At 42.2% G+C, this 72,089-nt stretch overlaps 1 protein-coding gene across 3 annotated transcripts; it reads right to left on the bottom strand.

Annotated features, from left to right (window-relative positions):
- Nucleotides 1–13,430: 13,430 nt before the first annotated feature.
- On the bottom strand, nucleotides 13,431–59,717 carry THBS2 (thrombospondin 2). 3 transcript variants are annotated; one of them, XM_029049168.2, is made up of 23 exons: nucleotides 59,700–59,717; nucleotides 57,833–58,083; nucleotides 56,025–56,099; nucleotides 54,414–54,970; nucleotides 52,184–52,268; nucleotides 40,924–41,120; nucleotides 36,962–37,102; nucleotides 36,142–36,238; nucleotides 32,371–32,541; nucleotides 31,738–31,914; nucleotides 30,684–30,857; nucleotides 30,380–30,507; nucleotides 30,113–30,265; nucleotides 28,969–29,187; nucleotides 27,995–28,102; nucleotides 26,703–26,862; nucleotides 25,236–25,354; nucleotides 23,562–23,796; nucleotides 21,688–21,915; nucleotides 20,247–20,518; nucleotides 17,445–17,542; nucleotides 16,342–16,481; nucleotides 13,431–15,659 (listed from the first exon to the last, which is right to left on the bottom strand). In XM_029049168.2, exons 3-23 carry the CDS (start codon nucleotides 56,092–56,094, stop codon nucleotides 15,652–15,654), a joined length of 3,537 nt encoding a protein of 1,178 aa, XP_028905001.1. In that variant the 5' UTR covers nucleotides 56,095–56,099; nucleotides 57,833–58,083; nucleotides 59,700–59,717; the 3' UTR covers nucleotides 13,431–15,651. The 3 variants fall into 3 exon arrangements, with proteins under 3 accessions (XP_028905001.1, XP_039770993.1, XP_028905000.1); XM_039915059.1 differs by lacking the exon at nucleotides 59,700–59,717 and adding an exon at nucleotides 58,662–58,677; XM_029049167.2 differs by lacking the exon at nucleotides 59,700–59,717 and having other exon boundaries at nucleotides 57,833–58,208.
- Nucleotides 59,718–72,089: the final 12,372 nt, after the last annotated feature.

A 72,089-nucleotide genomic window follows, 5' to 3' on the forward strand; every position in this document is an offset into this window, starting at 1 on the left:
TAGTATTTATTGAGCGCTTACTATGTGCAGAGCACTGTACTAAGCGCTTGGGATGAACAAGTCGGCAACAGATAGAGACAGTCCCTGCCGTTTGACGGGCTTACAGTCTAATCGGGGGAGACGGACAGACAAGAACAATGGCACTAAACAGCGTCAAGGGGAAGAACATCTCGTAAAAACAATGGCAACTAAATAGAATCAAGGCGATGTACAATTCATTAACAAAATAAATAGGGTAACGAAAATATATACAGTTGAGCGGACGAGTACAGTGCTGTGGGGATGGGAAGGGAGAGGTGGAGGAGCAGAGGGAAAAGGGGAAAATGAGGCTTTAGCTGCGGAGAGGTAAAGGGGGGATGGCAGAGGGAGTAGAGGGGGAAGAGGAGCTCAGTCTGGGAAGGCCTCTTGGAGGAGTTGGTAACCCTTGGTTTCATTCACTCATTCATTCATTCAATTGTATTTATTGAGCACTTACTGTATGCAGAGTAGTGTACTAAGCATTTGGGAAGTACAATTCAGCAACAGATAGAGACAATCCCTGCCCACAACGGCTCTAGAAGAGGGAAGACATTGAAACAAGGAAACAGGCATCAGTAGCATTATTATAACCGAAAAAAATTATAGTTATATACACATCATTAATAAAAATAAATAGAATTATAATTAAAAATATGCACATATATACTCAAGTGCTGTGGGGCAGGGAGGGAATAAAGCAGAGGGAGTGAGTCGGGGGGTTGGGAAGGAAGGGGGGAGCAGAGGAAAGAGGGGGGCTTAGTCTGGGAAGGCCTCGTGGAGGACGTGAGCTTTCCAATGGTACCAATTCATCTTTCTTAGTCCCTCCTTCAGTGGTCCACTGATCTCCACCTCATGGCCCATTCTACCATCTTTGAGCCACTTGGCCTCGGAGGGGAAGGGGCACCTCCAAAATACCAAGACATCGGGAAAAACAAGGCTCTAGGGTCAATCTCAAGTGGCAATAGGGTGGAGATTGGAAGTGTCCTGAGGGACAGTGGCCCCAGAAGCCACCACAGGTTGAACCCCAGGGCTGGGACTGAGGGACGTACCATGGCATCTCAGCATTGGAGGCTGTATGTGGGAAAAGGCAATGGTCCTGGGCCACTCAAGCCAGCCTGACAGTTGAGTCAGGCTCTGGGACTTGTAATAAGAATAATAATAAATGTGGTATTTGTTCAGTGCTATGTGCCAAGCATTGTTCTAAGCGCTGAGGTGGATACAAGGGAATCAGGTTGGTCATAGTTTCTGTCCCACATGGGGATCTCCGTCTTAATCCCCATTTTACAGTTGAGATAATGGAGGCACAAAGAAGTTAAGTGACTTGCCCAAGGGTACACAACAGAAAAGCTGTAGAACTGGAATTAGAATCCAGGTCCTTCTGAAACTCAGGCCCTTGCTCTAACCATTAGACCACACTGCTCATGTGGGGGGTGAGGGGAGGTGTTGTTGTGCGGGCATGGAGATACCTACTGAACAGCACACGGGCACGCTGAAGATGCAGTGGCTCCAGTCCTTGAAGTAAGTCGCAGGCAAGAGGGAACAGGAGGCAGGGAGAGGCATCATTAGCTGCATGTCTGTGGCAGCTGGGAGTCCCTTCTGTGCTACTGGGCCAACCTCAGTCCCTGGATATCACAATCCAGCTTGAATTGAATCTCCTTCCTCACCTCGCAGAGCTCAACCCAGACTGTGGATTCTTGCTGAGGAGAAGGAGCTGATGGTCTGGGAGAACCCCCAGGTCAGGCTGAGGATGTCCTGAGGCATGGTAGAAATACCACAGGGCTCACCTCTATGACCCAGACCCCTATCCCTAGGAGGGCACAGGTAACATAGGGTCCTGAGGCTAAAGAAGCAGAAGTTTGGTTACTCACGGTTCGGAATCTGACAGCTACAGCCACTACAGCAGCAGCTAACCCCACCTTCCCAACCGTCTGCAATTGTGACACCAATGGGTTGCTTGTCCTAATGCTCTCCCTGTCTCTGTGGAGCAGGGCAGGAAAGGATCGAGAGTGGGGATGACATAAAGGAGTCCAGCATGGGTTAATGAGGGGAAGCATGGCTGTCCAGTAGGTGAGGACCACAGGCATTCAGTGGGGTAAAACAGGCTGGGATCAAGGACACGGGATTGTATCTTTGTGGGACTTACATTCTTAAGGTGAAGGTTTCAGATGTAACCCCAAGGACCTATTGAGTTGTGCCTTTAACAGGTGAGCTTCTTAGTGTTTAAGTGAGACCCCACTTTGTTGAGTTTTTAACTGCACAATCATTCTGTCTGCTTGATAATCCCACAGTGGTATTCTCTTTGCCTTTAGAACAAAGCATTTGTACAGTTGGTTATAATAAGAAAATGAACAACTGTATTTGATGTATTTTCTGCTGGTTTGCAAAATGCCCAGCTCTCTTTGTTTATTTCCCATTGATAGTATTTCAACAGAGCCACAAAAGAGAAACAACCTCCAAGCCCCAGCAGAATGCAGAACAAGGAGTACCTCCTCCATTATAATTGAGTCATTTGATCTGAAGTCGGCATTTATGTTTTCCATACTTGGGTATGTCCACATAGTGTCAGATTAGACCTCAGCCCAGTTGGGCAGCAACTCAGAGGTCTGTTTTTCTCATCAAGGAGGAAATGGCATTTGAAATGGAAGAAGCATTTTGCGGCTTGGGGTGGGAACAGCAGCAGCTAGAGGAGCACGCCAATTCCTTCAAATGGCATATAGCTGCTTGGGTGAGACCAAACCCTGTGTCTGTGGCTTACAGGGAATCAAAGCAAGATGCCTTCCTTTGTGGCATGTCAACTCCTTTGAAAGGTTTTTTTTGGTTTACTGCTCTGGTTTGTGAAGTTCTGTTCGTCAGCACATGACCTGATGCAATAGATATGTTGCCTAATCCTCAAGAAGCTGAAGTCAGGAGAAAGATTTTTCACTATCATTGGTGCTAGTCCGAAGTTAAGTATCCTTCCACCACCGGTGCTAATCAGAGGGTAGGTATCTTTCCACGGAAGGCTGGGAGGGGTCTGGTCACCATTATTATTCAGGGCTGGTGCTCTCTGTGAACTTGAACAAAAAGACCCAGTCCAGATTCATTCTGGGCATCATAATTGTGGCTGTTGTTTGGCCACCTAATAGCCCAGACGATGACAGTATCAGTAAATGTCACCCTAGGTGTGAAAATATTGAAAGACTTCAACGGAAGAGAATATCTCCCCAAATAAAGAGCAATAGTTTATATGCTTGTAATCTTCCTGAGCATATTTTGCAGCTGTCTCCAGGTAGACAGGCCCTAAGCCTGTGGAGACCTGTGACTCAAATGCCATCCTTTTGCACCTTATCAAAGTTTTTGCCCCCTCCCTTCTTCCCTCCCTGCCCACAAATGTCAACTATTCACCCTGCTTTCAAAAGTGCCTCTTATACCCCTTATCAGGATTTTATGGTATTGTAAAGCCCTTGTTATATGCCAGGCATCGTACTAGGTCCTGGGGTAGTTACAAGATTGCGTTGGATACAGTCCTCTGTCCCACACCTTTAAGATCACAGTCAATCCACATTTTACTGATGAAGTAGCTGAGCCACTGTGAAATTAAGTGACTTGCCCATGATCACATAGCAGACAAGTGGTAGAGCTGTGACTAGAACCTGCAGAGTGAAGTATGGAATGAAATGGGAAGAGACAGGAGTCAGGAAGGTCAGCAAGGAGGCTGATGCAGGAAACAGAGCAGGATAGACTAAGTGCCTGGGTTAAGAAGATAGCAGTTTAGACAGAGAGGAAAGGTCAGATTTCAGCAATATTTTGAGGGTCGAACCAAAGTGATTTGGTGACAGATTGAATATGTGGGTTGAATGAGACACAAATCATGGATAACAATAAGGTTCCAGGCTTGTGAGACAGAGATGATGGTTGGTGCCATCTACAGTGATGGGAAAGTCAGGGGGTTGACATGGTTTAGGTGGGAATATGAAGGGTTCTGTTGAGCATGCGTCTGGGAGTCAGAGGACCTGGGTTCTAATCCCTGCTCCTCCACTTGTCTGCCCTGTGATTTTACCTCAACTGTAAAATGGAGATTAAGACTATGAGCCCCATGAGAAACATGGACTGTGTCCAACCTTATTATCTCTCTCCACCCCAGCATTTGCTACAGTGCCTGACACACAGTAAGTGTTTAAGAAATACCATTAACAAAAAGTATAGTCTGGGCCTACAATTTCACAGCAGGGGGCAGGATTTAGCAGTCTTTATTGGAGAAAATAGCTCTTTCATTGGCAAAGAACTCAGAAGGCGTCAATAAGATCTTTCTGAAATTCAGACCCAAGAGACCTCTGTCTGCCAGTATTTTGCACTGTCAGAGCCTAACCTTGAACCCACCCTTCCTTCATAGGGGGATCCTTTTGGAGCTATTTTTTTTTTTACCATGGAGGATGTTTAAATTTCTATTTTCTCTCTATTTTAGAGTTTTGGAGCCTCTCAGTCCTAATTTTTGACAGTTTTTCAAGGGATTTTGGTTTCCTTCTTTCAGAAAACACAGTATTTGACCCTGTTCTCTAGACCCCTGGATCCACAAGGTCTGAAATGAATAAGATTCCTTGATAATGTGGGATCGACCACAGAGGACAGAGCAAGAACTGGTGCTTGGTTAGAGTGATGATTAGGTGCATTTCACTGTGTGACCTTCAGGAATATTTGAGTAGCCTTTGGCTAGCCAAAGGATGGTTTTAGGGTGTAACCAGGGGCCATGTGTCCCTACCCCACATCTTTAGGCTCCTTGCTCTTTGGTTTCCTTCCCAACTATCTCCTTTCTCTTCTGGGGAGCTGGAGAAGTGTGGAGACAAGAGAGTTGGGAGCTGGAGGGCTAATAAGAGCGTAGGTATCTTTCCACCTGAGGATATCTCCTCTCCCTATCCCACATACCACCCCCTCCCATCCTCGGCCCTGATCCTGGACAGAACCAACTCTGTTGCAGGGAAAAGGAACAAAGAACACTTAAAAACTGTTAGCAGCGACAAACATAATAATGGCTAATTGATGAAGCTGACTCAAAGACAGTGTACTAGCTACAACAAAACAAGTACCCCATCCATCACATCCCCCGGGAACTCATGATCCAGACAAAAGTGAGAGTTAGAGTAACTACTCTGTGACAGCCAAATTAAGTTAAGGACTTTGTGCCATAGGGTGCAGCTTGGCAGAACAGAAGAGGTGCTGTCCTAGATGGATTTTGCCAATCCAAGGGCTTCACCATAACATTAAATAATAGTTTGGCTTCGTCCACGCTATCACAGCATTTACAGATCATGAAGATCACTCCGATGTCATCACCTACAACAAAAAGGATCCTGAGGAGATAGTCATTTTTCCAAATTCTGCTGCAGATATTTTTCACCATGAGACTCAACAAAACAATGGTATTTACCAACATGCAAAGACAAGGCAACTATTAAGGAAGTCACCGCCAGGCAAAATGGACCCTATTCATACGTCAGAAGGGCTGTAATGGACAGAGAGATTTCCTAAAGAAAAATAAAATCCTGCTTCTAGCTGTGACTTAGGGAAGCAACTGCCTTCTGCCAAAATAATCAGACTTAATTTTAATGGGGCTGGGGAGTTCAGTGGTCAAACATTCCACTGAGATTTGTGCATTCTGGATTCTGATTTCTGGACTATGGAAGCTTTGGTTGTTTGATGAGTTAACCATCTGTTTTTGCTGTATTTTTTCTTTCTCCTAGAATGGTTAGATGAGGGGGTGTTTCAGAATGCCAAACCCCTTTACTATGTGCATGGGGAGATTTTAAACTCTCTTACCTGACTCTCCAGTGCAATTCAATGCAGTGCATTCACTAAGGTGACCCAGAAATGTTTGAAACCCAAAACAGCCCCACATGGAGGTGAATGGGGTAATTGTGTCTTGATGCCATCATACTGCCCACTCTGGGAATAGCACTGCCAGAGTCCAAGCTACTAATGCTGATAATAATAATAACTGTGGTATTTGTTAAGCACTTTTTCAAGCACTCTTCTAAGCGCAGGGGTGGATACAAGCAAATAGGGTTGGACACAGTCTCTCTCCCCAGTGGGGATCACAGTCTTAATCCTCATTTTACAGATGAGGAAACTGAGGCATAGAGAAGCTAAGTGACTTGCCTAAGGTTATACAGCAGATATGAGGCAAAGCCTGGATTAGAACCCAGATCCCTCTGATTCCCAGGCCCTTGCTCTATTTACTAGGCCACACTAGTGCTCTGCACTCAGCAAGTGCTCAATAAATACGATTGAATGAATGAATGAATGTTTCCAATGCCCCAGAATGAGCATTTGAGGGGATTATCTGACACTCCACAAACCCTCCCCAGCCTCCTTCCCTTTTCACCTGGGAATCCTGATTCTTCCCCAGGGATCCAGCAACTGGCCCTGAAGTTCCTTGTGGTCCAGGGAGTCTGGTGGGCCTCCCAGTGCTGACAATGTTTTTGGATCATTATGAAATTCCCCAGATCTCTCTAGCCAGGTCCAGATTTTCAGGAGTCATGTAAGGGAAGTCTCAGGGAGGTGAGAAACCACCAGTTAGTCACAGATAGCGGATAGCAAAACCCTCAGGAAAGCTTTTTCTGCTTCTCCTCCTCAATTCAGTAGTCCAGGAAAGTCTTCAAAGGGGTAAGTGGAAGCCGGGAAAGCAATTGGAACTATTTTGCTCAAGTCATAAAGTCATTGGATAGACTTGGGAAGAAAGGGGAGAGGATTCTCTCCTGACTACCAGAGGTCTGGGGTTCAATCATTCAATCAGAGATTCCTACAGAGGACCAGACTGGAATCTTTATCCATGGAGAAGAGGTTCTAATGTCCTATTCTGGCTTCCTTTTCCATACATAGTGCCATTTCTGTTCTCATAGGGGTTCCCCAGACTGAAGTGGAGACGTGTCACAAAAATCGTAACAATGTTGTGACTTCTGTCTCTGTGCCTTTTGGGGCACACCAAACTGAAGTGACTACCAAACTTCATGGAATTTCCTCCTTTGTTTTTGATGCGGGGACCAATCTAGCCTCCAAAATATAAAATCTCTGGCCTGCTGGTGCACATGAATATAATGCATGGGTTACTAGGGAATTGAGAAGGACAGAAGAAGAGCTTTTAAAGAAAATATGCACCTGCTCTGGCTACATTTTTGAGCTATTCAACAATCAGGAGCACAGGTTTCTCGGTAGCTAGATGTGCAAACTACATTATTATTCTACTTGGCCCATGGTGATGGGACCAATTTTTCCAGGATTGTTTGGTCAAGTTGAAGGATTTTCAGGACAGATTTTTACTCAGGTGGTGATTCTGTGAGGAAAATCCCGAGGAATGATTTTAAGTTTACAGGGAAAGCTACAGTTCCTCCTCCCACCCATAGCTACAGAGTGTAGGATGCCTCTCAGCTTTGAATGGGCAGTGACTCTCAGTCCTCATCAGAGAGTACACCTGGGAGGCTGGTGGGAGGGCCGTAGACAAGCAGGAGGCCCACTGGCCATCCCTAACTGCCCCAGAGCACTATGGGGGATCCTCAAACTCTTCAAGATTTGTAGGCTGAGGACATGAGGGGTTAAATACAGTTTCTGAAGGTTCAACAAGGCTAAAGGGTAGAAGAAACTGGCTGTGGACCTAGAATTTCCAGTGGACAATAAGAATAAGGTTGGCAATTGTTAAGCCCTTACTATCTGTCTAGCACTGTTCTAAGCCCTGGGGAGATACAAGCTATTCAGTTTGGACATAGTCCCTGTCTCACATGGGGCTCACAGTCTTAATCCCCATTTTACAGATATGGTAACTGAGACACAGAGAAGTGAAGTGACTTGCCCAAGGTCACACAGCAGACATGTGATTAATTAATCAACCCAGGTCCTTCTGACTCCCAGACCCATGCTCTATGTCCGGGAGCAAACAAATTGAGCTCCCTAGCTCGTTTCAGGAACACCTTATAAAAAAATGATGGAGCAGTTCATGTAAATCACATTCTGCACCAACTTCCTAAATGAAAAGGTTAAAAAATGACCTGTGAGACAGGGGACAAACTACCCAGTCACTCCTCCCTGCACCCACAATACTTGCCCTCCATTCCAGACTCAATCTCTGATTTCACATTTGCAGTTTCTAGCCATCATGGGCACCCATTAATTGGCCAGTTTTATAAAGGTGATATTTCATCCTAAAAAAAAAGGTCTACTTTTTATGGAATTTGTTAAGCACGCACTATGTGCCAGTCATTGTACTAAACTCTGGGGTAGAAACAAACTACTCAGATTGGACATGGTTCCTGTCCTAGTGAGTATAATCCTCATTATACTGATGAGGTAACTGAGGCATAGAGATGGGAAGTGACTTGTCCAAGGACACACAGTGGACAAGTGGCTGAGCTGGAATTAGAACCCAGATCTTTCTGACTCCCAGGCCCATGTTCTATCCACTAGGCCATGCTGCTTCTCTACTGCCCTCTCAAGAAGCTTCTTTGCCTTCCAGGAATCCAGGGCAGATGCAGCTCTTTTGAAATCAGCTTCCAGTTCCTGTGCTTTGAATTGCCTTGGCTGTGCTGATCCTCATTGTGCGGTGATACTTCATTACTCTTCACCAGCAATCTGTCCCATATCACCTGAGGCTGTTAGAGAAGAAGCAGTCTTTCCCATATATTAACTCTTACACATTCACAGCCCACTCTGACCTCAGTTCACAATTCAGACAAATGTCACCAAGTCCAAGCCACCCTGAGCTCCTCCCCCTGCCTCAACAAGGTGTTGCAAATCATCCACTAAGGCAACATCTTGCCAGAGAACCATCTTTGATCTCCAGGATCCACTGTTCCTCCTGTAGTTTGTGTGTGCACGAGAAGTAATGTGGCCCAATCAGTACTATTGATTGAGTACTTACTGTGTGCAGGTCACTGTAATAAGCATTTGGAAGAGTACAGTATAACAATGTTGGTCGACACTTTCCCTGTCCACAATAAGCTTGGGGAGGTAAACAGACATTAATATAAATGCATAAATTAAGGATATATGCATAAGTGCTTTGGGGATGAGGGAGAAGTTAATGAAGGGAGCAATAAGGGTAACACAGAAGGGAGTGGGAGTATAGGAAATGAGGTCTTAGTGAGGGAAGACCTCTCAGAGGAAATATGCCTTCATTGAGGCTTTGAAGGTAGGGAGAATAATCATCTTTTGGGTATGAAGAGGGAGGGTGTTCCAGGACAGAGGCAGGATGTGGATGAGAGGTTGGTGAGATCGACAAGATTGAGACAGAGTAGGTTAGCGTTAGAGGAGTGAAGAGTGCAGCCTGGGTGAATAGCGAGGTAAGATAGAAGTGGGCAAGGTGATTGAGTGCTTAAGCTCGTCTTGGGCTGGAAATGTGTCTTTTTAGTGTTATATTAATACAGTGCTCTGCACACAGTAAGCACTCAATAAAAACAACTGAATCATAAAACCAACTGTAAGAAGTTTCTGTTGATGTAGAGGTAGGTGGGCATCCACTGGAGGTTCTTGAGGAGTGGAGAAATGTGGACTGAACTGTTTTGTAGAAAAATGATCTGAGCAGCAGAGTGAAGTAAGGATGTGAATGGAATGCAAGACAGGAGGCAGGGAGGTCAGCAAGGCGGCTGATACAGTATCAAGTTGGAATAGGATAAGTGCTTGCATTAACATGTTAGCAGTTTGGATGGAGAGGAAAGTGTGGATTTCAGCGATGTTGTGAAAGTCCAACTGACAGGATTTAATGGTTGAATAAGAGTGATGAGACAAAAATGATGCCAAGGTTACAGGAATGATGGTGGTGCTGCCTACAGTGACAGGAAAGTTAGGGGAGGACAGAATTTGGGTGAGAATTTAAGGAGTTCTGTTTTGGACATGTTAAGTTTGAGGTGTCAGTGGGACATCCAAGTAGAGATGTCTTGAAGGCAGGAGTTGAGAGATTGAAGAGAGGGATCAGGATTGGAGATGTAGATGTAGAATCATCCGCAGAGATGGTAAGTGAAGTCATGGGAATGAATGAGTTCCCCAAAGGAGTGGGTGTGGATGGAGAATAGAAGGGGACCCAGAACTGAATCTTGAGGGACTCCATAGTTAGGGGGTGGGAGGCAGAGGAGGAGCTGAGAATGAGTTGCCAGAGAGATGAGGAGAACCAGGAGAAGACAGTGTCAGTGAAGCTGAGGTTGGATAAGTGGATCAGAGGCAGCTGAGAGGTCAAGAAGGATGAGGCTGTAGCAGAGGTCATTGGATTTGGCTAGTTGATGAAACCTAATGAAAAAAGAGCATGGGCCTGGGATTGGGGGGACCTGGGTTTTAATCCCAACTCTACCATTTGCTTGCTATGTGACCTTGGGCAAATCCCTTAACTTCTCTGGGCCTTAGTTTCTTCATCTGTAAAGTGGAGATTCAATACCTGCTCTCCCTCCTACTTAGTCTGGGAGCCCAATATGGGACAGGTACTGCATCTGACCCATTTCTCTTATATTTACCGTAGTGCTTAGTACAGTTCTTGGCATAGAGAAAAGAACATAAATAATATCATCATTGTTACTATTATAATTAGAGAAGTAGCATGGCTTAATGGAAATAGCAGAGGCTTGGGAGTCAGAGATCATGGGTTCTAATCCCAGCTCAGCCAATTTATCAGCTGTTTGACTTTGGGCAAGTCACTTAACTTCTCTGAGCCTCAGTTACCTCATCTGTAAAATGGGGATTAAGATGGTGAGCCCCACGTGGACAACCTGATTACCTTGTATGTCCCCCAGTGCTTAGAAGAGTGATTGGCACATAGTAAGCGCTTAACAAATACCATTATTATTATTATTATTATTATTTGAAGAAGTCTACCTTCAAGCAAACTCCACAGACCCACAGCATTATTGATTGTTGATGCAAAGAGCATCTAGGTTCTCTTCATTATAATCTCTAGAGCTCAAGAGAAATTTCTCCTGAGCTGGTCAGATTCAGACAAAGCAGAGTGCAGAGAGAGATCATTTTCAGTAGAATCTAATGTTTCCATCAGGACTGACTTCATGAAGATTCAGAGCCAGATGCATGATGCCTACATTTTCCAAAAAACTACCTGTAGATTATAAAATCCTTAGGGACAGGGATCATATCTACTAATTGTATTGTACTTTCCCAACCACTTAATATATGCCCAGCACAGAGTACATACTCAGTAACTACTACAGATTGATCTAAACCTCTTCCAGGAACCCCATTTGACAGAAGCCCTGAATGACAACCTGATTGACAGAGGGAGTATCAGGTTTTTCCAATCCAAGAGTCTTTCCCAGGTTAATTTGCATAGTCTCAAATCTCTTAGGCAGGATAGCAGGCAGGCAGGCTGGCTAGCACCTCCAAGCTCCAGCTCTCAGTCACGGGGATCCTTGGACGAATCAAGAAGCTCCTACAAGGAAGCTATACCTGAGGCTCATTGCGTTTTTGTCACAAATCCAAGTTTGTGTTTTGGAGCCAACGGCACTGACTTGGGACATAAGATAGGAGTTACCAAACCTTTTGGAATGGGATTGTCATGAAGCCGAAAATTTTAGCACCAGTAGCAGCCAAAATCTAGTTGACCCTTATAGAGAAGCTTGTGGAGCCCACACCCCTAAGCAGTGGACAAAACCACATTACGCAATCTCAGTCGGCTCCCTAGAATCCAATCCAATATCTCCTCTTTTTTGGTTTCTAAAAGTCCCGCAAGGCTTGTGCTCTTCATCTCAGAGTTCTAGATTTTTCCTAACCATATCCTGATTCCTGAATGATAGCCTAGCCCTCTGGAAGACACAGCAGCAGCAATCCCCTCTGTTAACGGGCCCCTCCCTGCTCTCTACAACATGAGGCCTGCAGTACTTTTAAAACACAGGATTTGGATCAGCTATTGTAGCAGCTCCAGTGATTTTAAGGAATCTCACTCACCTGTATTCTGAGTGTGAAACTGCATGTAACTGCAATTTCTAATGTGTTGATTCTTGTCTCTGCCCTGTTGTGCTGTTTTTCTGAGTTTTCCTGTTTCATCTTTCCCTGTGTAACTGTCATCAGTGCTTTCCCCTTTATTCTTGGATTATGAGCCCTGTGAGAACCAGATACCATGCTTAATTTTAATCTGGGTTCTTTTTCCCAGGGCTTAGTACAGAGCTTAGCACACAGTGGATGCTTAATATGCATTACTACTGGTACTTAGTACTGTGTTCCTCTGTGAGGCACAATCTCTCCACCACGGTAATTTACAAGCCTTCTCTTTAGCTTTGAGCAACTAGAGAATGATGGCTCTTTTGTGCTTGTCTCATTGTTTATCTGACCTAAGCTAAATATCTGTAAAATATATTTCTTTTTTATCTTCAAAATATCCATCAATCTGTGATATTCACTGAGTGTTTATTATGTACAGAGCACTGAACCAAGTGGTTGGGACAATACACAGAATTAGCAGATGCATTCCCTGCCCTTCTTCTGTCTTTATTCTGTGTCTCCCTTTTCAGCTACTTCTGTCTGCTACTGATCATTTTTTTTTATCTGTGAATCACATGATCGATCAATCAATGGTATTTATTGAGCGTCTACTCTGGGAAGAGCACTGTACCAAGCATTTGGGAGAAAACAGTACAATGGAGTCGGAATACACAGTCCCTGCCCACAAGGAACTTACATCTAGATGGGGAAGCAGACGTTAAAATAAATTACACAAAGGAGAATTGTCAGATTATCAGGATACGTAAGTGCTAGGTTGTTGGAGGTGATGTGAGTATTGTCTTGGTTAAGGGGTACAGACCAAGTGCATAATGACTCTGAAGAGAGGTCAAATTGTGTGGGGACGCAAGGTTAGTTAGGGAAGGCCTCTTGGCCGAGAAATGATTTCAGTAGGGATACGTGATTTTAGTGTAAAGCACTGGAGAAGTGGTTTTGCTTGCTGAATGTAGTCATGGTTTTGTCACCGTGTTGCTATTGTCCTTTGTGTTTTTGAGGTTGGACAAAATGGAAAATTTTCATTTCTGTTTTTGTCAACTATTTTGCTTTCCTTGTGTCTGGTAGGGGACGGGTCAAGATGAGTACATCTGGTATCTTTGAGGGCTGTCCCTAGTGTTAAAATTTTTCTGAATCATGTCAGGGATACTTGCCAATATCCACTGCAGAAACCCTTTCCCTTGTTTGACAATGACAGGAACCAGCAAGGGTGAATTTCTATACAATTGTATCATGAATGGTTTGGGTGGTTCAATGGGATGTTAAGAGTCTTTCTTGGAGTTTAGGTTTCCCCTCTAGGGCCTGACAAACCTGCAGTTCAACCCCCTGGGAGAGGTACTGAAACCATCTGTCACCAAGCAACGAGCTTGTTTAGCAACAGAGAGTTAAAAGTGAAATCTATTCTGCTTAATGATTTGTCTTTTTCTTCCCCCAAAGGAAACACTTTTCATTATGAAAAAGGGTAAAGAGAAATTTCTTTTTAATATAAAACCTTCTTTACAATTTATTTCCCATTATTAAACTTTAAAGTATAAAAATGAGGCTCTAGCTAAATGAAAGCTGGTCGATAATGAAACTTCATCCAAGTAAACAAATAAATAATTATTTACAATTTTTGGCAAAATAAATGAAGTTTCATCAATTTGCATCCGATGGGAAAGGTTTGAAAGACACCATAAATAATTTACACAGGAAAATATGATACAGTCTAAATATTAACATCATCGTTCCCACACTGATGTCTTGTTCTGACACAGTAACAAAAACTCCATTACAATAGTTACATTTAATGAAGCCCCCTGACCCAGCCCTCCAGCCCCATTCTTAACTGGACTTAAAGGATACAAGGTTTAAAGGCAGCAAAAGTCTGAACTGCAACAGAATCCAAAGCCCTCCTAAGGAGGAGTATAAAATGAGTTTTGTTAATACGAATTGTGCAACAGAATCAGAAGCTGTGGATTCTCTCTCATAGCTAGAGCTGGAATTGCCTTCAAAAAGAAGAGGGTGGAGGGAGGGAAGTTGGGTGGGGGAGAGGAAAGGAGTGGGAGAGGGAGATTGAGATGGAGGGAGGAAGGAAAAGAGGAATGGAAGGAGGGAGAAACCAAAGCAGCCCATGTCTCCCTTTGCCCACTGTTCGCCAGAGGGGTGAATCTCTTTGGAAACTCTCTCTGTGGCATCCACCCAGAAAGCATTCCCTCTGGACAGGGTTCATGCAACTTAAAGCAAAAAGAAACATCAAGCAATTGTATAGTATTGTATAACTGATTAACTGATGTACCTGATTTGGTTAAACACTGGTATCTTTCAGTATTAAAACAACAAAAAAACCTTCTATCTATATACAGCAGACAGGAAATGATATAAAATATTGCATTACAGTTATAGGTAACAGTATATATTAAGGTTCCATTTATAAAAATAGCAATCATTTATTTATTCATATGATATTTTATAGCATGCTTTTAAACAAAATAATAGTACTAGTAGTATAAAACCATGTTTTTCAACAGGCATATACAATGTTTGAACAGTATCTACATGTTATTATATGCTTGTTATACCTTATTTTCTCCAGCTGCACTTACGGCATGCTTAAAATAAGTTATCAAGTCTAACTGCATTTTATAATCACCTAAAAAATATGAACAAATCATTTATAACTGGAACCTTAATTCAATGTGTTACCAAATCGAGTAGCAGAAACACTGCCATCTTTCCTTTGACCTAGATGTCAAAGTGCTTTTTTTTTTTTTTTTTTTACTAATTTCAGCAGCAGAGATGGGAAAGTGGAATGGGCAAAAACCCATCTCAGGCTGTCGTGGAATACAAAGCTACCCAAGACCTGGACAAACTGATGAGTTTTTAAATCATTATGATGGGAAGAACAACATCCTTAAATTGAGACTCTCTGCTTTGGTACCTTTGGGTTCAGTACCACAAAAACAAATTTTGAACTGAATTCTGACTGGCTAAATCCCATTAGCTGGTCATAATTTTGGGTCAGGCACCAAATTACATACATTTAACCAAGCCACATCAGCCCTTTGGTCTTGATGAGAAATGGATGATTTTAGAAACATCTTTCACCTCTTGATATCAAGCCATTTTCTCCTTTGATCTTTCCTCTATCCTCTATCAAATAATCCATTGTTGGTTTTGACTCTTTTCTTCATCAGCTCACAAAATAGTTAGGTGTCTGGGGTAGGGTGGTTAGTGGATCCAAAAAGAGTTCAGTGGTAAATGATTAAAGTGGTTTCACACTTTCTCCTGCTTTGTTAAGACAATGAATGAACTGCAGTAAATTCTTTTAGCTCTGCGCTCTATAAATATTTTAATTACACTTTCTATGTAAACGTCATTCTTGTGGGGAAAAAAAAACAGAAGCAATGACCTCAACCTTGCTCCGATTTCACTCTAAAGGCAGGCCTCAGGGTTCAATCTCCTTTTGCTTCTGGAGAAGGTTGGACACTCAACAGTTGGGATCCATAGATATGAGTTCTCAAAAGCCATTGGGTTTGACTGAACGGCTCCGGAGAGGACAAAGGGGAAATTCACTCAAAGGAAAAGACAAACTAAGAAAAGGAGCAGAAGGGCACAGGGAAAGGCTGGAAATACCAGGGAGTGCTGAGGCATCCAGTAAGCACAGCCTGAACAACACTTTGTTGACAATGCGGCAACCACAGTTCAGACATCTAGAAAAAGATGGAGAAGACAAGTTAGTGCCAACGAAGTGCCAGCAGGATCTCTAAGTAGGAGATGGCCTTTATGATTTTACCAGTTTACCCCTATTTCTATTCTGAAGTTTTATTTTTAATCAGAATTTAGAGGAAAAGCCTACATTTGTCATTATTTTCTTGAAATTTTCACTGTCATAATGAAATTATGTCAGTTATGAAACCATCCTATTTGGCACGAAGGACCTATCGACTTAGTCTGTAGGAAGGGTTGTTCCTATTTCCACTGTTGATAGATGAATCAACCTGTATTAAGAAAGGGGTATCTAGAGGGTATGGGGATTTTTAGGCCTCACTGATTGGGGACTGGAGGGAACAGTGGGAGGCAATTCCTGAGGTATTGATTTTCTCTCCCTCTATAAAGAGTCTGGACTTCCTTTGGTGAACTTGTCCCTACTACGGTCAGAGTTTGTTTATCTTTGTGAGTACCCTCATTCTTTTCACTCCAATAGAGAGCCCTCAAGTCTAAACCACTACTTAGATACTGTTAAATTTCAGATTTTCACCCCTCTGACTCACTGACATTTCCACATAATCGTCCCGGTGTTCATTGCATTCTATGAGATCACCTTTACTCATAAAAGTTTCATGTATTTTATTGTTCTGAAGTCTTTCATGGTTGTAATTCATGAAAACTCACCTCGGCATTCATATTTGAGGTCGGAGAAGAAGACCATTTCTTGAGAGAAGACAAAGAGACCTAACCGTCCACCAGCATAAGTCTGGTCATAAATTGGTCCAGAGTCTGCCATGACCTGTTTCCCTTCATGCACTAGTACTCTATTAAAGAAAAGCAGACCATATGAGCTTGTAAAGCATATTTATCACAAACTGACTGTAACCTTCTGAACCTGTAGAAGAGGTTCCCAACACCCTTTTGATGATATATTTACTTATTAGATGTGAGTACCTCACACACAGAGTTAATCAGGTAAAACACCATTTATCCTTCTTAAATGTGTTCCCCTTGAGTGGACCTAAGCTGTGGCAATAATTTCACATCCATTTGGCACCAAGAAAGAATGAAAAACAAAATCAAATGCCGATGACTCAGAAATATTTACAATTCTCACTGTTAGTGAGCTTAACCAGTAGGCAAAAGACAGGTAAGTTTGTCGATGTCACTAGTAACATTGACACTTAAGCACTTCAAGTCATTTTGCAACTTAAATTGGTTTAAAATGTTATCAAAATTCTGCAGATCTTTTTGTGGAAGTTGTTTCCAGATGAAGCACAGAATATTGAGATATTGCATCATATTGATGCATCACAGAAAGGATCCTAATTTCCACCTCACTGGTGGTATATACTAGTCTCCTCTCCCTTTCCAATGAGCAAGGTCACAGTTACAAAGATGCCAGTCTTGCTGTCCAAGAAAATCACCAGATAATTGGCTGGCATCATTTTGGGACTGCTTGAGGGACTTTTTATGGACGTTGTTCTGTTTCAGAATTCATTTGATTCTGTATTCTTGTTTCTCTTGCTTTATTTTACAGTATGTGCTATGATGGATCCATCAAGCAGATTTTCTGTATTTTAGAAAGACCACTTCACAGGAATAATGAACAATATCAAACACTGGGATATTAAAAAGTGGTTGAAGACTTCCCTTGAGGAATTTCTAATTAAGTTACAAGTGCTGTTCTCTGTGTTGTCCATTAGAATTAATCATGATTCTTTGGTCCATCATCCTCCCAACCAGCAAAAGGTAATAATGGAAATGAAGAATTCATAAGCCCTTACCTTATGTAACCTGTTTTGGGCCTGTGGGTTAGATGCCACCTGTAGGCAGTGTAATCCTTCCAGCCTACATTTTTCGGGTCATGCCACAAAGTTCTCACCTAGAAATCAGTAAAATAATAGTATTTATCTACATCTTCACACATCTGCACATATCTGCACACATCTACTGTGTGCAGAGCACTATACTAAATCCTTTCCCTGTAAGAATTTACAGTCTAATGGGGGGGACAGGCATTCCAGGCAGGAAAAAGAAGGAAAAGGGAATCTGTACCTGAGTTAATGCTTTTAAGCTGTGAAATATGTAAGGTAAGTATACTAGGCACTAAGGATGGGTATGAGTATATAGGGGTTTAGGGAACCAGAAATACTTAGGTAACAGCAGGGGGTGGAGAGGACAAAATCTGGGGATGTTAAAGATTCATTGCGGAAGGTTCCTTGAAGGAACTGCAATTTTGCAAGAGGTTTGAAGAAGGGGAGAGCTGTGATTTAATGGGTTGGAAATGGGAAGGTTTTCCAGGAAGGGGTAAAGACGTGAGTGGACGGGCTTCAGAAGGAAAGATGAGGTCAGAACCCTGGAGGGACCTTCCCCTTCTCCCCCCACCCCCCAACTCCAACAGGGGGTGAAAGGCAGAGGGTGAAAGAAATTGAGAAGGAATGGCCAGAGAGGTAAGTGGAAAATCAGGAGAGACCTGTGTCCAGAAAACTGAGTCTGTACAGGGTTTCCAGGAGAAGGGAGTTGTTTACACTGTTAAAAAGCAGCCAAGAACCTGAGGAGGATTAGAATAGAATCTGTTAGATTTATTAAGAAGGAGATCATTAATGGTCTGAGAAAAAAAGAGAGAGAAAAGGGAGAGAGTGGTCTCAGGATAGTGGAGGGAACAAAAACTGAATTGTAAAGTGTCAAGAAAGGATTTGGAGGAGAGGAAATGAAGACAGTAGGTAAAATCCATTAGAGGAGTTTGAACCAAAATGGAAGTAGGGAGATGAAGTGCAATTTATGGGGTACAGTGAGATCCAAAGAAGGTTTCTTTTAAGATAGGGGAGGTGGGAGCATGATTGAAGACAAAGGGAAAGAAACCATCAGAGAATGAACTGCTAAAGATGGTGGTCAGTAGGGGCAGAAGAGTGGATAGAAGTCTTTTCAATACAGGAGATAGACAGGGTTGAAAGTACAAGTGGGGATAGTGTTTGAAACCAGACGGAAGATTTTCTCTTGAGAGATACCTGAGAAGAATGGGAGAATGGATGTGGAAGTGGGAGGGCACTGAGGAGCTGAAGAGAAGATTTTAGGGAGCTCACACCTGCTGGTTTCAATTTTATCCATAGGAGATGATAAGGTCATCAGAGTCATGACAGCTAGAAAGCAGGGTCACTTGGGGTATCAGGAAGAAGTAAAAAGTCTGGAATAACTGTGTTTGGTAATGGATATGGGAATCACTGCGGGAAGAGAAGTAAAGTGGTTGAGCGGAAGAGAAGATTGTACTGCTACAGCAAGCATGGATGGAATTGAAGAGGCCAAAATTGGTCTGGTGCCTGGATTTCTGCCAAAAGAACACTAGAGCACAAGCAGCAAGGAAGCACACTGTGGATTTAATCCAGGGCTCAGGGCTGGTGGTCGTTCAACATCAGCAGAGGTAAGGGAGTTGAGATATGGACATACAGTGTATGTCCACACTGGGGAGTGGGTAAGGAAAAAATAGGAGAGGGGAGCCTGCAGAGCTAAAGAGTCAGAGGTAGCAGGTGGTAGCGGGACATCAGTCTAAGATGTCTAAGAACAGACTCGTGGATATTCAAGTCCCCAAAGAATACTTTATAGAGCACACTCTGTCCCCAGGGGATTAACAAATGCATTCTATTTATTTAAGGAAACTGGAAGGCTAACAATAATGCAAATAAACAAATGAATCCTTATCGCTCAGCATGCTAAACTGCTCCATGCTTGCAAAGTAACAGGCAATCCTTTAACTAATATGACCTCTGCATTTGGAAAGTGTGGCAAGGGACTGGCTGGTGGGAGGGGGAGAGGTTCAGAAATCAATAGCAAAAGAAAGACTTTAGCAACCAGCTTTCTAAGTCAGTATAATATCATGAAAAAAATAAAAAGAAGCAGGTGCCCAGTTAAGCAGGGGGAGTCTTTGGATGGGAGGGTCCCTTTACAAATTTCAGTTAGCTATCAAGGGCTAAACACAAAGTATTTCACATTCACAATATTGATTAATGAACGTTTCAAGGCATTTATGGTATAAAAGTTCTTTACTTAATAATGTTGGTATTTGTTAAGCGCTTACTGTGTGTAGAGCACTGTTCTAAGAGCTGGGGTAGATACAGGGTAATCAGGTTGTCCCACATGAGGCTCACAGTTAATCCCCATTTTACAGATGAGGTAACTGAGGCACAGAGAAGTGAAGTGACTTGCCCACAGTCACACAGCTGACAAGTGGCAGAGCTGGGGGTTGAACCCATGACCTCTGACTCCAAAGCCCAGGCTCTTTCCACTGAGCCACGCTGCTTTACATCTTGGCCACAGATGCATGGACATGCTGCTAAACTTGATTCCATTTACACCCCTTCATATTCAATCATATTTATTGAGCACTTACTGTTCTAAGCACTTGGGAGCGAATATAACAATAAACAGACATATTTCCTTCCCACAGTGAGCTTGCAGTCTAAGAATGAGCTTGAGTTTTGCTTTTACAAGACTCAATGGGTTATGGACAAAATCAACAAGGGACCTGAAGTGAGCTCTGGGACATAATTTTCCCTCCTCTGATCAAATCCCCATTAGTGCCTATGCCTTACCTGCCCATCTGTATTTCCCGTGTGCCATAGAGCATTCCTCAAATGCTCTCCGGTCCCGGTTGTGGAGTTCACCACTTTGAGGGATACGCCAGAGTAGCCATAAGCCCTGGTGGGTTTGTCCTCCCAGTAAGTCTGGGTGACCTGCTTCCACATAACCACATAAAACCTGCTGCTAGACTGGTATCCAAATACAAATCCAGCATAGTCATCGTCACGATCGGTATTGACATAGAACGTGCCACTGAAGTCAACAGAGCCAAACTCATCGAAACCTGAATAAAAATGAATAAAAATGAAAAGGATTTAGTCACAGAGCCAGACAATTTCCTACAGAGAGAACATAATGCCGTCCCTTTAGCAGGGCCATGCTGTTACCTGACTGCTTTTAGTGTCAGAGTCTGGAAGAGTCTCTAGGGACAGAAGAGTTTACTGAAGGCAGCCATGTGATCTAAAGGCTCTCTTACCCCAAGACATTAGCACTATGCCCCAGGTCATGATATTTCCTCCCTCCCATCCTTCCTACCAACGGCAGCTTGAAGCCCATTCTTACTGCACTGGGGCCTTGAATTCACTGTAATACCTCTTGGCATGTTGGAAAGTTGTGACTTCATTCATTCATTCAATCATATTTACTGAGTGTTTACTGTGTGCAGAGCACTGCATTAGCACTTGGGAGAGTACAATATAACAATAGACACATTCCCTGCCCACAATGAGATTACAGTCTGTGGGGGCAGGGGAAGGGGTGTCAGGTGAAAGACAGTCCTGCTGTGAGGGAGAGGATTCTGAGAACTGCTCGCTCTCTCTCCAGCAGTGAAGAACTTCCACCTTTTTTTATGATTTTTTGTGAATGTTGTTCTCCACTGAATTTGCCCCATTTTCTCTTTCCTGGCATTTTTGTCTGCCATGTATCATCTTTAAACAGAGCCCCAGATGGATTATAGACCATGTTTGAATCAATGCCCTTGAACCTTTCCCCACTCATCAAAGAACCTGGTCCATAGACAGCATTTAACAAGTGACAGAAGACTAGAATATGTATGCTCCTTTTCCAGATAAAATTGAAGCCAGAAAGGCAGCATGACCTAGGGGAAAGAGCACAGGCCTGGGAATCAGAGGACTCAGGTTCTAATCCTGGCTCTACTACATGCCAGCGGTATGATCTTGGGTAAATCACTTACCTTTTCTGTGACTTACTTCCTCATCATTAAAATAGGGAGTCAACACTTGTTCTCCCTCCCCCTTATCCTGTGAGCTCCATTTGGGACAAGAACGTCATCAACCTGATCTTTTTGTATCTACCCCATGGCTTAGTTCAGCATATAGTAAGTGCTTAACAAATGCAATGATTACTGTTATTATCACATTATTATTATTATTGTTAATTGAGAGCTCAACACTTCATTTATTGAGTCATCACCTTTCCCATTTGAAAACTCACCAACAGCAATGCCTGGATCAGAGTTGGCAGTCTGCACTAGTTCCTTGCCCTGGTGGCGAATAACCCAGTTGGGGTCGATTTGAGTAGTGCCCTTGGGATCAAGATGGACCATCTGGAACTTTCTGAAATCAGTCTCACTGATGGCATTGTTTTCAGGACATACATCATCAATATCTGGGATGCTGTCATTGTCAAAATCATCTTTACAAATATCACCTCGTCCGTCACCTGTGCACAAAGAAAAGACCCCCAAATTTGGATGATTGAAAATAGAGAAGTGAGGTATCATTCTCTGGCTAAAACCTTGTGCAGAGATTCCTTCTGAAAATGAAAAGTAAAATGCTGTGGAGTTCTTCCCCACTTCTACACCAGTTCAGCCTGAGGCTCGGATAATCCAGTCTGTCTGGAGGGAGGGAAGAAGAAAGGGGTTGGGGCCAGAGGCAGCTTGCAGAAGGTTCACTAAGCCCAGTCCCTTCATGTCCATTTCCTGATAGACCTGAAATAGACATCTAATTATCTAATTTTCAGCACAGTTAATTTTATAATTTGTCTCGTGCTGGATAGAGTCAGATTTGGGGGCTATCTTAGCATAAAAGTCAGTATTTGAGAATTGGAGAATCTGCAGATCTAGGGAGAAAGGGAATGGACCCTGCAAACATAACTTTGGCTTCTAACCAACTTAACCCAAGCTTTGAATTTATCATTTTCATAACTCTTCAGGAAATGGATGGTTCACGGGAGCACCCCAGAACCCTAGTAGTAATGTTATTTTTTGAGCCCTTGCTGTGAGCAGAGCATTGTACTAAGCACTATTCAATTGTATTTATTATAATAATAATGATGATGGTATTTGTTTACCACTTAGTATGTGTCAAGCACTGTTTTAAGCTCTAGGGTAGATACAAGGTAATCAGGTTGTCCCACATGGACACACGGTCTTAATCCCCATTTTACAGATGAGGTCACTGAGGCACAGAAAGGTTAAGCAACTTGCCCAAGGTCACACAGCAGACAAGTGGCAGCACTGGGATTAGAACCCACATCCTCTGACTTCCAATCCCATGCTCTTGCCACTAAGCCAGGCAGCTTCTCTATTTATGTATTTACTGAATCCTTACTGTGTGCAAAGCACTGTCCTTAGCTAGGAGAGAGCACACAGCTGGGTATTAGACAGTGTGAAGACATGAGAAGATGTATGGCCTAGTGGAAAGAGTACAGGCCTGGGAGTCAGAGGGCCTGTGTTCTAACCCCTGCTCTGCCTTGTACATCCTGCATGACCTTGGACAAGTCACTAAACATCTCTTTGCCTCAGTTCCCTCATCTGCAAAATGGGGATTCAACACTTGTTCTCTCACCTACTTAGTCTTTGAGCCCTACATGGGACCTGATTTGCTTTTATCTACCCCAGTTCTTAATACAGTGCTGGACACAATAGTAAGATCTTAACAAATGCACAGTCATTAGTATTATAGTCATGGTCCCTGTCATTCATGCACCTCACAGCCTAAGAGCCCTTAGTCAATAAAAAGCACTAATCGATATCCACTTAATCCTACAAGATCCCCAAATGTTTCACAAAGTAAACACAACATTGATTTTGCTCCACCACCTTGGATGGGCAGCTCCAGTGAATCCTAGGTGGCTTCCAAGAGCACTTTACCATCCAACAAGGTTAGCATTTTAGGAATTTCAGGCTCACAATATATCCAGAAATCTTTTCATTTTTCCATTCTGCAGGCTTCAACAGGGGATTTCACTATGCAGACACAGGAATTCTCCCTCAGAAGAGCTTCCCTATAGTTACTATTCTCTGCCAGTTTTTCAGTCCACCGAAGAACTTAAAACAGAACCCTCCCCTTATGCTAGGTGATTACCATCTAAATCTTCCTGGTCAGGATTGAACACGAGCCGGCAGTTGTCCCTGTCATCTGGAATGCCATCATTGTCATCATCAGAATCACAGGCGTCTCCTTTCCCATCACTGTCGTGGTCTGCCTGATTGGCATTGGAGATGTAGGGGCAATTGTCTTGGTTGTTTTGATGACCATCTTCATCTATGTCCTCATTGTTATCACACTGGTCTCCAACGAGATCATTATCCCCATCAGTCTAACAAACGATAAGAAACAGGAATTGGTACATGGCTATAAACTTGATGTCAGCACCAGGGAATTAGGCTCACAAAAATGATTGTCAAGGATCATGGGCAGCTAACTCCACGAAAATAGGCTTTGAGCCTCAGAGAACCCACAGAAGGCTTTATATCATTTTGGAAATCAATGTATCCTGCTCATGAAATACAGAAATTTTATCAGGCTCTTAAGCATTTGGTTCTAACTTGTTGATTGAAACACCATTATCTTCATATAGTAGATTTAGATATTGGTAATGCCAAAGTAGAAAGTTATGGACCTACTAAAAAATGAGCTATCAAGAGGTTTGATTTCAACATTCATCCAGAAGAAATTGACTAGACAGTAAATAAAATTTAAAATGAAAACCAGTTCCAACTACTCAATTAAAGAGTAAGAAGGACTCAGAAGAGCTCTTCTATCAAAACCAGAACTAAAGGGCCTACTTGAAGTCAATTTATTTAAAGTGATGATAGAGGAATACTCAATAGATGCAGCAATTTTCCCCACAGTAATGGTCTGAAAAAGGCATACGCACATATCATCACTGAAAAATTCAATTGTCCTGCCCAGACAGATGTATTACTACATCTGTGGGAGACTGAATATAACTCACTATATGTGTATTCCAATCATTCCCATGAACTAAGGACAACTATTCAACATATGCTTGCAAAACCAACTCTTTCAAATTATGTTTCCTTTGATTTGCAGTCAAATTTAGAATTTGTCATCCAACATTCTTTCAAATACGTCCACTTGAGATAGTTTTCTTTCTGACAGAATTTGAATGCCATACAGGCTGCTTGAATGATAAAAAAGAAGAGAAGCACAAACTTGCTTTCTTCACAAAGTGCTTGGGCAATTTGGGGGGAATTTAGAACTAAAAACTCATTCTCCTTCTTCCTCTTGCAGCCTTGTTAAGAGACTGTCCTAGCAACACAACATGTGAAAATCCAATGACTCCAGAGTTAAAATTCAGCAGAATAGTAGGTGGACACTTAGACTGTCAGCCCTATGTGGGAGAGGGACTGTGTCTGAGCTGATTATCTTGTACATACCCCAGCACTAAATCCAGTTCTTGGAATATATAAATCACTTGACAAATGCCAGTATTATTATTAATTATTATTTAATTTAGTGTAAGGGTACAAATCTGGAAAAGCACTTTCCAATAGCATGAGGAATGAGGCAATCCACTCCCTTCTGTTTTGTCCATTAAAATTGGACCAAATTTTCTCAGTGGGGAAGGGGAAAGGGGAAAAGTGAAGGAGAAAGAAGAATTTGGGGGTAGGAACACTATCAAAGAGATGACATAGCACTTTTACTGTCAGAACGAATTCAAACCTTTGAATGATTAATTTTACATGTCTAGAGGCAGGGCACACTTCAGTCTCCCATTAGCTAATCCTTTACCTGGTCAGGATTATGCACTAAGGGGCAGTTATCACAGTGATCCCCTACTCCATCCCCATCAGTGTCCCGCTGGTCAGTGTTATAGACGTAGGGACAGTTGTCTCGCTCATTAAAAACATCTGTAGGTTGGAAAGAAAGAAATGGAAGCACTTATACACCAACATCTGACTTTAGAAGCCTAAGCAACACATTTTCAAATTTAATTTAAAAACTTTGGATTTTATTTGCCTTTGCTCCCCAAAAGACTACAAAATTCAGAAATCATAAATAAAATAAACTTTTTTTAAAATTGTCATTATTAAAAAATAGAATCAACTCATCATATATGTGCTCATTCAGAACAAATTCCTAAAACCTTGGTAATCTATTCCTCTACTTCTCAGGACACTTCTTATCAGTCTCCTTCTCTGGCTCATCCTCTGCTTCCAACCCCCTAACTGTGGATGTCCCTCAAAGCTCTCTTCTGTGTCTCCTTCTCTTCTCAGTTTACACTTACTTCCTTAAGGTGCTCATCTGCTCCTAATGCTTCACTTACCAAGTCTGAGTGTCTGAATGAAGTTTCCTTTTGTTTGTTTTGAATTTAACCACCCTCAATCTCGAATGGGTGTCCCCTTGACCCTAAGGTGTGGAATTTGGTGAGCAACAATTCTATCTGCCCTACCCATAGTCTTCATGACTTTGTATACTTCAATCAATTCCTCTCTCAGCCAGAGTCTTTCCTGACTGTGCAGTCCTAACCCTTTCCACCTACTGTAAGTTTGTTTCTCTACTCCCCTATCTGGGTAATCTTTCTGTTCCCTCTAAAATGTAGAGAGCAAAACTGTTTTCACTGACTGGAAGAGCTGTGTCCCCTCTGGCACACTCTCCCTTCCAGTTTATTTATGAAGAGGGTTAAACAAAACCAACCCTAGAGCAGATGCCTTGGGGAACCTCATTATTTATATTTCTCAGGGCTGAAAAATATCTCTTTCTCCCTAGTTTTGCCTTCTTTCCTGTAGCCAGTTTTTCTCTGTGGGATAGAAGCAGAAGCTCACAATTTCAGGTGGACTGTTTCAGTGGGGTCTAGTCAGCTGTTAGGACAGAGCTGAGGGCAGAGAATGGGAATTTAGGAGGGATTGTGTGACTCAGGCTTTTCCTGTGAAGAGGATCCACTGTATACATACAGTAAGAGAACAAGGGACTCAGCCGGGGCTGTGGGATTCAAGGGACTTGTCTGTTGAATTGGCAGAAGAAGCAAATCAATCCAAAATGTCAAAACAGGTAGTACTGTCTGTGTTACACAGGAGTCAACAAAAGTACCCAAAGTAGTGAGCACACTTAGGAGTTGGAATTTCTGAGAAATCCTCAATCAGTTGATCAAACATCAGCAATGAATACAGCAAAGGATTTCCATACACCACCAAAACAAATTTTGGTTTCTACTCTTGACCCGAAAGTGTAGGCATTTTATAAGGAATAAGGACTTACCATCACCATCAATATCCACAGCACAAGCATCACCTTCCCCGTTATTGTCTGTGTCAATCTGAGCAGGGTTGTGCACGTAGGGGCAGTTATCACAGCGATCTCCGACCTCATCCTTGTCATAATCAAACTGGCGTGGATTGAACAGCAGAGGGCAATTATCCTAGGAAATCAAAGGAAAGCATTTAAGCAAAGACCCATTCAGCCCCGTTGCGATGATTTAGTTGAATTGGCTGGGGGAGAAATCTGAAAAAAAGATCATAAGAATGAAATTAATATTATAGAGACAGAAGGACCTGGGTTCTAGTGCCAGCTCCACCACATGACTGCTGTGTGACCTTGGGCAAGTCTCTTCACTTCCCTGTGTCTCAGTTACCTCATCTGTAAAATGGGATGAAGAAATGGGGTTGAGCTCCATGTGGGACTGGGACTGTTTCCAAACTGATAACCTTGTATCTACCCCAGAGCTTAGAACAGTGCTTGGCACACAGTAAGCGCTTAACAAGCAATATAATTATTATTATTCATTCATTCGATGGTATTTATCTGTCTCTGTCTCATCAATAACCAAAGGTTGCCAAAATGATCAAGTCTTGAAATAGAGTCAGATGTGAGTATCTGGAAATTGTACTGTGGCCGTAGAACTGTGGAGAGATTTGTGGTGGGAGTTCCAGATTCTGAACCTGTTTTTGAAGCTTAGTCTGAGACCTACAAAAGTAAAGTTTTATAAAAATGTCAAATGTAGGCAATGACACTCAAATTGCATGCTACAAATACCACAGTAATATTATTTCAGAGAAAATGTTTGTTTTTACTTTGCACCTAAGCAAAGTTTCTCAGTAAAGGAACACTAAGAGTCAATGCCAAGAGAAAGACAAATATTATTTAGTCTTTTTACAAACATACAAAAGTTTTTGTTCCCAGTTGTTTTTAAACACAGAAAACAGTTAGTCAGTAACAATAATAACTATCCAGAGCACTGTGAGAAGGTGAAGAACGTAAGATCCATAATACATATAACAATCATACCCCCAGAACTGAATAGCAGAACTTGGAATTCAAGCCAGCTCTCCTAATTCAATCCAGTGTTTTCACTACTAATCCAGCAACCAGCTTCATAATTCCAGATCCCATGTTTTGGAAATTTTTCATTCACACTGTTGCAGAAGGATTGACCTTAGTAGTGTAGTGGTAGTGGTAGGGTAGTTTATCAAATGATATTTTAAGGTTAGGAAAGGAAATTGTTAATGAAGTAGCTGGTAGAAACTCCTGTGTTACTAAATAAACTAGCATACCTTCTCATCATCTACACCATCACTGTCATCATCATCATCGCATGCATCACCAATTCCATCTTTGTCAAAATCTTCTTGTCCAGAGTTAGGTAGATGTGGACAATTATCCTGTAAGATTGGAACAAGCTGTGAAACTTGGGTTGGAGCAAGAATCTATCATTGGTAGAGAACCTCTTGGTTTAAAACATGGGTTCATCCAATGGCATTAGAAAACGTGTTTTAATCAACACTCCCCAGACTATTAGAAAAGGCATTGTGGATACGTGATTTCTCTTAATGTCCGCACGTAGATCATTAAGGGATTACACATGCATTCATTATTTAGTGTCCCCATCTTAGGCAGAACCTTCTTGATCAGTTCTTCAAGTGATTGCAATGATCATATTAATGGAGCTACACTTATTAATTCAGCTATTTGTATAAATCAATCCTTACGCTCCCTAGCTAGAAAAGTCAATTTGACATCTAAAATTTCACTTGTGAGGAGGAACAAGTGCTACTTGAAGTGCTAATAGTATATCAGACCCATAGAATATATTCAATTTCCATTCTGGGCAACATCACACCATTAAACATGTACCTTTGTGGGTTATTGAGAAACACCTGTTTTCCTCTTTTTGATGGATTTTTGCTTCCATAATGGAAAGTGAGGTGGTCACACTATAGAAAAGCCCTCATGAAGGACATGGAAAATCATTTCTAGCAAGGGGACCTTGCCAGAGAGGTATTTTCAACCGAAAGCATAAAATATGATCATTTCCACCTTCCCTGGATCTGGGGCTCTGTGGGTGGATTGTGTTTAGAGGGAGTGGTGTTGGTGAATGGGTTTGAATTAAAGAAGGGCAGCGGGACAAGCACAAACTTCAAGTTACCATAAAGCTCAATTGGGGAGCAAATATAATAACCAAAACCTAACCCAGGCACGACCCACCCAGCCCAGCCACAATATTATTGAATCGCTCCTTTTGGCTCACCTTAATGCAGTGATAAGTGGCATTGGTAGCACAGACCAGGTTTTTATTGGGCCAGCCATCCAGATCTGAATCTTCCCCACAGATGAGCCCATCCCCTGCATATCCAGTCTTACACTCACACTTGTACATAGGGTCACTGAAGTGCCCCAGGTATATGCATTCTGCATGCTTGTGGCAGCTGTGGGTCTTGTCCTTGCAAGGATTCTCAGGTTCACACACCTACAAGGTCAGGGAATTGAGGAGACTATGATTAAATTACTACATACAACGAAACTGGCACATAGTAAGCGCTTCACTAAAACATTATTATTATTATTATTATTACTAAACAATGAATCAGGGGAAGATTCTGATATAAACTGCTACCATCTAATAAGGCTTTTACCTGGCTACAAGATGGGGGTTTTGTTGTTGTTTTTAATCAATTCAGGTACAATTCCCTTAAACAAGTTGAACCATACTGCTCTAACTTCAAAGGGAAATGGCAGAAAACCCTTTTGCTTGAGAAAGAGAAGAAAAGTATGGGTTGGTAAGACGGTTAACCTAGTTTTCTGGGAGAAATTGTTTTGACAAATCCAGAATTAAACTATTAATTTTCCTAGATACACCAGGAGGGAGTAAAACACAAGTAGAGACCCCCTGTAGAAGAGTAAACATTGGAACACCCTGAAGCCTGGCCTTCTTCTAGACTGTAAGTTCACTAAGGGCAGGGAACATGTTTACCAACTCTGTTATGTTGGGCACTCCCAAACGTTTAGTACAATGCTCTGCAAAACTAAGCACTCAGTAAATATGGTTGATTGACTAAATTTCAGTCCCCCACAAAAAATTCCACTCTCTACTCCCCACTTTTTTTCAATGGCCTATAAGTGTCTCATCTCCCTAAGATACCTCACTTGACAGCTCCACTGTAATCCAACCAAGTTGGTCACACTAGGCATATTTCCAAAAGTAACAGAAGCATGGTTCTCACAGCTGCTTTATGCAAGAGTACTTTACTCTTTGTCCTTGATTTCGATCATTCCTGAAGGTCAATTAGGCAGATACCAAAATAAATGAGATAGCCTCATCTCCCCACTTTCTGATAAGTTGTGGACACTCCATTGTGATAGGTACATAGCTGACCCTTCTTGGGAGAACTCACTTGTTTTTCTACTCTGGCTGCCTCCAGCCCAACTCCAACAGGCTGGCTTCCTTTGTAGCGTGGAGGACACGGCAGGCAGTGGAATCCAGGGTTGGTGTTCACACAACGATGAACGTTGTTTGACTTGAAGCAAATATCTGTGACAACAGTACACTGCGGGGAGCCAAGCAAGAGAATTAATTCACCATGGTCTCCATCGTCAATTGACTCCTGGAAGGAATCCTGACAGAAAGGCTTTAAAGTACCTCAGATCGGGACAAAACATACCTCATCAAGATCCTCACAGACAGTGCCATTCCCAAGATAGCCAACAGGGCACGGGCCACAGGACCAGGATCCGTCAGGAAAACTGCTGCATTCTGCTCCGGGGAAGCAAGGGTTTGACAAGCAGCCATCTACCAAAACAGGAGATGGCATTTGTGTCAATTCACTGTGATGAGAAAAAGAATCTTTATTCAAGAAGGACACCAACCCAGCTTGTTCACTGTTCTCTTGGCACAGTGTCTGGGGTTAACACCTAGTGAGGCGATTAAAACAGTAAGCAGGTTTGAAATACTCATTCCAGACATACCAATTGGACAATCCTGTTTATTGCACATCTGATGTTCCTTGACATCTCCTACACAGTCCTTTCCTCCGTACTGTGGCTCGGGATTATTGCAGAGGCGAGACCTCTCACGGATACCTCCGGCACAAGTAACTGAACAGGTAGACCAGGGAGACCATGGGCTCCAACGACCATTAACTACAACGTACAAAAGTGGAGATTAGCACTATGCAAATTATAGCAGCAAGAAGGACAGCATTGTGTATTACTGTAATTATATCTTTCTATGCTCACTGTGGACAGGGAACGATGGCATTCTCCCTAGCTCCTAGAACAATGTTCTGCATACAGTAAGTGCTCGATAAATGAGATTGACTGAAATACTGATATCTCCTAATTATCTCTAAAAAGGAAAGAGAGGGAGCAACAAAATAATATTTGGATTTTGATGCTTTCCAGGAAATTAGTTTTATTTTATTTAGGTTCACTGTGAAATTTTTAAAAAAGAGGCCCAATCTTAAACCCATAAGAAATGGGCCTTATCATCTCCCATTATACGGTTAAGTCTTGTAATTCAAGAATCACATAGTTTATTTCCCCAAGGTGTTCATTAAAGACTATTGCTACTGATCCTGATACTTAATACAAAGAACTTCTGCAAAATCAGATTAATTGGGATACCAAATCTTTGGTTTTCAGCTTTCGCATGGAAAAAAAAATCAAATATTTCCAAACCACATGGATAGTTTTGAACTACCTATTGTTTGAGCAAGTTTGAATCCCCACCAATAGCTTGCTCTGCCATTTCTACTCTGCACAAGTGATCGGCATCGCAAGTGAACTTGGAATTCCCCAAGTAAGCCAACCCAAGCTACAACTTTCAATGTTTTGATTTCTCCATCAAATTATATTGGCTTTTGCTGTAGTTTTTTAAATGCTGGGCCACTGTCAGAAATACGTTCCAGTGTCTTGGGAAGAATGGGATCCTTCCCAGGCAGGGCCATCACAGTGGAAACAAAATGCGCCTGGCAGGTGCTTCATAAGATACAGCCCTTTCAGAGGTCAAATTTCAACTTACTGGGACAGGGGGGTCCTTCGCATGTCTTGGTTTCCCGCCCATTTCCTTTACAGTTTTTTCCACCCAACTGAGGGACTGGGGAATTGCAGAGACGGATGCGTGTGATATTGCCAATCCCGCAGGTAACAGAACAGGAAGACCAAGGAGACCAGTGGCTCCAGCCACCATTTTGCCGGACTGAAAAATGAAGACAGACAAAACAAGAAGGTTAAATCCCCTATCATTTTACCACCCTAAAACATCAGCTGGATTCATTTTTGGGGCCACAAATAAGAGTCGTGGTCAATAGCTTCACATCTGAAATCTGGAACTGAAGAGAAAACCACTATCCAAGGAGTCAAGACAATCAGAAATGGATGTTAAAGCCTCTGAGTACTAATGAATAGCAGAACGTATTGGAAAAGTTCTCCCCCTCTAGACTGTAAACTCATGGTGGGCATGAAATCTGTACTCTCCCAAGCACTTAGTACAGTGCTTTGCACACAAGTAAGTGCTCGATAAATACAATTGAATGAATGAATAAATAAATAAAAAAGACTTGGGGCACTGTGGCAAAACCCTCCTTTTGACAATCTTTCAAGGGATAGGGTTAAATTGGAAAGACGTTCAAAGAAACAAACTAACAACACTTACTGCGATTGTCACATTTTCCAAGGCTGCACATCCTTGTCTGGATGGATGGGCCGATGCAGGCATTGCTGGTGACATCACATGACCTTCCTCTCTGCTGGGTTCCTGAACCACATGTGACAGAGCATTCTGTCCATTCTGACCAAGGGGACCAACCTTCTTCACCATCTTTGGCTGTGGAGCAGAGTAAGCAAAAACAACTTGGACCCAAACAAATCCTTTGTTCCTAAAGAGTTTGAGGTTTATAATTGCAAAACAACAGGTGAAATGAGCATTATTTTCAATTCTGATTTGGACTAGAACCTGATCTGGGAATGGGAATGTTTATTTATCCAACAATGCTACCGTGATTGAGCTCACTGTGTCACTTTGTAAAGGGAATTGTGTGTGTGTGTGTGTGTGTGTGTGTGGCATTGGAATGTGTCAGTACTATAGCGTGAGTTTTCTGTAACACAACCTTTCACACAAATGCAACCTTCACATTAAGGAGAGAGGGGTATACATGGTTAGACATCTCTTAATTTCTTGAACCATTTTACTTTAGACTCCTGAATGGGCTATTCAGATATTGCCACGAGTTCTAAACCAAGGTCATGGGTTCTAATTCTGCCTCCGCCACGTCTGCTGTGTGACCTTGAGCAAGTCGCTTCACTTCTTTGGGTCTCAGTTACCTCATCTGCAGAGTGTAGATTAAGAGTGTGAGCCCTGTGTGTGACAGGAACAGTGTCCACCTGACTAACTTGTATCTACTTCAGCACTTAGAACAGTGCGTTACACCTAGTAAATGCTTAACAAGAACTATAATTATTATTAGTAGTAGTATTATATATATTGTCTTTATTCCGGGATGAAACAAGCCATTTCCCATAACAGTAATTCCCCTACAGTGGGGTAGATAAAAGTCTAACACTATTATGAAAAGTTAAATGGAGTAACAGTGCCTTTATGGCCAGGAACCCTGCTATTTTGAGAATTTCTTATAGACTGGGGGCCATGAGGGTGGTTTAGCAGGCTAACGTAAAGGTTTTACCAAGTTTTTTTAAACATCACTTTTGCCTGTATTACCAAAGAGGGGGTAGAGCCAAGGAAGCAAGCAGACTTGGACATTCCTCTTTCCTGGGAGCTCACTGTTTCCCCCAGAACACCCTGAGCTGGAGTCAAACTGAGCTAGGGAGGCCTCCACCTTGCCCGCACACCCTCTAATCCCCTCCACTACCACCATCCCGAGCCATATGGACTGCCAAAATTTCACAATGTACATTTTAAAACAAAAATCTGATCTTTTTTTCTTTGGGGATTCTCGGACATTTTAAATTCTCTCTTAGAAAAGGTTGCGGCCTCCATTATCTTCCTTCCACACCCACCCCACCCACTGCCTGTTTACTTATTTTGACATGTATATATCTTTAATTCTATTTATTTATATTGATGCCTGTTTACTTCTTTTGATGTCTATCACCACCCTTCTAGACTGTAAGCACGATGTGAGCAGGGATGGTCTATTGCTGAATGGTACTCTCCAAGCGCTTAATACAATGCTCTGCACACAGTAAGCACTCAATAAATACGTTTGAATGAATGAATGCACATCTGATCATCAAAAGGCAGCTTGGCAGATGTATTCACCAGTAAGATCCTATCCAGGGTGACAATTCAGAAGAAGCGATCCATAAATTCCCCATAAAACATTGCTTTGTACTAGTGGAATATAATCAAGGGAAATCTTCCAGAGATCAATCCTTCTGTGGTCCTTCGTACCTTAGCAAGGTGCATCTTCGTCATGTGCCCATAAGAAAGAGCAAAGCCTGCTTCATAGTTGAAATAGTGTACAATTAGAGATTTGGAGCAGAAGCAGAAGCCTCCTTGTGTACTATTCTAAGGTCTGCATTCTGTCTTTTATAGAATGCGTATTTTCATTTCTGATTTTTTTTCTTAAAATCCATCATACATATTCTTTTGTCTAATTCTTTTCAAGAGCTTAGCAAGAGCTTTCCATTGGATGAGATGAGATTTAGTTGAGTCCTATCTCATCTTGACCTTGCAGACTTACATCTGGGAAAAATGTAGGGAAATTGTGATGGAACCGTTGTCATTTTGACCATAAGTATGACTTAAATATAATTAAAATAAAATGCCCATTATAATCCCAGAATCCCAAAAAATCTCTTGCTGTTTTCACTTCTCACTTTCAGTGAGATAATTTTGTTGTGTTACAGAGCACCACCAAAGTTTGATTTGCCTCCAAATGTAGGTTGTGAAGGATCCACCGTGCCATGAATGTAACCTAGAACAAGATTTCACATAAAGGAATAGGGAAAACAGTTCCAGATATAGTAAGATTTCCAATCACTTTAATGTGTTTTCTGTGACCCTCTCCCAGGAGATCAAAAGGGGTGGTCTTTACTCCATCAGCTGTGGCGTGGCTCATTGGAAAGAGCACGGGCTTTGGAGTCAGGGCTCATGAGTTCGAATCCCAGCTCTGCCACTGGTCAGCTGTGTGACTGTGGGCAAGTCACTTAACTTCTCTGTGCCTCAGTTCCCTCATCTGTAAAATGGGGATGAAGACTGTGAGCCCCACGTGGGACAACCTGATTCCCCTGTGTCTCCCCCAGCGCTTAGAACAGTGCTCGGCACATAGTAAGCGCTTAACAAATACCAACATTATTATTATTATTATTAAATCTGATCATTGGAATACTGAATCAAAGAGTAGGAATTATAAGCTGTGCACTATTAAAATGCCAGCTTTGTATTAACATTCTGAAAGATTGTAAACTCCTTGGCAGCAAGGACAGTGACTTTTATTTTCCTTGAATGCAACCTTGTGAGTAGGCAGTCAAAATCAATCAGTCAATCAAGGATATTTATTGAGTGCTCACTCTGTGCAGAGCACAGTGCTCAGCAATGGATTTAGCAGTCACAATCTCTGCCTTCAAGGAACTTACAATAATAATAATAATAATAATGAGGTATTTGTTAAGCACTTACTAAGTGCCAAGCACTGTTCTAAGCGCTGGAGTAGATACAAGGTAATCAGATTGCCCCACATGGGGCTCACAATCTTAATCCCCATTTTACAGATGAGGTAACTGAGGCGCAGAGAAGTTAAGTGATTTGCCCAAAGTCACTCAGCTGATAAGTGGCAGAGCTGGGATTAGAACCCACAACCTCTGACTCCCAAGTGCATGCTCTTTTCACTAAGCCATGCTGCTTCTTTAGTATTTTACAATCCCCCACAATCTGGTGGGGGAGTTAGACACTAATATAAATTACAGGTAAGTGGAAGCAACAGAGTTTAAAGGTATGTATATAAATATTTCCTGGGAGAAAGGTATAGTGCCCAAGGAATGTTATATGTATAAATATATTCTCCCAAGTGCTTAGTACAGTACTCTGCACATAGTAAGTGCTCAATAAATATGATTGATTGACATGGCAGTTCTGCTGATTTTCAAGACATATTTAGCCATGTTATACATTTTCAAAGTATCCCAAGTGTATTTTTAATCATTATGGCATGCTTATTTAAATGTCTTGTTTATGGAACAATGAGTTTTAGGCAGTAAATTGTCTTTGAGGATCTAGGATCTCTAAGCAATTTATCACTGCTCACTATGTTGGTACTTAATGAGGCCAATCTTTTCTCTGGCTTAGATGGTTTCTTTACTCCATTCTTTTCATCCATGTCTCTGCTCCTCCACCAGAAGAAAATAGCACAAACAAAAGGAAAAATACAAAACGAATGAGATCCTCTTTGTTCAATTAAATACTTACAGTGGACACAAGTAGGACAGCATTCATCTTCAACGAAGAATGGATTGGCACAAGCGACTGCTGGGCAGGTGATTTTGTGGCAGACAATTTTGGAATACTACAGGCAAAGAAAATCACCCCATTAACTTAAATCTTAAAGTTTTACTTTTTAAATCTGCAGGCACAAGGGTTAACTTTGTCTCAAAGCCTTATGATGGATCCAAAATCTGCACCTATTATTGCTCCAGAGTGTAAGGTCGTCCTCTAGACTCTAAGCTTGTTTTGGGCAGGGAATGTGTCTGTCTATTGTTAAGTACACAAGAAATACGAAAAAATGAAAATGATATCCATTTATCATTGATGGTGCGGAGAAAACAGATGGACGCACTGTGTTGAGTGGTCCTTCTCTGATGTTGGTTGGGAGGAAGGAGGAGAGAGGTGTTAGTATCCACTGGATTGTTTTGCCCTATTTTTCCCTTGAATCAGAAGAGATGAGCAGAGCAGTGGGTCAATTATCAGAAAGAGAGGCAGGTGTCAAGACAGGAAACAGGCCTAAAGGCAGGAAGGCAGTAGCCAGAAAACATTCAGAAAGTTTGGGTGAGGAAATTTAGGTGGAGCTTTATGAGCCATGTAACATTTTAATAAACCTGGGGCTCATGTATTCCAAACAAGGGTTTCATAGTTTATAAGGTCCATGGATCTTGGTTGTTCAGCCTTTGCTAAACAGTCCTGCGATCAGACAAAGGGATGAATGTGTTTTAGAAGTGGATTAAGGACAGAACAGCACAAGGTTTTTGTCCCTAGGCTTTTGCCAGAAGAAAAAACTATTTCTAGGACTCACCTGGCATGTGCATTTGGTGCAACTGTCTACGACCCATTGTTCATTATCCTCGAAAGCACGGCCATCTTGCCAGCAGAATGTCTGGTTCTTGAATTTGGGGACCGAGCCAATGTATTCCCAGAGAATTCGATTATCCTCCGACTGAAAGGTGAAAATATATCAAAATGGATGTCAAATGCTGTAGATTCGATGATAAACGGGTGACGTGATTTACATTTACGCTGAACTTCTGTCAGATTAGGCACATATTCCAGCCACATACTACTAGCCCATATGATAGGAATCACAAAGCTATATGACTGATTGTGATAAGTCAAGGTGAAATCATCCCTAAATGTTTTCCCAGTCAAAAAATGGTGTTACATAGATCATTTTCCCAGAAGTATCATAAAGGACTGAAACTACATAACATTATTATTATTATTGAGAAGCAGCATGGTGCAGTGGATAGATCACCGGCCTGGGAGTCAAGGTCATGGGTTCTAATCACAGCTCTGCCACTTATCTGTTCCATGATCTTGGACCAGTCACCTAACTTCTCTGTGACTCATAGAGACTGTGAGTTCTAAATGGGACAGGGACTGTGTCCAACCCGACTTATTTGTATCCACCCCAGCACTTAGTAGAGTGCCTGGCACATAGTAGGAGCTTAACCAATACCATAATTACTATTATTATTAAACATTTACTATGTGTCAAGCACTATTCTAAGTGCTGGAGTATATACAGGTTAATCAGAATGAACTAAGTTCCTGTTCCACTTGAGGCTCACAGTCTAAATAGGATTTAATGTGCATTTTACAGGCACAGAGAAATTAAGTGTCTTCCCCAAGGTCACACAGCAAGCAATTGGTAGAGTTTAGGATTAGAACCTAGGTCCTCTTATTCCCAGGCCCGTGCTCTTTCCATTAGGCCATGCTCCTTCCCCAACACTGAAATAGTACATCCATGTAATTCCTGACACAGACGACTCACCCAACCCCAGATCTTGTTTCCAACAGCCACAATAGAAGTCAGTGGGATTGTTGCCATCTTTGGCATAATGCTTTTAAAAACTTTTGACATTATCCTCGACTCATCTCTCACATTTTTCAACTCACATATTCATTGTCACCAAACCATGTCGGTTCCACCAACGTGAGGCCCAGACAAGTGAAGTGACTTGCCCAAGGCCAAACGGTAGACAAGTGGCAGAGTAGGGATTAGAACCCAGGTTCTTCTGACTCCCAGGCTCATGCTCTATTCACTAGGCCAATGCTGCTTCTAGAAAACCATTCAGTCCATGTTTCTCCACATCTCAAGAACCTCCAGTGGTTGCCCATACACTTCTGTACCAAACAGAAACTCCTTACCATCTGTTTTAAAGCACTCATTCATCTTGTCCCCTTCTATCTTACCTTACTGATCTATTACAACCCAGCATGCTCACTTCATTATTGTTTCTCACTTCATTATTGTTTCTCACTTCACAACTGTATCTCCTCTGATAGGCCTTCCCCAAATAAGCCCTCATTTCCTCTATTCCCTCTCCCTTCTCCATCATCTTTGCACTTTGTAGCTTTTATTTACCTTCATTACAACCCACAACACTCCATTTCCTCTTCTTCCACCCCTTTCTGCTTCACCCAACCACTTGGATTCACACCCTTTATTCACCCCTCCCTGGGTCCCACAGCATTTATGTACATATCCATTATTTATTTACTTATATCACCATCTGTCCCTCACTCTAGACTGAAAGCTTCTTGTGAGCAAAGTGCCTATTCTCCCAAGTGATTAGTTCAGTGCTTTGCATGCTCAATAGAAATGACTGACTGACAGCTCAGACATTTGGCATTTAATAATAATAATTAATAATTATGGTATTTGTTAAGTGCTTACTATGTGCCAGGCACTGTACTAAGTGTAGGGTGGATACAAGCAAATCAGGTTGGACACAGACCCTGTTTCATGTGGGGTTCACAGTCTCAAATCCCCTTTCACAAATGAAGTAACTGAGGCACAGAGAATAAGAATAATAATAATGATGGTATTTGCTAACTATTTGCTATGTGCCAAGCACTGTTCTAAGCACTGAGGGAGATACAAGGTTATCAGGTTGTCCCAGATGGGGCTCACAGTCTTAATCCCCATTTTACAGATGAGGTAACTGAGTCACAGAGAACTTGTGACTTGCCCAAGGTCCCATAGCAGACAAGTGGCAGAGACAGGATTAGAATCCACGTCCTCTGACTCTCAGGCCTGTGCTCTTTCCACTAAGCCATGCTTGGGTCAGTTAGATGAGGTTACTGAGGCACAGAGAAGTGAAGTGATCTGCCTAAAGTCCCACAGCCAAAAAGTGGCGGAGGTGGAATTAGAACCCACGACCTCTGACTCCCAACCCAGTGCCCTATCCACTATGCCAGTCTGCTCTTCTGCAATGATACTAACCCATTGTCAAGGAAAAGGGCAAATATCAAATGGGAAAATAGCTGGGACTCAATACTGGCCGGGAGATGCACTGGGAAATTGAAGGGAAAGAATTCAGGAGTCAGGCATTATCGTCAGGAGTACACACTGAGTGCTTATTGGGTGTGGTGCCCTACAGTAAACACTTGGGAGAATTCAACAGCTGTAAATGTCCCATTGCTTCCCTCAAGGAGCTTACAGTTACTAGGGTGTTAGGGAATTGGTCACAGATTCCACTGGGTAAGGGCCCTCTCTGAACTTCCACAGCACTTTCTGCCCCCAGGATGGGCAGTTGTGACACCTCAAATCCCTGAAAAATCCTGGGGAAGTTGCTTTTTTCTACTTCATTCCAAGCAACTTCCACACTGACCTCATTCAGGGAGTGGGTAGAGCACGGACTTGGGAGTTAGAAGGACATGGGTTCTAATCCCAGCGGCACCACTTGTCTGCTGTGTGACCTTGAGAAAGTCACTTCACTATTCTGTGCCTCAGTTACCTCATCTGTACAACAGGGACTGAGACAGTGAGCGTCACCTGGGACAGGGACTGTATCCAAACCAATCTGTTGTATGCACCCCAGTATTTAGTACAGTGCACAGTACATAGTAAGTGCTGAACAAATACCATTATTATTATTATTATCATATACCACTACTTCTTCTGTGCACCATATATTGGACAGGGACAATGTCTAACCTGATTACCACGTATCTGCTCCAGCACTTAGAAAAACGCTTTACACACAGTAAGCACTTAAATAATATTCATTCATTCACTCATTCAATCATATTTACTGAGTGCTTACTGAGTGCAGAGCACTGTACTAAGCGCTGGGAAAGTACAATCCGGCAACAGATAGAGACAATCCCTACCCAACATAAACCAGTCAACATAGTCAGAATTCTATGCTTGGTGATGATGATGATGATGGCATTTGCTAAGCCCTTACTCTGTGCCAAGCACTCTTCTAAGTGCTGGGGTAGATACAAGGTAATCAGGTTGTCACACGTGGGGCTCACAGTCTTAATCCCCATTTTACAGATGAGATAATTGAGGCAAAGAGAAGCTAAGTGACTTGCCCAAAGTCACACAGCTGACAAGTGGTGGAGCCGGAATTCGAACCCAAGACCTTTGACTCCCAAACTCGTGCTCTTTCCACTAAGCCACGCTGCTTCTCAAATGCTGACTAACCCACTCCCAGACAAAGTTTGGCCATAATCAACCCTCACGCAGAGTTAAGTGGGGGAGTCTCAGGGAAAATATGTTAGAGTGATACATTTGTTCATTTATATTAATGTCTGTAACCCCCTCTCAACTCTAAGCTCACTGTGGGCAGGGAAGGTATCTATTTACTGTTATAGTGTACTCTCCCAAGCACTTAGCACAGTGCTTTGCACAAGGGACTCAATAAAGATGATTGAATGAATGAATGAATGAAAGTAAAGTGTGGCATTGAAATGAGACTCTCCTCTCCTGGGAAGGATGCCGAACATAGCCCATATCTCTCCACCTACCACTTTCTGCAGGTTTTCGCCAAGATTGCTCACTACAATGCGGAGGCCTCTGAGTTCCGTAAACATGTTACCCAGCTCCTCACAGGAGTGGTCACAAAACTCAATCTTTTTCTCTGGCTTTTGGCCCACAAACTCCGTGATGACTTCAGGAGTCAGGTGGAGGACTTCAGTGCTCTCGTTGATGGTATTCACTTCAGCTACAGGGAACAAAAAACAGTCATGAAGGCAACATTTCATCCCCGATTATAGTTTCCTTCTGGAATTATACGTTGGCACCTCTAGATGGGGTTTAACTGCCTCCGTTTTCAGAAGAGCTTGATGTAAAATTATACCCAAGGACAGAAAAGCAGGGGTTGGACGTCAGCTGGTTCCAATTACAAATTCTGCTTTCCAAATAAAGAGCCCAACTGCATTCCACAGCACTGTACTTGGAGTCCAAAAACATAGCACGCAGCTAGAGTAGAGCAAGCATTTATGCAGGGGAAAATATTTAGCATCATAGGTTAGGTGGCAATGTTTCTTGACTTTCTAGTAAAGCTGCCAATCCTGAAAACTTCTAAAGTTCCACCCCATCCTTTCTTCCCTGAATGCAAGTCATTTAAACAGTATATACGTCACTAAATTGCTCAAGTTTGCTAACAGATCTTACTGAGCAGAGGGCTGTTCTTTGCCCAGTGGGGATCCTGAGGCTGAAAACTGCAGGTTGGAACCGGAAAATTCAGTCAAGCAATAATATCTATGTAGAATCTACTGTGTGCAGAGCCCTGGAATATCTACTCAAAGAACCACAGCATTGGCAACCTACCTGCAGAGTCTGAAATATGCATGAAGCATTTTGTTTAGTCTGAAGCAAAAGTGTGCTATGCCCTAGTCTTTTCTTTTTTGCCCACGATTTCACCTCTGCCTGTCAGTCAATCAAACAAATTTATTGGGCACTTACTGCACGCAGAGCACCGTACTAAGAGATGGGCAAAGTACAATGTAACAATATTACAGACACATTACCTGCCCACAACCAACTGTTTCATGGTACTTACTAAGTGTCAAACACTGTTCTTAAGTACTGGGGTAGGTACAAATCAATTAGGTGGGACACAGTCCCTGTCCTGCAAGGGGTATTGAATACCCATTTTACAGTTGAGGAAATTGAGGCATAGAGATGTTAAGTGACTTGTCCAAGCTTACACAGCTAGCAGTTGGCAGAGCAACTGGCAGAGCCAGTATTAGAACCCAGGTCCTTTGACTCCCAAGCCCATGCTCTTTCCACCAGGCTGTATTCTCATAAAGTGGGCATAAGATTTTCTCTATATCCATTTTGTATCCCTCACTGAACACCTAAGTTCATTCATTCATTCAATAGTATTTATTGAGCGCTTACTATATGCAGAGCACTGTACTAAGTGCTTGGAAAGTACAAATTGGCAACAGATAGACACAGTCCCTGCCCTTTGACGGGCTTACCGGCGTGGCTCAGTGGAAAGAGCACGGGCTTTGGAGTCAGAGGTCATGAGTTCGAATCCCACTCTGCCACTTGTCAGCTGTGTGACTGTGGGCAAGTCACTTAACTTCTCTGTGCCTCAGTTACCTCATCTGTAAAATGGGGATTAAGACTGTGAGCCCCACGTGGGACATCCTGATTCCCCTGTGTCTACCCTAGCGCTTAGAACAGTGCTCGGCACATAGTAAGCACTTAACAAATACCAACATTATTATTAAACGACTACATGTCTAAATGTCTAAACATCTAAACGTTACAGTCTAGTTCTTAGTACAGTGAACTGCCCACAGTAGTTTCTCAAGAAATTCAGTTGATTGATTGATTGATTGAGTCAATCCAGCAATTTCCCTAGGACTATAATTGGTATTTAATAATCTCTTCTGAATTCCTCATATTTGAGAAAAATGAATAGAAGGCAGACTCCATTAGCAGTTGTTTTCCATTTTCATTTGTGCAGAGTCAAAGCCCTCTTGGAGTTTCAATCAGTTGTAAGCATTCATTTCCATCCATCCAACTGGAGACTATAAGCTATGTCCCAGAAGGGGGCAAGGAAGTTCAGAATGTAGGATCACTGCCCTAACCAGAGGGGCTTCCAGGGCTGCATGATAGAGACAGCTCCAAAAGTTAAGGACAAGTTTCCAGTTTGCCTTGACTTCTCCAAGCAGCCCGAACCTTCAGAAAGGGACCACTGAGTTCCTGTGGCAGAGACAGGTAACTTGAAGACCGGAAACTGTAGGTACTCCGGTCTGTTAAGCCTCAACCCCAGAATGGAATCCATGCTGTTTTGTTACTGGGGCAGGGATCATTCTGGGTTCTTCTTTGGCCTCAGGTTTGTTCAGCAGCCATTAAGCACATTTTGAATTTTCATGGACAATATTCATTAATAGTCCAGTTGCTGCAACTGACCAATGTGTCACTAGTTCCTCTATGGGAGTATCATTATTGTCATTATCATTATTATTAATAGTAATGATAATAGCAATAATAATAATGGTAATTTTAAGCACTTACTATGTGCCAAACTCTGTTTTCATTCTTTCATTCGTATTTATTGAGCGCTTACTGTGTGCAGACCACTGTTCTAGGTGCTTGGAAAAGTACAATACAACAATCAACAGTGATGTGTACTGAGCCCTGGGGTAGATACAAGATAATCAGGTCCCACATGGGGCTCAAAGTCTAAGTAGGAGAGAGTACAGATATTGAATCCACATTTTGCAGATGAGGGAACAAAGAAATTAAGTGATTTGCCCATGGTCACACAGCAGACAAGTGTAAGAGCCAGGACTAAAACCCAGGTGCTCTGATCCCAGGCCCATCGCTCTTCCCACTTGGTCAAACTGCTTCTATTCCAAGTGCTGCTACTATGATAATAATATTAATGGTATTTGTTAAGCGCTTACTATGTGCAAAGCACTGTTCTAAGTGCTGGGAGTAGATACAAGGTGATCAGGTTGTCCCACGAGGGGCTCACAGTCTTAATCCCCATTTTCCAGATGAGGTAACTGAGGCACAGAGAAGTGAAGTGACTTGCCCAAAGTCACATGGCTGACAAGTGGTGGATCCGGGATTAGAACCCATGACCTCTGACTCCCAAGCCCACACTCTTTCCACTTAGCCATGCTTGTTATAGCTTCTGTAGATACACTACCACTACTTCAACCTAAGCATTTCAAAGGCATAGACAGAGCAGCTATCCCCCATTAGCACGGATCTGGTCATTCTGCAGAAGGATGACTTTAATTAAAGGCACCAATCTCTTTGGATGGAAGGATGCACAAGAGGAAACAAAATGCAGAAGCGGTTTGACAGACTTCAGCTTATTTTATGCTTCTGCCAAATTCCACATCACATTTTATAGAGTAGAACACACATTCAGTATTATGAGTTATGGTGGGATAAAAATTTATGTTTCAGAGAATTTAGCCTGAGTTCTAGTGGCTCACAGATGCACTTCCTTCTGGGCTTGGATTTTCCTGCCCAAGATTTCAGGTCCTACGCTCTAAACTTCCAGAAACACAATACAAAGCCACAGGAATTTTCTGCTCTGAAATAGGAGTGGTGCTTACATCAAACTCATGTCGAATTCTCTGGGATAATGTCAGCATCCTGGTTGATAACATGCTCAGTTAGTCCAAATATGGAATATTTGCCTAGCAGTGTTCAGCACCAGAAAATTTGCATCACCTGATTTACAGCCCTAGTCTCACTGACATTAACAGTCCTTCCATTGCCCCTCCCCCATCCCAGCTCTTGGCTCATGGTGCAGTTTGGTTTCTCCCACCAACAGAAAGGGAGCCAAAGAAGGGCAGATCATAATAAATTCCTCAAGACACTGCTTGATGTCCTTAAGACACCAGATTTCATAGCCCATGTTTTCAGGCGAGTACTAGTTTTCTTAGATCCTACTTAACATATTGCTATTTCAGGGCTGTCAATTACTAGTAATAATAATAATAGTGGTATTTGTTAAGCACTTACTATATGCCAGACACCGTACTAAGCACTGGGGTGGATACAAGGCATTGAGTTGGATGCAATCTCTGTCCCATGACGGGCTCACAAACTCAATCCCAATTTTATAGATGAGGTAACTGAGGCAGAGAGAAGTGAAGGGATTTCCCCAAGGTCACCTAGCAGACAAGTGGCAGAAGCCAGGGTTAGAACCCATGCTCTTCTGACTCCCAGGCCCATGCTCTATCTACTACACCATGCTGCTTCCCATAGTATTTACTGAGCAACTACTGTGTGTAGAGTACTGCACTTGGGCAGGTGTATAAGTAGTATCCGATAGGGTCCCAGCCCTCAGGAAGTCTTCCAACTCACACTTCATACATAACCATATCTCTAGAGCTAGAAGGGATATCAGCATATAAACCATCTGAGACAAAAGCATAACTATAGAGTCTTGGGAGCTCTCCAAGATGGCTAAAACCAAAGTTGACTTAATAGTATTAACTCTGGTAATTGTCAAGTGCTAATTATGCGCCAGACTCTGGAGCAAATACAAGACAATCAGATTGGAAAAAAGGCAGGTGGAAGATCCAGAATTAGAACTCAAGTCTCCTGTCTCTGAGTCTTATGCTCTTTCCATAAGAGCATAAGAAGTGTGTCACATTTCTTCTCTAATCTACTTTAGGCCCTACTAACCCCTAAAAAAAAAGTGTTTTCTTATCTGAACTCTCTACTGAAATTGAAGCTCCTTTATTATTTTCCTTACTTGTAGAAAGAAAATTGCTGGTGGCTTCCAATGAAGGCTGAGGATGGTGATTATTCAATATTTATTGTATCGTACAATACTTTATATTTTATAGTGTTTTTATGACCAATGCTCTCTCTTACCATCTCATTTGTACCGCCCCCAACAATCCTGTGAGGTGGGTAGGAAGGCAGATATTAATATCCCCTTTTTGCAACTTTGATTTTACTTTACTTTGAAGTACTTTACTTGGTGAATGGTAAGTACATAGAATTAGGAAGCTGGAAAGTGAGGTAGAGAGAAAAGACAGGAGTGTTGGATGGTCCATCCATAACAATGAGGATGGATGTTCCAGAGGACAACCTTTCCCATTGGGTTCATTCAAGTATTCTGGTATCTCAATCAGAAACAGGGTCCTGACTGGATTGACCCAATTCTTGCATATGTCTATGACTGGAGACAGTTATCAAATCATCTCTCAAATGATCTTTTTTTTCTGATTATTGCCTCAACAGTATTTCTTTCAAAATATGATTCTCAGATGCTTCTAAATATGGAATTGCATGGCTCCAGAATAGCCTACAATTGATAATTATACGTAAGTCTGTACCAAGAATTAACAGGTATAGGTAGTGTGCCTTTCATTTCATTGGTGTGTATGACATATAATAATAATAATTGTGGTATTTGTTAAGTGCTCACTATGTGCCAGGCACTGTACTAAGCTCTGGGGTGGATACAAGCAAATCGGGTTGGATCCAGTCCCTGTCCCACGAGAGGCTCACAGTCCCAATCCTCATTTTAAAGATGAGGAAACCGAGGCCCAGAGAAATGAAGTGACTTGCCCAAAGTCACACAGCAGACAAGTGGTGGAGGTGGGATTCGAACCCATGACCTTATGATCCCCAGTCTCGGGCTCTATCCACTATGTCATGCTGCTTCTCATATGCCCTAGAGCACTGTTTTCTCAACTCTGATTTTAAATCATTTCCATCTATAAATAACTAAAGGCAAGCGACCTCTTAGCTCAGGCATTTGAAACCTTTCTATCAGATGGGCCAGATGTGCTCAGATGCTTAGGATCCAAGCAAACCCCTCCTGCCTCCCCCAGGAAATGTCCTTATCCAATGGCTCCAGCCACAGTTGGCATTCACTCTTGCTCATTGGAGATCTGCCCTATGGATGGAATTATCTCCAAATCCTGGTGAACCCATTCTACATCTAATTTCAGTTGGAAGAAATTCCACTTGTCCACTTAAAGGGAAAGAGCTCCTAAATCATTCAGGAGACAGGTATTGATTCCTTTGATCGATTGATAAAGACAAATCTTGAGAGATCTTCAACCCAGTTCTGTGCTAGAACGTGACTTTGGCCACAGCCATAGGGCATGATCAAATGAAGTGCACTATGTACTGGCAAATGGCCAGGGCTTATTGGTAGCCATCACTGTGAAACAGAGTAAGCCAAACTTTATGCTTTCTTGACCTGTCCTCCTTCCTGGACATAAGAGGTATCAATTTTCAAGTGCCAGGAGATGAGATAATGATTGCGCTAATGATACATTTGTGATTTAATTTGCTATGTACAAAATGCTCCAGTATCCTCCAGCTTTGGCAAGACTTTACAAATCTTGTCCATTAAAAAACAAAACAATTGGAAAAAAAAAATCTATCTTTGTGCTCTCATCATTTTTTACTGATGTCAGCAATCAGCACCAAGCATCTCATGGCGGAAGAGAGACATAAAGGCTCAATAGAAAGGGTTCAGATAGATCCCTTTTGCCAACTGTCTTTGTGACTATGACTAATTTACTTAGGCTGGAAACTCTTAAAGGGAAGAAAATGTGTCTCCTATTTTCCTTTGCAGCTTGCCATAGGACTGATACATTCAATGTTCCTAACACGTTCAAGGGATGTTCAAGAAATGCTAGTTGTCAATCTATACTTCATTTTCCTTTCTGATAAAAGAGCTTCCAAGAGGTGACACTGTTAGGATGAACCGCCTACTGTCTCACCCCTGAACTTACTCCCACCCCTTAAGGATTTTAGGTATTCCCCCCATCCCCACCCCAACATCACATACGTACATATCTTTCTACTCAGTTGCTTCCCTTATCTGTAATTTATTTTAAAGCCCCTCACCCCAGCTAGACTGAAAGCTCCTTGAGGACAGGGGTCTAGTCTACCAACTGCACTGTATTCTTCCAAGCATTTAGTATAATAGTCTACACAAAGAAAGCTCTAAATGAATACCAATGATTGAGTGAACGAATGAAGGTATTATATAGAAGCAACATTCAGACAGTGCATGTCCAGCAGGGATAACCAGGTGACCATTCCTTTCCTCAGACTGAGGGATGCTATTGCAGGAAAACAGCATGGTGTAGTGGCTAGAGCACGGGCCTGGGAGGCAGAGGGTCAGGGGTTCTAATCTTGGCTCTGCCGCTTGTGCACTGTATGACCTTTGGTTGAGTCACTTCACTTCTCTGTGCTTCAGTTACCTCATCGTAAAATGGGGATTTGAGACTGTGAGGCCCACGTGAGACAAGGACCGTGTCCAACCGATTTGCTTGCATCCACTTTAGTGCTTAGTACAGTGCTTTGCACATAGTAAGCACTTAACAAATACCATAATTATTATTATAATTATTATTCTCAGGGGCTCAGAGCCTACAATCATTTCTGGCAGGTGGTGGAGATATTCCAAATTAGTAGCTCCTGGTTCTTCCCTACTATTTCCCAGAAGCTCCTTCTGGCCCAGGCAGTGAAGAGCAGCCAGGCCAGGAATCAAATAAGGTGGGAAGCACAGGCCAGTAGAGAACTGGAGGCAGATGGGACTTTGTCTGATTTTAAGCCCTGGCCCTGGACCTCCCAGTAGCCTCCCCAAGCTGTGGATGAGTTGGAGTACAGACTCAATAACCAGGTAAGAGATAGAAAGGCCCCAGTATGGGCAACTCCAAGAGAGATTTGAAGCTCACTGTGGGCAGGAAATGTTTCTACCAAGGCTGTTATATTGTACCCTCCCAAGAACTGAGAACAGTGCTCTGCACACAGTAAGTGCTCAAAAAATATGATTGATTGATTGATTGACAGCCTGTACTAAGCTCTGGGGCAGATATAAGCAAATCGGATTGGACACAAGTGAGGTTTAAAGTCTCAAACTCCATTTTACAGATGAAGTAACCTTAAAGTCTCAATCTCCATTTTACAGATGAAGTAACTGAGGCTCAGAGAAGTGAAATGAAATGCCCAAGGTTACATAGCAGACAAGTGAAAACAGAGTTATGGGCCAATTAAGCTAGGGCGGATGGATGTGAGAGAGGTACTTTGATAGATCATACCTCTTAAAAATAGCATTTCCCAACTGATGCAGGAGCAAAAACTGAGTGATGACATCACCCTTAATATTTGGCAGAATGTTCAGCCAGGACATAATAATAATAATAGTAATGGTATTTGCTAAGCACTATGTGCCAAGCAATGTTCTAAGAGCATATTCAGTGCTCTTCAGTGTCTGTCTTAACTAACCAGGGCATCCCAGACCTTCATTATATTGTATGCTCCCAAGTGCTTAGTCCAGTGTTCTGCAGACAGTAAGCACTCAATAAATACAATTGACTGACTGACTAACTTCTCACTTAGGACTGGGGAAGGAGCTTCAGAATCCAGGGGTTACTTCCTACTCAGACTGATGAGAAGTAATGATCTCTGAGAAGGCTGGAGTGATCTCAGGGCACCCAGGGAGAAGACCACTTTCCCAGTGGCAGAGAGTAACTGGGGAAAGAGGATGGCCTGAGGAACTCCAGAAGACTTCTGAGTAATCCAAGAAAAAACTATCATGTTCTCCTTGTATCATGGTTTGAATGAGCAGATCTACTGGGGATTCCTATTACTGATTAGTGGCCCAGGTTTCTGAATGGAAGTTATTGAAGGTGCAGAAGGTCAATGCCTTTGACCCCACCCCCACTACCCACAGCTTTCTTCCTGAAGAAGCTGATGTCACAGCGGTTACAGTGCCATGCCTCCAGGCAGAAGATAAGCAATGGCTGGTGGCAATTGTTAAATGGCCTTCCAGTACAATATCCTCAAAGAAACATGGGGTACCAACTGTATTTGAGGCTGATTTCAAGCAGTAAGACCTACAAGAAAAGCAAAACACATCAAAAAGCCTATTCTTCACTTGAAAAGCTTCGCAAAAGATAGCTCAAATCTTGTGTCTACCCCAGCATTTAAAACAGGGCTTTGCAAGTAGTACAGTCTTAACAAATACTATTATTGTTATTGTTATTATCATCAATATTATTATTAAATTGTTAGGCCAGCCCATATGACTCCTGCCCTATATGGCTGAAATCAAGATGGTCAAAATTTAGTCCAGCATTTTTGGGAAAGTCTTTACTTGAAAACATCTATGTCTTATGGGTGGCTAGAACACAGCCACCTGATCCAGAGAATCCTCATAGGATCACATCTAGTGCCAGCAGGACCTAGAAATATTCGGAAATGCTTTCACAGAACTATAACTTGGAGATCAGAAAGATACCACTACTTTACAGAGCCTGAAAAGATAGGGATGCATGCCCAGATTCAGCAAGAGTAATCGACTTTGGGAGCCAAAAAATGGTATACTGGGAACGTACAAAAGGTAAAGATTCAGGAAATGAAGGGAATTATATTCAAGCTGCACATCTGTTTTCCCTTGGAAGACAAAGGGAATTAAAATTGACCTCAATGAGACCATCAGGAATGTAATCATGGTTGAAATCATTAAGGAAATGAGAATTGCAGGGTTTCCCTGATGTTAGACCCTTCACAGACTTTGAGACTGTCAACACGATGAGGTATGTGATTAAAGAAGATGATACAGAGCAGAGATTTCCAGACATCATGATTGTCAGTTTTTTCAGGAGACATTTTTGCTTGAATGGAACAAATGGTCTGTGAGAACATGTTGGGGATACAAAAGAACATTGGTGCAGCATTTGAGTCTGGGGAACTGTATGGTTGATGGTCAAAGTAAAGCTCAGACTCCATTGTGTTGGGGAGGGGGGAGGTGGGTGAGGTTGGGAGTTTGTGTAAATATAATAATAGTAATATTTGTTAAACGCTCTGTGTCAAGCACTGTTCTAAACACTGAGGTAGATACAAGCTAATCAGGTTGGACACAGTCCCTGTCCCATATGGGGCTCATAACCTTATTTCCCATTTTACAGATGAGGTAACTGAGGCACAGAGAAGTGAAGTGACTTGCCCAAGGTCACATAGCAGATCAGTGGCAGAGCCAGGATTAGAACTCAGGTCCTCCTGATTCCCAAGCCCATGCTCTAGTCATTACGCCATGGTACCTCTCATCAAACTGCATTAGATTGTAAGCTCTGGTTTGGACATTGAATGGGTAACACCTTTCTTGTCTACTTCATCTAAGCAACCTAGATATTACAAGATGTGGTTCACAGAGGGAGCCCCAGAGCTGACCTTAAGTTAATTGTGAATTTGACTCAGAAGCTTTGTCCTGATAGCATCCTGAAGTATCATTTCTGGGGAAGGCTGCTTTTTAACTGCTGATTAGCAAATCCTCTATAACTGAATCAAGCACTTTGATTGATTAATCATGAGTTCAGAAGAGACAACTCTTGGATGCAGACCTCAAAGTCAGTTTCACAGCTAGTGAGGCCATTCTTAAATATTATTCCTATTAAAAGCATGAAAGAAAACAAGATTGAGCTCTTTAAGTCCTTTCTCATCAACATCATCTAGAACTCTGAATGTCTGCCAAGCACACAGGGTAGAAACTTCAATAGCTCTGGGTTCAATTTCCAAGAGAGGAAATTACCTCTCATTTGTCCTTCTCCCTCTTCTGGTCTCTTTGGCCCTATTTACTGCTTACTGAGAGAGGGGAAGTGGGGAAAGAAGTGGATGGAAAATCAGATTCGGAGAGGAAGAAAAATGAGTGTTAGTAAACTGGGCCTACCTTTCTGTTTCCTTTGTCAGGTTCAAACCTCTTCCAGATTGAGAAGGGAATAATAATAATAATCACTGTGTTATTTGTTAAGGGCTTACTACATGCCAAGACCCTATAGGATCAGATACAGTCCCTGTCCCATGTGGGAGGAAAAACAGGTATTGAATCCCCATTTTACAGATGAAGGAACTAAGGTTCTTAGAAGTAACTTGCACAGTAGTCAAGTGGTAGAACTGGGAGTAGAATTCAGGTACCCTTGTTTCCAAGCCTAAGAGCTTTCCAGCAGGCTACATGGGAAGAAGTGACCTGCCAAGAGAGCTGGCACCAACCAACATCTTCAGTTCCAAGATGGTTGCATCCATGGTCAAAACCAATATGCCCCACTTTCAGGTCCCACATTAATTTAGTTTCCCAGAACTCTTTGGATTCATCAGTGGCCTCAAAGTGATTCAAAGTGTTTCAACTCAACCAACAACTCTCATGGCCTTTCACACACTTTTCTCAGAGATCTGTGCATGAGAAAGTCTGCCATAGGTAAGAAGCGGTAGGCATTAAGGACCCCAGATCATAGTAGACATTCATACTGAGGAAAAGATTCCTACCTGGTTGACTTTGCTGACACCCTTTCTTGTTTAGAATGTCTTCCAAAGAAGTTTCAAAATTTAAGCGAACATTTTGAAGTAAACCCTGTAAAATAGAAAGGAAAAAAATTGAAAGTAAATGAATGTGCACAAATACTGAATCTGATGCTCCTGGAATAATTAATGATGCTTCAGAAATGCAGCATGTCCTAGTGGAAAGACCATGGACCTGGGAGTCAGAGGAGCTGGGTTCTAATCCCAGCTGTGCCCATGTGCCTGCTTATGAACTTGGACAAGTCAAGTGACTGTCCCATATGCCTCAGTTTCCTCATCTGCAAAATGGACATTAAGAAATCTGTCCCTCTTATCAGTGCTTCATTAGCATGACAAAGAAACCAACTGCAACTATTTAGAATTCATTGTTCACTGTAAACTGATTCTAAGCAAGGCAAAATTAGTTGCATGAGATGCTAATTCCATGAAAAATTTTCAAACACTGTCAGAGTATCAAGTGAAGAAAAATGGTTTATTTCAAGTGTTTAGCCTTGTAAGTTTGACAGAAGTTTGAAAAGGCTTTTTCATTTTCCATAACATTCCTGAAATTCATTCTGTGTGATAGAAGCCATGAACTGTAATCAAGCAATCTGCAATCAAAAGAGGAGCAGCTCTCTGTGAGCAGAAGCTCCCTAAGGGCAGAAATGCAAGAAGATGAAAGTGAAAACAGGTCCAGGCCATCAATTGTATTTACTTAGCATTTACTGTGAGCTTGTACACTTGAAGAATATAGTATATCCGAGTTGGTATTCACGATCCCTGCCCAAAAGTTGATTGTGTTCTAGAAGAACTGCAAGAATCAGTCATACACACACACTCATAGACAAACTTCATCATTGGTAGCTTCATTTTTGAAAAAGAAATACAACTATATATTTCCTTTCTTTGAAACTGTTTTCCCTCCCAGAGATAAATTTTGAAATACTTTCCACTTCCCACTTCTACCAACTTTGTTATATGGTACTCTCCCAAGTTCTTAGTACAGTTCTTTACACAGAGTAAGTGCTCAATACATACCATTGATTGACTGATTTCTTCGTTCCACTTAAGAAACCTGTTCTCATATTCTACTCCATATTTGCCTTGACACAGAGTATTAGAGGCCTAATGTCACAGCTCTCTAAATATGAAATGATAACCCAAGGACCACATAAGATGGAGAAATCAATTTGGACGAGTTCAGAGTAGAAAAGAAGGATTACCTTCCAATTCTTCCATGCCTCCTTCCTATGAATACATCCTGGTATAGAGGTGGCTATTTTACTAATTGCTATATGTTGCTAACTCTCATTCTGCGTGGGGTGTACTATGACCCCTATGTATTTTCTGCTCTTCATTGACAAGTCAGTACCATGCTACTGGTGTTCTGGCATTGAGCGCTCTCCATTTGCAAATATTTTTATGCCTGTCTCCTTCATGAGAATGTAAAATCCTTGTGGGCAAGAAACACATCTCATGTTTCTGTTGTACTTCCCAAGACCTTCGTACAGAGCACTGCAGCCAGTAGAGAAGCAGCGTGGCTCAGTGGAAAGAGCATGGGCTTGGGAGTCAGAGGTCATGAGTTCGAATCCCAGCTCTGACACTTGTCAGCTATGTGATTGTGGGCAAGTCACTTAACTTCTCTGTGCCTCAGTGACCTCATCTGTAAAATGGAGATTAACTGTGAGCCTCACGTGGGACAACCTGATTACCCTGTATCTACCCCAGTGCTTAGAACAGTGCTCGGCACATAGTAAGCACTTAACAAATACCAACATTATTATTAGTTCTCAATAAATAATTTTACTATTATTACTTCTTCGCACTCTCCTAACAATTAGCGTCTGTTCTATGGATCTGTTTTCTAAACTCTAAGACCTGTGTGTGGGATAGGAGCTGTATGTGTTGACAGGAGGTTCCAGAGAGACTGCTCAGAGTTAGAAAGGAAGGCACGGGTGATTGACAGTCTTTTTTTTTTTCCATACCACTGGCTCTCAGAAGGATTCTTCTCCATTCCTGACTTTCACGGAGGATGAGATAGGAAGTTTCCTCCAGTACCAGAACGACAACAAAATGATTAATCTATATGCTCTCCTTGAGGATGTGGAACTCTGACCCTTCAAGAGAGTGCCTCAGTGCTTAGTACAGTGCCCGACACATGGTAAGCACTTAACAAATACCATAATTATCATTATTATTAGTTCCCCACAGTACCTACCCTGAAATGATTCTCTCGGATGGACCCTTTCGCCACAAACATTCTACTATTCTCAGCTTTCAGCTGCTCATAGAATGGCTCCTCCAGAACGAAGCTGTCAATGAGGTCACAGCCGACATGCAGGCTAAAGCTCTCCCCTGTCACTTGTACTGTGATGTTCTTCCACTGAGAGTCGGCGAGGTCAACATCCTCCAAGGAAATCACATTCTGGGCGCCATCCACCCAATAAATGAAGTCCAGCGTGTTGGCCCGGCCATTGGACACTATCTCAAATTGCCTCTCAGACATTCCAGGGCCCTCCAAAGCCAGGATGGTGCCCCTGGACTGCCTGTCCTGCCGCAGAGTGGCTGTGAGGATGAAGCCATCATTTTGTCGTAGCATCTTAATCATCTTCTTCAGGATCTCTGCTTTGACCGGGGGGATGTGGTCAAAACGGATAAAGCGATAGGTGGGGATGTTGGTCACCGGCCCTCGGAACTGCTTGACCCCGATTGTCTTCCGGTTTATGTTACTGATTTCAAATAGATCGAAGGAAGTGTCATCTTCCTTGTCAGCATCTGGAAAAGTTCAAAATGCCAACAAGGTGATTACCAATAAGTCACGTCCAAAGAGGAATACATGTAGCCTTTCCAACTAATTAGGCTGCCGGGACAGGCTGAAGTGAGAGTGCAGATGTGTTTCTCCAAAATCTTAATGATGGCTTCTCTCAACAATGCCTTTTGCCTCTTCTTCCTCAACAAGCTGACCGTCCCCAACATTTGGCCAACTGGCAAGCATCTATGACCCACGACAGAGTTTCCAAATGATGAAATGGGGGCTCTATGGGCTGCAGTATTAACTCACCTTCCAGAATGTACCCCAGTTATTCTGAGATACAGTTAATCAAAATCACCAAAATTTTTTATAACAATACATTTTCTCTTTATTATTCCCCCATGGCTATTTGAGTAAGCATTTCCAAGATCCAGTTGATCATGGGGACTGATTAATTCAGGGCCCATATCTAGTAGAGAGATGTGTACGCATATATTTTACTTTTTTCCATGAAACGCTATCTAAGTTTGCAGGGAATGTCACTGTTTACTGTGGTATTGTATTTTCCCAAGTGCTTAGCACAGTGTTCTGCACACAGTAAGCATCCAATAAATATGACTGAATGAATGAAGTATAAAATCCCCTTATCATCATTTCTTAATAGCAGCATCTAAGTTTCCAACACAACAAGAAGCTGCATGGACTAGTGGAAAGTACAGAGGCCTGAAAGTCAGGAAATCCGATCCATCACTTGTTAGCTGAGTGACCTGAGGCAAGTGACTTAACTTTCCTGTGCCTCAATTTCCACCTCTGTAACCTGGGGATTAAAAATACCTGTTCTCCCTTTCCTGTAGAATGTGAGCCCTATGAGGGATAGGGACTGTGTCTGACCAGTTATCTTGTATCTACTCCAGGTCTTTGTACAGTACTTAGGACATAGTGAATATTTTAAAAATACCATCATTAATAGCTACTCTGTCAAGGCTTGTGTGCGGTCAAGCCTTTGGCTATTCAAATATTTAAATGATTTAAGCTTCTCTCTGCACTCTGGAATATTTTTAAAATTGTACTACTTACCTTGAGCCTGTAAGGAAGTCCACAAAGCTAGAAGGACAGAAAGCCACAAAATTCTTCTTCTCTGTAGCATAACTCCTATAAATAAGCCATCAGGTAAATGAGAAAAAAAAATTCTATTGAATTTTCAGTAACTTTTTTTCTCAACTAAATAATTTACAGATTATATTTATATTCCATACATGTAAACAATGCAAATATAAATGTATATATGTTTGGATGAAGTGAAATGATGGGAAAAATTGTTTTCAGAAGGTGCCAGGTTGAAATCTAAACAAACATTTGTGCAAGATGGTGCTACAAATAACTCATGTTAACTGTAAACTTAATTAGTAAAATGGGAATTTTGTAGCCACTCAATAACAAAATGTTAGTATGTGTTTATGATGGATGGCATAAAGATATCAGTAGAGAGATGTTTTCTATTTGACAGTTCAGTATGCACATTTTTACCACATATAACAAAGAGATTAATAATAATTACTTATAAAATGTTCACTCAAGGAGAGTATCACAAACATTTTACCTGGAGGTGATTCCTTCAAGGTTCTCCTTCAGTGAAAATCGGCTTATGAAATCTACTTTCTTACTAACAGCCAAGGGAACTCTTTTTCCAGCTTGTGAAGGGCATTAATCTTTCTAAAATAATGTTAGTTGAATCCAGCCCAAGATCAGAATGCAATAAGAACTCTTCTTAGCTCTCCCTTGTGTCTAAGGATTTTACTGATTCCTGCCAATGTAAAAACTGTGATAACTCAAGGCACATATGTCAGATTAGTGCTGGCCCTGTTCAGGACTACAGACACTCAGTTTAAGCAGAGGAAGCTCAGTTAGACATCTGGCTCTCCCCTGCTTAATGGCAGGAACAGCTAAAGTCCAGAGAGGTGGAGTGATTTAACTAACTCTCTTCAACTTTTACTTAGGAAATAATACCATACAGCCTCATGGGGGTGTTGTAACAGAACAGAAAAGACCTGAAAGTACTAACCAGATTTATCAGAGAGGAAGGTAGAATATTTTTCATTTCACTTCTAATAACCTAGTTAATCCCCCTATTGCATAGGTCTGCACACTGCATGCCTAATCTAGGGATTTTCATATGTGGTGTCTTCGGGTCACAATGATATAAGCATTTGTTAGTCCCTGAGAGTTTTATTCTATTCCTTTAGGAAACTTAGTTAAGTAATGACTACTGAGAACTTTACTTGTGTTGAAATTAAGTCATTAAGTACTCTGCACACGTAAGCACTTAATAAATACGATTCAAGGAATGAATGAATGAAGTATAAAATCCTCCTGACATCATTTGATCACAGTGGTATTATTATCTAGACACCCAAATTTCCCAATAAATTTCCATAAACTTCTTTTCCAGGACTTTGGAAAGTAGTTCCTTTGATGCCATTCTGGTGAAATATTTTCTAATTTTTTTCCAAAATCAGAAAGCTGGAAAACATCTGGAATTCCCTCTAGTGACCTACTGACACATCTCACTTGCCCCAAGTAGGGAAGTACCTTGACCTGGTATTAAAGTTACCTTACATATTCTGATAGGTCATTTTACTAACCAGTTTTAAATGACTTAGTTGTGTGCACATGAAAATCGGTTTCCCCCAGTAAATCCGGGTTCTTGAAAATCTACAGGATTTTAAAATCATTTTCAATGAAATCCAGGGTAATCAATATACACCATTATTTCTAGCTTATCTTAAATTTTAGCTAGATGACATTTCTAAATGATATTCCTGCTTATCCTAAATGAAATAAAGGAAATCAGAGGGGTTTATAAAACAAATGAGACTTCCTCTTACCTGAGAAAATCAAAGTATCTCCTGATGATCTGTGATTTTAATGTTCCCAGTCAGATCCCCAAAAGATGAGTTGAATTTCTTGAAAGTAAAGTACCGGCACCAAGTCGTCTCCAGTGGGCAGACTCTGTCTCCTGTGAATGAGGTTCTCTTCCTGGCTTTGAGGCAGCAGCAGCAGCTCTTTCCTTTATATACGCTCTTTCCCAAGTTCTGCTGTCAATCAGTCCCCCAAAGAAGTCCTTTTGAATTCATTCCTTTGACGAAATGACATAATTCCCCCCGCTTCTGATCTGACAATTTGCTCGTGGATACCTGGTAGGCATCCCAAGTCCAGCCCCTCTGATGGTCTCCCACCCCCTCCGGTTTTTCCACAATAGGCAATCCCAGACTAAGGACGAGGGAGGAGTCGGGCAAAAGAAAGGGAAAGTCAGTGACTTATTTTTTCTGTCGTCTCTCAGGAAATAAAATGCTATAAATAAAGTGAAAAGAACTGCCTGGCTGCCTGCAACTCCTCCCTTTCTTCAGGAGAGGATTGTAATGCTTAAAATATTTGTAATTTTAATTTGCTGAGACCTACGTATGTGGTTAAGATGGTTCACATTAAGGGACACAGTCAGGAGTCTAAAACAAAACTAACCAAACATCAGATGAAGAATTAAGAATGACCATAGAAACTCTGTGTAACTGGAGTTTAATCAAATAATTGTACAGCAGGGTTTCTATTTCAGAATAGCATTTAAGGATGGCCAAACAATGCAGCATAGAGTGAAAAATTTGCTTTAAATCCTCTTTATTTTCTCACTTAACCTTTGCCTCTACATATTAAGCCTACCTCAGCCAGCCATCTGGATGCCTCAGAAAAGCCTATTTCAAAGAAGAATGAGTATATTAAGTGCTTAGTATAGTGCTCTATACACTGTAAACGTTCAATAAATTCTATCGGTGACATTATCATAACTGCAATAGATTCAACATATGTCCATTGAAATATCATACTTCACAGTCTATCAAGAGGTATGAGGAACTAGCAAGATTCCCCAGCATTCACTCACTCCACACACACATACACACACACACACACACAGTTTTGTGTGACTAAACCATTTGAGAGGGTTCAGCATTAAAGGCTGAACTACACAGGCTGAGAGCTGTGTGCATTTACCTGACAAAATAACTCACCAAACTTGGAAACTCCAATTTTGCTGTTTGGCAGTAATTCTAGTAACGGAGATGAAGTATTTGACATAGAGGGAATGTGATGTCCTTATCTTTTTGAGGATCGTGGATAGTCTGTATGGAAAGAGCTGAATACTTTTTTCCTTATTTTCTGAGATCATAATTTCTAGCTTGACAATCCTCTGTACAGAGCTTTCTATAGTCCAACTAATTAGCTTGATTTATGAGTGTCTAACTAGTTATGTGGGTAGTTGTAGAATCCCAAACATTTCAATACAGGATTAGACATGCACGTGGCTATGCATTAGACATATGTATAAAATGTGACTTTGGGGTTTTAATGAGAAAAGGCAAGAGATCTCTAACGTGGATCACTTGAAATGAAATGGTTTCTCTGGCGGTGGGAAGCAGCAGGATAAACCTGGCACTCATTAGCTAGCTCAGTGGAAGGTCGGAAGCTAGACAGGAGCTCCAGAGGCAGGAACTGCTTTTTCAACCTATCCTAACTCTCAAGCAGAAGTCATGGGTTAGGAAGGGTGGAGGTGGAAGAGAGGAATGTTTCAATTAATGTTTCCCTCCTGAAGAGCCTTGTACATTCCAGGAAGCAGGAGAGGAAAGGGAAAGAGGGAGAAAAGGGGGAAGGAGGAGAGTGGGAAAGAAAAGGGGGAGGTCTCATTTAGAATTATTATCATACCTTTTAAAAACTGTCATTTGCTATTCTTCACAGATAATCCAAGTTATCCACAGGGCACAAATGGGGGAAATGGTCACAGGCAGAGAGAGAGGGCCAAGTTCATGCCTCTCTGCAAGAGCAACTGTTCACCAACCCATCTAACCCTGAGGCTCTGGAGCTAGAGTTTCTAGGGCAATCATGCTAGGGTCACTGTCATCTGTTTCTCTTTAGACAATCATGGCTGCTCATAAACACAGTGGGCTGTGAGTAATCAATGAGCCCCTCTCACTTCCCCTGTAGAGTGGGGTTACTGGAACTTGCAATATCGTCACTAACAACAGAAGGGAAACAACAGCTTGCAATTCCTTTGTGTGTGTGCCCAGGCCTGATAGTAGGGGAGAGTCTTCTAAAGCAAAGGCTGTGTTCTGTTGGCAGTAATTGGGCTGGATGAGCTAATAGGTCTTTTCTGTTCTTGACTGCTCAAGACTATGTACCAAGGACTGTGACCCTGACCACAGTCTGACCTGGGGGGTAGCAACCTGGGGCATATGTACATCATACAACCCAAGAAGACTCACTGAATGGAGTTTGCATATGTCTGGTTCAAAAGCAAAGCACTTCCCAGATCCTCCCATCAGATTTAGCAGCCTACTTCTTGAGGAGGTCATTACAATAGATTTATGGTACAATTATGGTATTTTTTAAGCACTTACTATGTGCCAGGCACTGTTCTAAGCACTGAAGATCCCGTAGGTTTAATTCCACAGGACGTATAGAAGTTCACAGCAGAGAATTTGGGGCTATTCTAGTGACCAGCTGAGGAATAAAAAGTGACGAGGACTCAAATGGTGTGTCCCCCAGATAGCATTGCCCTCAAGTTACTGTCTTCCATGGCACTGGAAGCTTTGTCTAAAACGATCCTTTCTTCTGTTAGTCTTACATTTTTTCACAGGCCCATATGAAGTCTCTAAAACTATGTAGCAGGCTGCTTGCCTTGTTTAGCAGGCAGGCTGTCCTGTCTCACAAGTCCATAAGCTTGGCATTATCCTTGACTCCTCTCTCTCATTCAACCCACAGGAGAAGCAGCGTGGCTCAGTGGAAAGAGCAGGGGCTTTGGAGTCAGGGTCATGGGTTCGAATCCCGGCTCTGCCACTTGGCAGCTGTGTGACTGTGGGCAAGTCACTTAACTTCTCTGGGCCTCAGTTACCTCATCTGTAAAATGGGGATTGACTGTGAGCCCCACATGGGACAACCTGATTCCCCTGTGTCTACCCCAGCACTTAGAACAGTGCTCTGCACATAGTAAGCGTTTAACAAATACCAACATTATTATTATTATCACTAATTCCTGTCAGTCCCACCTTCAAAGCATTGCTAAAATCTGTCATTTCCTCTCCATCCAAACTGCTACCATGTTAATACAGGCATACATCCTATCCTGCCTGGATTACAGCACCAGCTCCTTGCTGACCTCCCAGCCTCCCGTCTCTCCCCACTCCAGTCCATACTTCATTCTCCTGCCCTGTTCATTTTTCTTCAAAAACATTCAGGACATGTTTCTTCACTCCTCAAGAAACTCCAGTAGTTGCCCATCCAACTCTGCATTATACAAAAACTCCTCACAATTGGCTTTAAAGCTCTCAATCACCTTGGCCCCTCCCACCTGATCTCACTACTCTCCTACTACAAACCAGGCCACACCCTTTACTCCTCCAATACTAACTTTCTCGCTCTGCCTCAATCCCATCTATCTTGATGCCAACCCCTCACCCACATCCTGCCTCTGGCCTAGAATGTCCTCTCTCCTCAATTCCATCAATTACTGTCCCCAACTTCAAAGCCTTATTGTAGGGCACACCTCCTCCAGGAGGCCTTCCCTGACTAAGCCCCCATTTCCTCTTCTCCCACTCCCTTCTGCATCACCCTGACTTGCTCCCTTTGTTCAGTCCCCCTCCCAGCTCCACAGCACTTATGTATGTATCTGTAATTTATTCATTTATATTAATGTCAGTCTCCCCCTCAAGACTGTAAACTCTTTTATTGTTATATTGTACTCTCCCAAGCACTTTGTACGGTACTCTGCACACAGAAAATGCTCAATAAATGTGATTGAATGAATTTCAAATGAAGGCAGAAAATAAAGGAAGTCCAGTCTAGAGCTGATGCCCATTCACTGAGCCTTACTGAGGTGAAAAAAAATCAACCCAAAGTGGACCCTTTCAGAATTGGCTGAGACATTTTTTCCCTAACTCTTTCAAAATCATTACAAAACCCACTTCTTGGCTATCACTGGATCCTCTAGACTATAAGTTCAATATGGGCAGGGATCTTGTCTACCTTCTCTATTGTATAGTATTTTCCCCAGTGCTCTGCATACAGTCAGAGGTTAATATATACCACTGATGATTTGATTGTCTAAATTTTGCAGGCATCTGGGAATCCTCTGAGCATGTCTGCAACCTGTTACGGCCCAGTACTTTGGAAATTCCCCTGTCTCTCATGGGAACTGGCATAGGTGGGTGCTCAAGGTGGTCTGAAGGCAGAGCCTAACTAGTACTCCATGTGCCTTGCTCCTTTGTCAGTGATATTTAGTTGAGGTGTGTGTTAAGCACTCACTATGTGCCAAACACTATACTAAGCACTGGGATAAATGCAAGATAATCAGATCAGACACAGTTCTTTTCCCATATTGGGATCACACTTTCTTTAAAGCAACAGGGGCCGGCCAGTGCCTGGGTCATAAGGATTCCTTCTGGGATGATATAGTATTCATTCATTCAGTAGTATTTATTGAGCACTTACTATGTGCAGAGCACTGTACTAAGCGCTTGGAATGAACAAGTCGGCAACAGATAGAGACAGTCCCTGCCTTTTGATGGGCTTACAGTCTAATCGGGGGAGACGGACAGACAAGAACAATAGTAGTCCTGGATCACTTCACTGGCTCAATTGGCCGCCATTTCTGAGGATATGCAGAAGAGAAACAGCTTGACCTAGTGGAAAGAGCACAGGCCTGGGATTCAGAGGGTCTGGATTCTCATCCTTATGTAGACGGATTATGTAAAATTTACCATGTCAGCTGGAGGCGGGTTTATGTAAATGGACTGATTTGTTAAAACCTTTCAAGTGGCCCATGCTCAATGCCTGGACCAGCAGTCCCTTGCTATGACCTACCGGGAAAAAGTGGGATTAAAGGTGCCTGACTTGGCATGAGTCTTAGTCTCCATCTTCTCTACCCTATGCCTCTCTGGGAGTGGTAGCAGTCTCTATGGTATGTGAGTATGTACGTTACCCCAGCTGAACAAAGCCAAAGAGAGTGACAAGAGCTCGGGCCAGTCGTATGGGTCTTGTTTATTTGTTCAATCATATTCACTGAACATTTACTGGGTGCAAAACACTGTACTAAGCACTAAGCTCTGATTTCTGGCCTCTGCAAACCCAGGATGAGTGGGAAGCATGGAGCAAACTCTAGAGGAGGTGTCAGTTTCTGAGCTCGTGCCAGAGGTGGATGTACTTTCTAGGATGTACCCCCTGGGAATTCCTGACATCTGGCTAAGATGCAGCCCTCCCCCCATCCCAAAATGAGATGGACTTTTTCTAAGACAGATAATAGAGAAGTAATCTTAAACTTCTCCTCCTCAACTTCCTGGTGCAATTCTGGAAGGCTTCCAACTTTGTGACTTGTTTCACTCAATCCTATACTCTTACAACTGATCCCTAGAATGGTGAACACTCAATGATCCTTTATTCTGTGACACCCACGTAGATTGATGGATACAGTGTCCACCATGGTTCTGTCATCTGTAGGGGAAAGACACTATAGAACTGTCACCCTGCCTGCTACTCCACCTGTTAGCTTACCGCTACTGCAGTAGGTGAGGGTTAGAGTTGGGCTGCTCTAATGAGGATGGAATTGCTGGACCTGGAGGCTCCAGCCAACAGAAGAAGGGGGGACATAGGCCTATCTGCTTTCCAGGGGCACAGAAGTAGGTACACCCAGCCCTGTACTCACATGGCCTGAATACATTACATACATTACAAAGACGTTACCATATGGCATTCTCCTCTGCAGGAAAAGCTCAAGCAGCATGGCCTAGTGGATAGAGGATGGGCCTGGAAGTCAGAAGGACATGGGTTCTAATCCCAGCTCTGCCACTTGTCTGCTCTGTGACCTTGGGCAAGTCCCTTCACTTCTCTGTGTCTCAGTTACCTCACGTGTAAAATGGGGATTAAGACTGTGAGCTCCATGTGGGGCAGGGACTGTCCATCTTGCTTTGTTTTTATCTTCCCCAGTGCTTATTACAGTATTATAGTATTATAATAATTGTATATTATTATAATTGTGAGATATAGTATTATAATAATTGTGGTATTTGCTAAATGCTTACTATATACCAAGTGCTCAGGTCAATTCAGTACTATCAGATAAGAGGCAGTGACTCTCCCACATGATGCTCTTAGTCTAAGAAGGAGGGAGAACAGGTAATGAATCCTCATTTCATTGATGAGGAAACTGAGGCACAAAGGAGTGAAGTGACTTGTCCAAGGTCACTCAGCAGGCAAGTGACAGAGCCAGAATTAGAATCCAGGTCCTCTGAATCGCAGTTCCACTGAGTCCACTAGGCCCTGCTGGCTCTCATGACTCAGTCACGATCTGTGGTCTACTAGTTGCAGCAATGTACCTTGACTGGTATGTGCTACTCATTTCCACAGGAGGCTGAGATGTCCGGTCAGGGACCTGAGGTGGCTCAAAGGAGATATTCCAGTTCACTTGGTTCCTGTGGGTCACAAACTGGAACCAGCCAAAGTTATTTCCGCAGTTCTGCGCTGAGATGGGTGGTCTCATTTGTTATTGAATCTGCAGAAAAACAGCCCCCAGAGAGAGAAATGAGTTTTAATAAGATTTTACATATTCCGTTTGTGAAAACTAGAACGGAAAAATGGATAGAGAGGAATCGAGATCACGACTGTTTTGAGTTTTCTATGTTTCGCTACTATTTTGTGGGGGTTGTTTTCATATGTTCTCAGTAAAGAGAAATTCTGGGGTCACAAGAATGTATACCTATGGAAGGTGACTTATGGGTACTCAAATAAAATCAGATTTAGTATTCTCATATTCATGCTAGCATTACAAATGATTAAATGAAAGAACATTTGAGAGAATAATCCATTTCGAGGGGGTTTTTCCCTTCTTTTGAATTTTTTCAAAGATGAATTACTCAATATGCATTTTCTAGGGGAAAAATGCTTGAAGATGATTCATTCTGTTTATTAGGGTGTCCTAGGAGAACTCACACATGGCAGAGAGGTTGCAACAAACAAAAATGCATGTGACTGACATTTAAAAAATATTTTTGCAATTAGGCATCTGAATATGAAAACAGAGTGGGAGAACACTAAAGGCATTCCGCCCAATTTCTCAACACTCACTTTGCATCTGTGTGCGTGAGGGCATCTGTGTAAGAACATATTCACATGCTTAAATATGTACATCATTATCATTAAATTATGTTAATGGCCTGGGTACAACTGGACATTTATTGGCAATGTCTATTTGGATTACATTCTGGAAACTCAATTAGCTTGTAAATTGGATCGGTTTCCCCTTCTGCAGCTTTTGACCTAAGTAGTTCTACCACACTTCCTACGGAGCCTGGCAAAAACATTACAAAACAAGGATTTGTATCACCCTACTGCTGCAGAAACATACTGAAACTTTCTCCAGCACCTGACCACTCTGAAGACGTTTATCAGGAAGCGGGTACTTTTATAACAGGGACGGAACTTCCCAGAAAGTCAACCTTGCTCAACTACAGCATCTCACTCATACTCTTTGTCACACTTCTTGTGTCTAAGGCATTTTGTAATTTTCAGTCAATCAATGAATGGTATTTACTGAGTGCTAACTGTGTGCAGAGCAATGTATTAAGTACACAGAGTTGGTGGACATGTTCCCTGCCAGCCTACCATCCTCAGAACCACCGCTGTCAGGGACCCAAAGCAAGGGAAAGAAATCAAATAATACTGTCCCTTTCCCACACAGGGCTCACAGTCTCAAACCCCACTTTACAGATAAGGTAACTGAGGCACATAGAAGAGAAGTGACGTGCCCAAGGTCACATAGCCAAGTGGCAGAGCAGGGATTAGAACCCATAACCTTCTGACTCCCAGGCCCGTGCTCTATCCACTATGCCACGCTGCTTCTCTAAGGTAGAGAGAATAGGTTACTTTATAGGTGTGAAGTATGTGGATTGGGTAGTGCATCTTTTTTTCTAAAAAGAACCTTATTTCCTGTTTAAGAATACATGAGGAACTATTGGATTTATAATTGATCAAATGGGCATGGACATCAATTGCCAATCATATGAAAAACCTGAAGATAATAGTCACTGGGAATGTCTGGGGCAGGGCTCCTAGCTGTTCTTGAATTCCATCTGTAAAAACAAGATTCTGAAAAAATGATCTAAAATTTCAATGTCCATGAATGAGGGTAGCAACGCGAAGAGAGAGAGACAGGAAGAGTAACATTTGTCCACAGCATGGCTCAGTGGCTGTGCCCCTCAGGATGCCCTCCATCTTCCCTAACTGCACCCCTACAATAGAGACTCAATTCCCTGGAAGGGAGTTCAAGGGAGTTCAAGCTGGGATGACAAGTACCTGCACCACTGTGATGGTCGATTGGATGGAGTGGATGAGATGGATAAGAAAGGTCGTGGAACTGGAACTGGAAGAATTTGGCAAGAGAATGGATTGGGTATATTAAGAAAACTCAGTAGGTTGAGATAATTGAATTCTGTGATGAATTACCTACTAATCAATGGTATTTTTGTATTAAGCACTTGGGAGAACATGTGTTTGTACTGACACATCCTCCCTGTCCTCATGGAACTTACAATTTAATGAGGGAAGACACAGACAAAAATTATATATAATGAAAAAAGAAAAAGGAATAATGACATAACATACAATTGGACAAATATATCAGTATGCAATCACTGAATTAATGACTGACTGTGGTTTGGTGGAGCAGTTAACTTTTAAAACCAAAATCTCCACATAACCTGATGAGGCGATTAAGTAAATGCACATTGGAGCTTGATTTTCTACATTTTTTCTACTCCAAGTTCAGGCAATCCATCCACAAAAAACAGCCTTCTGCCATTTCCTCCTCTCCTTTGCTTTCCTGGGGAAAATCCAAACTCTGGGAATTTATTCAAAGAAAATCTACTGTATCCTTCAAATTGGATTATGTTTCCATGAAACATCAAAATAGCAAAGTAGTCGATGGATGAGTTGCAGGCTCCAGTATACATTGATAGGGAGGAAAAAAATCCTTGGAAATTTTCCACTTTCCAAGCCAGCAAGTTTGCAACCACTGGCCTTGGAAAAGTCGCTTAAAACCATAGAAGGAGGGCAGAAATCATCAAGCCCACACAGGGAGAGTCATAGAGGTTCAGAAATTGCTGTTTCCCACAATGTAAAATTAGCCAAGCTCATTCCTATTTGAGGGAGAAGGACACTTGAGGCATTTGGGGATGGACTGAATTCTCCTCCAGAGGATGGTTTCTGCAAATTGTGTTAAGAAGTCCCCGTTTTCCTCAGTGGTTAGAAACACTTTCAGGAGCTCCCCCAGCTCTGAGTTTGGAGCTCCAAATGGTCCATTTACAAAGTCATAAAGAGACATACTCAAATCTGCAAGAGACATATTCACTGTTGGAAAGAGAGAGTTTCTCAAAAATCTCCAATGGTTTCCCATTCCTCTCCACATCAAGCACACCACTGCCTTCAAGATACTCCATCAACTTACTCTTACTTAATCCATTCTTTTCTCCCCCTATATACCAGCTCACACCTCCAATTATTCATTTCTCTTATGTCTTCACTGTGCCTCATTCTCAATACTCTCACCACTGATCCCTTGCTCACACCCCTGCTCCTGCTTAGAACTCCCTCCTGCTTCAAATCTGCACATCTTTAAGGCCTGCCTGAAATCCCACCTCCTCTAAGCAGCCCTTCCTGACTAATTTTTCTCCCCTCAGGCCACATCTTCCAACTACTACTTCCAGGTTATGCACTCACTAAGACCCTATCACTTCTGTACATAGTGACTTCCACTTTCTGCTATTTAAGCACTTACTCGTCCACCTACTACCTTTCCATTTTTGTGTTTTTCCTACCTGCAATTTATGTTTTGTCTACCTCGATCACTAGTTTGCAAGCTCCTTGAGGTCAGGGCTCATATCTCCTAACTCTTTTGTCCTCTCCTAAGCACTTAAGTACAGATGCTGGGGAGCAGCATGGCTTGGTGGATAAAGCCCAGGCCTGGATGTCAGAAGACCTGGGTTTTAAACTCACCTCTGCCATTTGTCTGCTGTGCAAACTTGGACAAATCACTTACTTTCTCTGTGTCTCTGTTTCCACATGTGTAAAATGGAGATTAAGACTGTGAGTCCTTTATGTGATATGGACTGTGTCCAACCTGATTAGCTTGTATAGGGCCTGGCATATAGTAATAATTATTTTTATTATGGTATTTGTTAAGCGCTTACTATGTGCCAGGCACTGTATGAAATCCCGGGTGGAATCAAGCAAATCAGGATGGGGCTCACAGTCTTGATCCCCATTTTACAGATGAGATAACTAAGGCACAGAGAAGTGAAGTGACTTGCCCAAGGTCACTCAGCTGTTATATTGCTACAATGTACTCTCCCAAGGGCTTAATACAGTGTTCTGCACACAGTAGGATTGACTGACTTAGAAAGCACTTAAATACCATAAAAACTGGGGCAGGGTTGGGGGGAAGAGTTGTAGAAATAGACCAGTAAGGTAAGGTAGGAGGCAGCTAGCTGATTAAGCACCTCAAAGCTAATGGTGAGTAGATTTTTTTTTAAATGTGGCATTTGATGAGCAACCACTGGAGGTTTTTGGGAAATTGAGAGATGTGCACAGAATAATGTTTTAGAAAAATGATATGACAGCAGAGTGATGTATATACTAGAGGTGGTAGAGGCTGGAGGTGGGGAGGTCAGCAAGGAGCCTAATGCAGTAGTCCAGACAGGATACAACGTGTGCTTGAACCAGAGAGGTAGCTGTTTGGATGAAGAGGAAAAGGCAAATTCTAGAGATGCTGTAAAAATAGAACCAACAGGATTTGGTGACTGACTGAACATTCAGGTTGAAAGAGCAGTAAGTCATGAATAAGGCTTAGATTGTGGGCTTGTGAGAAAGGAAGTGTGGTGGGTTTGTCAATAATGATGGAGTGATGGGATGAAGAGAATTTGGGAGGAAAGATGAGGAGTTCAATTTTGGACATGTTGAGTTTGAGGAGCTGGCGGGACATACAAGTAGAAATGTCCTGAGAGCAGGAGGAAACGTGAGATTGTGTAGGAATCGAGAGGTCGGGGCTGAAAAGCTAGATTTGGGAGTCATCCACATAAAGCTCCAATAGGATGGTTCAAGTTCCTGAGAGAATCCTAGCTGTGTGGCAATTGGAACCTCAAACAGCATTTAATAATGTCACATAAGGAGGATTTGGATACATTGAATGGAAAGTTCAAATAATTTACATCCAACTAGAAGAACATTACTTTGTCTTAATGATTTTTCCTCAGCTCTGTCATTCAGCCAACATTTGCTGCTCCTGCTCTGCTCTGCTGATTTATGCTCTGTTATTCCTGCAAACCCTCAACCAGAACACATATAAGAACCCTGCTAGGTCTCTCAAGTTTTTGGCTATATTTTGACTTTGAAATTGATTCACCAATTTATACTATTGAGGATCTTATGGCTTCAGATCTGAAAAGTAGCAACCTGAGTTTTTTGCCCCCCAGATTTACTACCTCTGCAACTCTCCGTGTATTCTAGCCATAGATGTTTAAATTGAAACTACTTTAAAAAATTCCACTTGTTTACTTCATTTGTTCGCACTCTAGGTCACTTGCTCAAGTTACAATTGGTATTAGACAATTTAGAAAACTAATGAAATTTTTTCCTAATGACATCACTTCTCCAAACCATTGCTGTATACACAAATGGCAATATTCATGTACTTCCACCTCAAAACAAGGCTACTTAGGATGATTCCTTTTTGGCCCTGAAATCATGACAGCATGATCTAACAGAAAGAGCATAGGCCTGGAAGTCTGAGAACCTGAGTTCTAATCCCAGGTCAGCTATTGCCCTGCTGTGAGACCTTGGGTTAGTCACAAGCTCCCTGTGCTTCAGTTTTCTCATCTGTAAAATGGGAATTCAATGCCTCTTCTCCCTCCTACTTAGACTGTGAGCCTCAAGTGGAGCAGGAAGTGTTTCTGACCTGATTATCCTGTACCTACCCCTGGGCTTGATACATAGTAAGCACTTAATGATTGTTATTACTATTGCAATTACTCTGCTTCTTCCCACCTGCTCTGCCCTTTTGCTTTACCCAGGTACATGCTAAAGAAACAAAGATAGAGAGCTGGCCACTCCAAAACATATAATAATAAAAGTGGGATTCGTTAAGCACTTACTATGTGCCAAGCACTGTTTTAAGTGATGCTGTAGATACAAGTTAATCAGGTTGGACAAGATCCCTGTCCCTCATAGGGCTCATAGTCTTAATTCCCATTTTACAGATGAGGTAACAGCCCCAAAGATGTTAAGTGGCTTGCCCAAGATCACGCAGCAGACATGTGGTAAAGCCAGGATTAGAGCCCACATCCTCTCACTCCCAGGCCTATGCTCTTTCCATTAAGCCACACTGCTTCTGTATGTGGCTAATTCTGCATAGCTGCTTATGGTGGGACTATTCTGCTCAACACACAATGGAAAAAATGTTGGTATTTGTTAAGCACTTACTATGTGCAGAGAACTGTTCTAAGCACTGGGGTAGTTACAGGATAATCAGATTGTCCCACGTGAGGCTCACAGTTAATCCCCATTCTATAGATGAGGTAACTGAGGCACAGAGAAGTTAAGTGACTTGCCCACAGTCACACAGCTGACAAGTGGCAGAGCCGGGAGTCAAATCCATGACCTCTGACTCCAAAGACCAGGCTCAAGGAGCAGGTGCATGCTTCTAGAGTAAAAGGTTAAAACACTATTGTGGTATAACTCAACCCTGAGTAAATCATATCTCCATTAGCCAATCAATCGATCAATAGTATTTATTGAGTGCATACTATGTTCAGAGTACTGTACTAACCACTTGGGAGAGTACAAGAAGCAGCGTGGCTTAGTGGCAAGAGCACGGGCTTGAAAGTCATAGCATGTGGGTTCTATTCCCATCTCCGCCACTTGTCTGCTGCATGAGCTCGGGCAAGTCACTTCACTTCTCTGTGCCTCAGTTACCTCATCTGTAAAATGGAGACTAAGACTGTGAGCCCCACATGGGACAAGCTGATTACCGTGTATCTACCCCAGCGCTTAGAACAGTGCTTGGCACAGAGTAAGCACTTAACAAATACCATCACTATTATCATTATTACAATATAACCAAGTGGATAGACCCATTCCCTGCCCACATTGAGCTTACAGTATGGGGGGAGCTAATTACTCCCTATGGCTCAGTCCAGCATGTTTCTGTAGGGAAAGTAGATACATCTTACCCTTCACAGGCCTCCTTGGAAATGGTTCCAGGACAGTCACTATTGCAGGACCAGAATCCCCAAAAAAATTACATCATCTCCCTCAGCCTTGAAAACACCTAATCCCTATCACTCACTGAACCATCTAATCTCCTCCATGGGAATACCAGATGCTGAGTCTCCACTGCAGTGTCTATCCTCTTCCCCAGGAACAGCTGATCATCAACACTCACTGAACTGCAATCTTTCTTTTTCCTTCTCCCATTCTCATCTGCATCACCCCGACTTGATCCCTTTATTCATCCCATCTCCCACTCCCATGGCACTTGTGTACACAGCTGTAATTTATTTATCAATTCATTTAGTCATACCGGTCTTCTCTAGACTGTACCTCACTGTGGGTAGGGAATTTATCTGTTCATCTGTACTGTACTCTCCCAAGCGCTCAGTATAGTGCTTTGCACACAGTAAGTGCTTCATAAGTATGATTAAATTGAATTGAATTGAATCTTCATCCCCAGGAACACCTGGTCACCACCATTCACCTTAAATCCTTTAAGGCCAATGATAAATGAATGATTGAATCCTTAAAGGCCAGTGGTAAAGAATACATGTGGAGACGGCTGAGCAACCACTGAAGATGCTTGCCCATCATTCACCATGATTCCACCCCCCTGCCCCGAGAGAAGCTGCTCACCATTTTGATTAGGGAATCTTTTTTTTTTTTCATTTCCAGATCTTGGATTTGGTTTGTGGCTCTTTGCCTCATGAAGCTTGGCCACTCCTGGACCAGAGGCAGGAAAACAGCCAGCAATCAAGCTGGGACAGGACAAGACCCTGAGCCAGA

This window comes from Ornithorhynchus anatinus, chromosome 21 (genome assembly GCF_004115215.2).
Source record: "Ornithorhynchus anatinus isolate Pmale09 chromosome 21, mOrnAna1.pri.v4, whole genome shotgun sequence".
Lineage (NCBI taxonomy): Eukaryota > Metazoa > Chordata > Mammalia > Monotremata > Ornithorhynchidae > Ornithorhynchus > Ornithorhynchus anatinus.

Excerpts from the sequence above, each read along its gene's own strand:
- THBS2 (XM_029049168.2), bottom strand. The coding sequence starts at position 56,094 with ATGCTACAGAGAAGAAGAATTTTGTGGCTTTCTGTCCTTCTAGCTTTG. Across the intron at positions 32,542-36,141 it reads CTGTCCTACTTGTGTCCACT|CCAAAGATGGTGAAGAAGGT; the intron begins GTAAGTATTTAA and ends TCTGCTCCACAG. Across the intron at positions 17,543-20,246 it reads CGGGAAATACAGATGGGCAG|GTGAGAACTTTGTGGCATGA; the intron begins GTAAGGCATAGG and ends ACTGATTTCTAG.